We start from the raw sequence: 72,089 nt of genomic DNA, 5'->3' as shown, positions 1-72,089 counted from the left end.
GAAGCTAAGCTAAATGCTTGTAGAAGAAAAGAGCTTTGCTCTTTTAACATGCAAAATACTTTTTTATATCTTGGGAATATAAGAACTGTGAAATGCTAAATGTATTTTATGGGACTTCACATGTTTTCATTACACAAATATTTTTATGGCAACTACATGCCGTTCAATTATACATTGTTTTACTTATTCATTAATCTCTAGATACTTGTAGAATCAAGTGAATTTCAATATCATGGAAACATCGTATCACATTTTTTTAAGTGTCAAGATCAGATAGACAGATATTGCATGTTTTCTCAGCTAAAACAGGTACTAAAATGAGGCATGAGAAGCCATAAGGAGAGCTTTATCAACTACAACAGGCGGTTGACTAAATCCAGCTGGAAGCCAAATGAAAAATATTAGCAAGGCCAAGGGTTGCATTATTTATTTTTTTATCACAGTCAGCAAGAGGACCCTCTGAAGGCTGAGATGATTTAGCAGCAGATACCAATATATAGGCAGAAAATTAACATTTAGAGATGCATGTTGCAACCCCATACTCAGAAATCCAAGCAGGATGCACTTGAGGGCTATGAGTTCTATTTGTAGACAGCAGAAACCCAGCTTCAATGTAGTTTTAATTTTTAATTCCCTCATGATTAGTGATGTTGAGGATTTTTTCATGTACCTGTTGGCCATTTGTATGTCTTCCTTTTAAAAATGTCTATTCAGCTCCTTTGCCCATTTTTTAGTTGGGTTATTTGTTTTTTTACTGTGTAATTGCTTGAGTTCCTTGTATATTATGGATATTAATCCCTTGTCACCCCAGTTAGACTGGCTATAATAAAAAAGTTGGTGAATAACAAATGCTGGCAACAGTGTGAATACTCCTGCACTGTCAGTGGGACTGTAAATTAGTGCAACCACTATGGAAAACAGTATGGATTTTTCTCGAACAATTACAGTTAGCTCTTTCAAATGATCCAGCAAAACCACTTCTGGGTATATACCCAGAGAAATGGAAATCATCATGTGGAAGGGATACCTGCATTCCCATGTTCATCGCAGCTCTGTTCACAATAGCCAAGACATGGAACCAACCTAAATGTCCATTGATGGATGATTGGATAAGGAAACTGTGGTGTATATACACCATGGAATACTACTCTGCTATAAAAAAGAATGAAATTCTCCCATTTGCAACAACATGGATGAGCCTGGAGAAACTTATGTTGAGTGAAATAAGCAAAGCACAGAGGGATAAATACTGCATGTACTCACTCATATGTGGGAGCTAAGAGAGAAAGAAGGAAGGAAAGAAAGACCACAGTGGTGTGTTGGACTTGCAGAGGGAAAGAGCATACCTTAGGATACAAAGTGGAGGGGGGGCAGAGGAGGAGGGGTAGGCAGGTTGGGGATAACTGGGTGGGAGACATGAGGTGCAAACACAATTTGTGGTAAGGGGCATGCTGCCAGTATGTATCTGGACTTCACATCTTGGGCACAGGGGTGACAATCAACTCTGTATCTCATGAATATTCATAACCAATAAAAAGAAGAGAAAAGAAACCCAGATCCAGACTGCCACTGAAGGTCAATATTCCAGCATCTAAGTGCTAAACAGCATGATATTCAAAGCTAGAAAGGGATTAAGGACAAGGCAGGCTTTCAAAACAGAGTCAAGGAAGCAGTGGGCACTTTAAATCCTGTTTCTTAAAGTAAGGTTCATAGAAGTTTGGGGCTCAGAGACTTAGTGCATAAAAGTGACCTCAGTGGTCACAATCAGATCAAAATATTAAGATCTGGTTTAGACTGAACGTAATTTATTATCTCAGTGCTTAGAACTCAGACATCACTTCCTCCATCAGTTTCAGAGGGGAGGTTAACGATAAACTTTTATTAAATACTTCGTTTTCAAGTCCTGACTGCTTAGTCTTTTTAAAAACTGAATATCTTTAAAAACAACTCATAAAACAAATAGAGAAATTTTAAAAACAGTATGAGTTATTTTTTTGGACAAATTTAATAAAACATTACAATTTCAGGGTATTTGTAAGATCTCTATACCAAGAAATGTTTAAACCCACTCTAGATGCCTCCATATGGGTCATTAATACTGATTATTTTCCACCCCTAGTCTCTACTCAGCTGGCATAAAGCTCTTATTTTGTGCTTTCCTGCCAAGTTACACATGAATATCGCACTCTTGTGTACATTCTCAGTGATTATCATTAGTTAATATCACACATGCCTTTTTGCAGATGTTTAATAAATAAGTTGTTGTTGGAGTTTAACTTTTTACATACCTCTAAATTTGTTGTCACAAAAACAATTACAAATATATTGACTCCAGTAATATTCAAAATGACTTTCCTGAGATGGTAATTCACAACATTAATTTTTAATTACAGATACACAGATTTATAGCCTTGAATTACTTTACTATTTTTAAGTTGTGTGGGTTCAATTCTTATTTTAAATGCTTCTCATATTTTGAAGTTGTCATTTTATAATGTGAACTTTAAATGCTTCCAACTTCAAAGGATAGAAGACCTATTATTTATAATAATACAAATTTTATTATTATGAGAGCATTTTAGAAAAAAAATTACTCATCTTTTGGATAAACTCATATTTGCTTTCTACTGTTTTTGCTACATTACGAAATAGTCATTACCGAAGAATTAACGTATAACAATTGCTTTTCTATTACCCACTTTATGAAAGAAAAATGTATAATACTTATTTTTGGTTCCCCAGGCAAAGAACATTAAACTTAAAATAAGGATATTTACAGAGATTAAATGCAGTTAAAGAGACTGAAATCAACCAGGTTAGAAAATTGTGAGGCAAAAGGACAATTTATTAAACTGCATTTGCAGTTTGTAAATTGAACTCAAATATTTCTGTAGTTATAGTATCAGGTGAAGCATGGATAGTCTTAATTTTTGTTCTTTATTATTTTTATTATATTTTTAATATTCTTCTAAATGTTTCTGCCCCAAAGGTCTATGAAATGTGCTGGTGCTCTTTAAGGTCCTGAATATCATAGATCCTACAATAGGCTCCCAAAGACCAGGGAATACATGGTTTGTAAAAATAATCTGGAGATGATAAAAGTCACAGTGCAAAAGATAGATTCTAATATAGCTTTTCATATTAAAACACACTCCCACATATACACTCATGCATATGCCAAAAAGAATACTTCTTGAAATTATAATAAAGCACCTAAATATATAAAGCATATATTAATAGATCTGAAGGGCAAGATAGACTAAAACAGAATAATAGTGAAGGGCTTCAATACCTTACTATTAACAACAAACATATCATCATGAAAGAAAATCAATAAGAAAGCATTGGGTGTGAGCTCTACCCTTTAGATCAAATGTACCTAATAGACGTACAATACATTTCATCCAAAAGACACAAAATATATGTTCTTCTCAAGCACACAGGAAACGTTCTTCAAAATAGATCATATTTTAGGCCACAAAACATGTTTTAACATACAGAAGAAAATTTGAATCATGTCAGGTATCTCTTCTGACAATGGTATGAAACTCGCAATCAGTAATAGGAAAAAAATATGTGGAAATTAAACAACATGCTTCTGAACAATCAATGTGTCAAAGAAGAAATTGAGAGAAATTAAAAAATATCTTGAGTCAAATTAAAATGGAAAACAACATACCAAAATGTATGGGATGCAGTAAAACTAGTTCTAAAAGGAAAGTTTATAGCAATAAACATCAACATCAAAAAAGAAAGATTTCACATAACAATGTTACACTTCATAGAACTAGAAAAAGAAGAACAAACTTAACCAACATTTAGTAGAAGAAAAAAATAATAATAAAGATGAGAGCAGAAATAAAACAGAGACTAGAAAAATAATGCAAAATATCAACAAAACTAAGCGTTGTTTTTATGATTATGAGCAATTACATGCCAACCAATAAAATAACCTAAATAAATAGATAAATTCCTAGAAACATGTAACTCATCAGGACTGAATCATGAAGAATCTGAATAGATTTACAAAGGACACCAAATAACAAAGTAATAAGACCAGTGATAAAAACAAAGGTCTCCTATTAAAGAAAAGCCACAAAATTGGCAGCTTCACTGATGAATTCTACCAAACATTCCAAAAAACCCACAAATATTTCTTAAACTCTTCCAAAAAATCTAAGAAGAGGAAATACTTCTGCTATGGGTTGAACTGTGCAACCCAAAGTTTCATGTGTTAATATCAATGCTGAAAGTGGGAAATCACATTATGGTTATTGAAAGGTGGGGCCTTTAAGAGTTGAATAGATGGTAAGGACCATACTCTAGTGAATAGATTGATCCATTCATGGAAAAATAAATTGATGGTTTAATGGGTGGTAATGAGCATGGTTCTGACGGCTTTATAAGGAGAGCCAGTGAACAGATTACCTTTCTCTTGCCCAAGCCACTTGACGTGTGACACCCTGGATTGCTGTGGAGAGTCACCACCCAACAACAAGGCCTTTACCAGATATGTTCCCTGGACTTCGGACATCCCAGTCTCCAAAACTGTAAGGAATACATTTTATTTCTTATAAATTACCCAGTTTCAGGTATTCTCATTTTACAAAGTCTGGTATAAAACTTCCAAATTCATTTTACAAGGCCAGTATTACTCTAATACCAAAGGCAGTCAACAACACTACAAAAAAGAAAAGTGCAAGAGAATGTCCCTGATGAACATAGATGCAACAGTCCTCAACAACTATTTACTAACAATGAACTATCAGAAAATCAACAAAACAATTTAACTTGTGATGCTACAAAAAATAAGATAATACTTAGGAACAATCTTAACAAAGGAGATGAAAGATTTGTACACTGAAAACCATAAAACATTATTGGAAAAAACTGAAGAAAACACAAATGAATGAAAATGTATTCCATGATCATGGACTGAAAGAATTAACATTATTAAAATGTCCATAGTACCCAAAATGATTTATAGTTTCAATGAAATTTTTATGAAAATTTCAATGTCTTTTTTCACAGAAATATTTTTAAAATGCTAAAATTTACATGAAAGCACAAAAGACCTTGAATAGCTCACGTAATCTTGAGCAAAACAAAACAAACAAACAAACAAAAATATAGAGGCATCACACTAACCACTGCCTCATTTTAAAATATATTACAAAGCTATAGTAATCAATACAGCCTGGTACTGTGACAAAAACAAACAAATAGTCCATGGAACAGAATAGAGAACTCAAAAATAAACTCACACATTTATAGCTAATTGATTTTCAACAAAGATGTGTTCTTGGGAACACAGAAATAAATAGTGTTGAGAACTGGATATCCATATACAGAAGAATCAAATTGGACCTTTATCTGACACCATATATAAAACTTAACCCAAAATGGATTAAAAATGTAAAAAAAAAAAAAGATATGAAATGATAAAACTACTAAAAAATAGGAAAAATGTTCCACAGCATTGGACTGGGAAATAATATTTTGAATTTGACCCCAAAAACTCAGGCAACAAGAGAAAAAAAATAGACAAATGAGATGGTATCAAATTAAAAAGTGTCTTCACAGCAGAAGAAATAGTCAACAGAGTGAACAGAAAAGATATGAATTAGGAAAAAAATAATTGCAAACCATATATATCTGGTAAGGGCTTAATATGCAAATGTATAAGAAACTCAATTCATTAGGATAAAAAAAATAAAAAATGGAAAAATGCAAATTAAAACTACAATGAGATGTTACCTTACACATGTTAGAATAGCTGTTATTGAAATGATAACAAATGTTAGTGAAGATGTGGAAAATAGGGAATCCTTGTATACTGTTGGTGAGAAGGTAAATCAGTACAGTCATTATGAAAAACTGTATGGAGTTTCCTCAAAAACAAAAGAAAAGAAAATACCATATGATCCAGCAATCCCACTTCTGTATACATAACCAAAGGAAATAATATCAGTATGCTGAAGAAATTTCTGCACTCCAGTGTTCACTGCAGCATTATTACAATCGTCAAGATATGGGATACACCTAAGAGTACATCAGTGAATAAATGGATAAAGAAAATATGGTATATATATATACACACAATGCAATGCTTCTTAAGCCTTAAGAAAGAAGGAAATTCTACATTTGCAATAACATGAATGAACTTTGAGCGTATTATGCTAAGTGAAATAAGCCAGACACATGGTCTCACTTAAATGTGGACTTTAAAGAAGTCTAACTTATAGAAGTACAGAATAGAATGGGGGTTACCAGAGATTTGGAAGGAGGTGCGGAATGGGGAAATGTTGGTAAAATGGTACAAAGATTTAGTTAGACAGGAGAAGTGAATTTTTGAGTTCCATTGGACATCATGGTGATTATAATTAATAATAACTCATTGTATATTTCAAAATATCTAAGAAAGTAAATTACAAATGTTCCCATTCCAGAAAAAAAAGTGATAATATGTGAGGTGATGAATATAACATAGATTTGGGATCCCTATAGAGTCTTACAGTTTTATTCTGGTTTACTCTAAGTATGTACATCAAGACATTAAGTAACCTCCCTCAAAATGAATTTTCATATTGTAAGATAATATATCACATGAAAGATTGTCATTATGATTTAATGATATGGTACGAGTAAAAGTCATAGCAAGTGCTTGTCACATATTACGGATCTAATACTTATTATTGTGCAGATGGTGTTATTTTTAATTGATACTCATAAATCAATCATAAGTAAAGCAAAGTGCTGCTTCTCCTGAAATGTGCACTAATTAAATCTTACAGTTATTCTAGTTAACAAAAAGACTCTTTGGTACAATACCAAATTCTTGACTTCCAGGAAATATAAAGATGATGTTTTCTTAATTTTTATTATTAAATGACTTCAAAAAACAATTTTAAGAGGTGCAGTGACTCAATAAAACTCATAAATACATTTCAAATCTGGTTATCTTAAGACTCATCTAGGGAACTTATTCAAAATCTAGATTTCTAGACTTCAAACCCTCTGAAATTCCAATTCATTAGGTCTGAGACAGTACACAAAAATTAGGAAGTTAAGAAGTGTTTCTGAATTCTGAGGCTGTTGATTTACTGAACACATTTTGGGCAACATCATCCTTGAGATGAGAATCAAGCCATTTCCTTAATGAGTTGTTAATCCATTGGAATTAGTTTGGAAATTAAGTCTCAAATGTTGCCACAACTTTTTCTACTCTACAGTAAAACAATATATAAGTCTAAAACAAACAAATAACACCTGAGGCATTTTATTGCATTTCACAAATTCAAATGTTATTTTTTTTTTTCTAAAACAGGGATAATGTCATCTTGGATTTGGTTGATCAAACTTAGTATCTATTGTTGTATTCAGAGAAATTCACATGATAATTTACCTGTTTAATAGTGTTTATAATGCTCTTACCTCTTATTCAATTCATGTTTACTACTTATGTATGTAGTTTAGTAAGCACATCTCATACTTTTTTCTTACAAATTAATAATTCACACATCAAAGTGACTGAAGCCTATTTTAATTAATTTTCATGACTTTGAGATAAAGATCAATCATATTTATGTTTTTTTCACATTTAGTCTGAAGACAGGATTGCTAAAAAATTAAGGTTAGAAATCAGGAAAGGTGAAGTGCAAGGAAGTTTCAATTGTATCTTATCGGAGTTACATCTGGAAAAGCCACCTCAGTGGGAGATCGGTTGTCCATACTGGTCTGGTCAGTGCCCAGGACTCCCCCATGTATTTGTGTAGTATTCTAACTTATTAAACTAAAGAGGAACAACATATAACTAACCTTTGGCAATTTTAATCTTTTGCAATTCAAAACTTTATCAAGAATATTTCTCTTGAATAAATATTTTTTTAACTTACTTTGTAGTGTGAGATTTAAATGAAATAACACTAAAGTACTTTAAAATCTATTGAGTCTTTCAGCAATATTCACATAGTTAAAGCCAAGTTTTATGTTCAAAAAAGAAATAGCATATTTTTAATTATAAAAGCACTATATATACTAGTAATAAAATATTAGGCAAAGTACATTAATATAAATAAAAGAACAAAAGAATATGTGAAATATTGCTAACCATAAGTAACCAACGTTTACTACTGGAAACATCCTTTCCAATTGCTCTCATGGGGTTTACAAAAAAAAATATTAGAGTTTACATTTTGTAACCAATTTTTAAAAACAATCAAACATTACTAATATTCAGAGCATAGATTGGCACTGTCACACTAAGCTACATATATGTTATCACATATTTTAAATGTTAAGGAAAATGTCTAAGGAAAAAATAAAAGAGCTACAACTAGAAAAAGATCCTCTCCCTCATATGCATTCTAAAATAAATTGCTTTCAGTATCCTGCAATTCATTGCCATTTTTGTGCTATAAAATAAGTTATTGTCATTTCATTAAAGACATTTAAATAGTAGAGTATTTTGAATACAATGCATAACATGGATAATTAGCTTAAAATTAATCTGTACCACAGACAGATTTACTAGTTGTCCAATGGTGAAAAAACACCTCAATTTGGAAAGTTGGTTAGCTGTAAACACACTCTTATCTTAACATTCAAAACACAGTCATTAGCCACATAACACTGTTTTGGTCAACAAAAGACTACATATAGGACTGCAAGCATATAAAATCATAATACAGCTGAAAAATTCTTACTGCCTAGAGATAACGTAGGTGTCTTAACATCACGGGGCAATGAATTACTCACGTGTTTATAATAATGCTGGTGTAAAGAAAACTACTGTGTCACCAGTTATATAATAGTATAGCACGTACAATTATGTACAGTACATAATATTTGGTATTAATAAACGACTATGTTACTGGTTTATATTTTTATTTTATTAGAGGTCTTCAAAAGTTTATGGAAAGATTAGTATTATCTTTTAATTCTATTTCTCCATGAACTTTTTGAGGTACTGTTGTACTATATATCGTTATTTTAGAGTGTACTTTTACTTATTAAGAAGTAAAACAGTACACCATGCGATGCCAGCAGCAGCTTCATATATCTGGTGTTTACTGCCTGTTTTGATGGCCTCCTTTTCTCTTGTGCTTGACTTAATCTCATGTTGTTTTGCTCATCATGGCCCCTGAGCATACAAAATCCACTGCGAATGTTGCCAATAATAACCCACATCAACTGATTGACCTGGAAACAAAATTAAAAGTGATTAAAAACTATGAAGGTGGAAGATAACGATAGTTACTGCTTGCCAGTTAAGCATGTCCCATTCCATCACAGCTACAGTTTTGGAGAACAAGAACAAAGTGATGGAAGCTGTTAAAAGATCTGCTTCACTGAAGGCAATGAGACTAACAAAAATTCATGAAGGGCTTATATCTTATATGGAGAAACTTCCAATAGCCTAAATTGAAGACCAGAAACAGAAGCCTATCTCTCTCAGCACCATGATGATCACAGCCAAAGCGAAAAGTTTGTGACTTAAAATGAAAGGCTGGATCCTACCATGATGTTTAACTACCATGTTAAATTTACTGCTGGCTCTGCATGGTTTCAACAATTCAAGAATTGTTATAACTACACAAGGTGAAAGAGAGCGGTGAGTCTACAAGTGCTGATGTGAAGGCAGCTGAAGAATTTTTGAAAATTCTAGACAAGCTAATTGTAGAAGAAAATTACCTGATAGAGCAAATTTTTAATATGGATAAACCTCTCTGTTTTGGAAATGGAACCTGAAAACCTTTAATTCATATGGATGCCAAGTCAAGGCCAGGTTTCAAAGCTTTGAAGAACAGAAAATTGATCTTGGTTTGGAGTAATATTACGGGTCACAAATTGAAACCCTCTGTGATCTGGCACAGCGAGAACCCCAGGGCCTTCAGACATATCAATAAATAAACACTGGAAGTATACTGCAGAAGCAGTAAGAAGCAATAAGATGACCCAGCTCCACTTCCAAGATGCCCTTCTGAATTGCTATGCCAGCAAAATGAAGTGCAATTTGGAGAAAAACATACCTTTCAAAATGTTGCTTCTTGTTAACTGTGCTCCCACACATCCTTCTTCTACTGGAAATTTTTATCTCAATGTCAAAGTGCTGTCTCTCCTTCAAAACAACACCTCTTCGTCTGTTTTCAAGATGGCGGTGGCTGCAGCGGCTGGCTCAGAGTAGCTGAGGTGGAAAAGGTGGCCACTGGGCCTCAGGCAGCCGGGAAACTTGTGGACCTTCCTCTTGCCATCTCTTAAGGGAGGACCACTGCTGCTGGCTGGTCGTGGGGGGTGACCGCCACTTTGCCCCCGGCAGCAGAGGCTGCCTCATTTACAGGCAACAGCTTTGAAGTGTGGAGCAGGAAAAGAACTGTTTCTTAGCTGCAAAAGCGAGTCTCGAAACAGGGAACACGGCGCCAGGGCTGCTATGGATGCAGCCAGGATCCCGGAAGCCGGGGCTGCGCTGAAGGAGGCCGGCTGCCCTATTCAGGATTCGAGGTTTCAGGCCGGCATTAAAGAAGATTCCTGGGAGCACCTGAGCCGCGCTGCGACTGAACAGCCCAAGGTGGCAGCGACCGAGAACAGGGAAGACGACAAACCAGAGACAGAGAATGAACACCTGACCTGGCACAACCCTGTGAATGACCCCGGGCTCAGATCTGTTCGGGGGGGATCACGCCCACCTGAGTAGCGCCTGCACCACCAGGCCACTCACCACCCCGGGGCTGCCTCCATTTTCCCAGCTGCTCGCAGCCCCGCCCGGCTCGGCCATCACTGAGCCCTCCCACTTGCTTGGCCTGGTGCGGGGCTTTCCGGAGCCTGCGGACCGGCCTCTCCTCCCACTCCGTCCACGCGGTTCTCTGGCGGGGCTGGTGGCGGGGGGAGTCTCCAGCCAGTGTCGGGAGGGCAAGGAAGTACGGGCGGGCCAACTGTCACTCCACCACACCCTGGACTCCGGCCCCCAGTAAACTTCCTGTTACTGGGAGGCAGATACCATCTCTGCACCCACCAGTTCGGAAAAAAGCCTAACCAATTTCTGGTTGGGAATAGTGTGGTAGGAGAGTTCCCAGGTCCACTTGAACCTGCCGGAAAGCAGGCTGCAGGTGGGCGCTAGATTTGGTCTATGCTGGGGGGATACAAAGGTGAACAAGCACCGAGAGAGATCTACACAGTGCTACAAAGGCACCCAGAGAGACCGGTCGTCTGTGCCTAGCAGAAACCTGGTAGACTTCCTGGGCGAGGTGGTGCCGAGCAGGGTCTTGAAGGCCCAGCTGATAGACGAGGGTTGCAGAAGACACGCTCCAGCCCAGCACAGTGCGAACAGAGGGGGGAGACTTGCGACCTGGGAGGCGGAGACTTGACAGAAAACACACACCCGGTGGGGGCGCCACTGCACGATCCAACAGCCTGGGCCTGAGCACAGGGAACAGGGAGAAGTCCTGCACAAGAAGTGAAAGCTCAACAGAGATCACACACCCTGTGGTACGTGATCCACCAGCCCAGCAGAGTCCAAGCTGACCAGAAAGGTGCCTCCCCAGAGAAGCCCAAGACCTGAGGCAACCACACACACAAGGCACTAGAGGCCAACTGAGCAGTCACGGCGGGAGCCATACGAAATTGGCAACCACAGCAACATCCTAGTTAATCATCAGTCTCAAACCAGTGGTCTGTGAAACCCCCTGCCACAATGAATAAACACCAAAAAAAAGATACCAGAAATACAAAAAATCAAGAAAGTACACCACCAAAAGTTAATAAATCTCAAATTCTAGATGCTATAGAACAAGAAGCCCTTGAAATGACTGACAAGGAATTTCGAGTGATTATTCTAAGGAAACTGAATGAGATACAAGAAAACTCAACTAGACATCATGATGAAACGAGGAAAAGTATACAGGATCTGAAAGAGGAAATGTACAAGGAAATCAATGTCCTGAAAAAAAATGTAGCAGAACTTGCTGAACTGAAGAAGTTATTCAGCGAAATAAAAAACACAACGGAGAGTTTAACCAGCAGGCTTGTCGAAGTTGAAGAGAGAACATCTGAACTTGAAGACGGGCTGTTTGAAATAACACAAGCAGACAAGAAGAAAGAAAAAAGAATCAAGGACATTGAAGAAAATCTGAGAGAGATATCAGACAACCTCAAGCGCTCAAATATCCGAGTCATGGGTATTCCAGAAGGGGAGGAAAATGGAGATTCCATTGAAAACATATTCAACAAAATAGTGGCAGAAAACTTCCCAGGTATAGGAAAAATCACAGATCTTCAGATCCAGGAAGCTCAACGATCTCCAAATGTATTCAACCCAAAAAGACCTTCTCCAAGACATGTCATAGTCAAATTGGCAAAACTCAGAGACAAAGAGAGAATCTTAAAAGCTGCAAGAGAGAAGCATCAAATCACCTATAAGGGACCCCCAATCAGGCTAACATCAGACTTCTCATCACAAACCCTAAAAGCTAGAAAGGAATGGGATGATATTTTAAAAATACTAAAAGACAAAGATTGCCAGCCAAGAATACTCTACCCTGCAAGGCTAGCCTTCCAAAATGAAGGGCAAATAGTATATTTCTCAGACAAACAAAACTGCAGGAGTTCACTACCACACGACCACCCTTACAAGAAATTCTCAAGGGAATATTGGGTTTGGATCCTGAAAAATAACTACCACTGCCATAAAAACCAAAGAAAAATCAATACCCACTAGTATAATAAAAATGGCATCCATGAAGACAAAACAAACAAACAAAAACACTATCTACAACCTAAGGAACCAAAAAACAGAAAACAAACAGTAAATCAGAAAGCAAGGAACAAAAGACACCTAAGACAACCAAACAACCAATAAAATGCTAGGAATAAATCAACACCTTTCAATAACAACTATTAATGTTAAAGGCTTAAATTCCCCAATTAAAAGACACAGACTGGCTGACTGGATCAAAAAGCAGGACCCAACTATATGCTGCCTACAAGAGACCCACCTCACCCATAAAGATTCACACAGACTAAGAGTGAAAGGATGGAAAAAGATTTACCATGCAAACAGAAAAGAAAAACGAGCAGGAGTAGCTATTTTTATATCTGACAAAATAGACTTTAAACTAAAAACCATAAAAAGAGACAATGAGGGACACTACTTAATGATAAAAGGACTGATCCATCAAGAAGACATAACAATCATAAATATGTACGCACCCAATGTTGGAGCAGCCAGATTTATAAAACAAAGTCTATTAGACCTAAAGAAGGAAATAGACACCAATACCATAATAGCAGGGGACCTGAACACCCCACTGTCAATATTAGACAGATCATCTAGGCAAAGAATCAGTAGAGAAACACAAGATCTAAACAAGACTCTAGACCAATTGGAATTGGCAGATATCTACAGAACATTCCACCCAACAACCTCAGAATATTCATTTTTCTCATCAGCACATGGATCATTCTCCAGGATAGATCACATATTAGGTCACAAATCAAGTCTCAATAAATTCAAAAAAATTGGAATTATCCCATGTATCTTCTCAGACCACAATGGATTAAAACTAGAAATTAATAACAAACAAAACTCTGGAAACTATACAAACACATGGAAATTAAACAGCATTCTACTTAATGACATATGGGTCCAAGAAGAAATCAAGCAGGAAATGAAAACATTTATTGAAACTAATGAAAACAATGATACATCATACCAAAACCTGTGGGATACTGCAACAGCAGTATTGAGGGGGAAATTTATTGCATTAAAGGCTCACTTCAGAAGAATGGAAAGATGGCAAGTGAACAACCTAACACTTCACCTTAAAGAACTAGAAAAACAAGAACAATCCAAACCTAAAGTTAGCAGACGGAAAGAAATCATTAATATCAGAGCAGAACTGAATGAAATTGAAAACCAAAAAACAATTCAAAAGATCAATGAATCAAAAAGTTGGTTTTTTGAAAAGATAAATAAAATTGACAAACCATTATCATGGCTAACAAAAAAAAGAAGAGAGAAGACTCAAATAACCAAAATTAGAAATGAAAAAGGCGATATTACAACTGATTCATCTGAAATACAAGGAATCATTCGAGACTACTATAAACAACTATACGCCAACAAATTTGAAAATCTGGAGGAAATGGATAAATTTCTGGACACACACAAGCTCCCAAAACTGAACCGTGAAGACGTAGAAAATTTGAACAGACCAATAACAATAAAGGAGATTGAAGCTGTTATCAGAAGGCTCCCAACAAAGAAAAGCCCAGGACCAGATGGATTCACAGCAGAATTTTACCAAACATTCAAAGAGGAATTGACACCAATTCTTTACAAACTATTCCAAAAGATTGAAACGGATGCAAATCTCCCAAACTCATTCTATGAAGCAAACATCATCCTGATACCAAAACAAGGTAAAGATATAACCAAAAAAGAAAACTACAGGCCAATATCCTTGATGAATATAGATGCAAAAATCCTCACTAAAATACTAGCAAACAGAATACAGCAACACATACATAAAATTATTCATCACGATCAAGTGGGATTCATCCCAGGGATGCAAGGTTGGTTCAACATACGCAAATCAATAAATGTGATACACCATATTAATAAACTCAAACACATGGACTATATGATCATCTCTATAGATGCTGAAAAAGCATTTGATAAAGTTCAGCACTCATTCATGACAAAGACCCTCTATAATTACAGGGAAACTATCTCAACATAATTAAAGCCATATATGCCAAACCAACTGCCAATATCATCCTGAATGGGGAAAAGCTGAAAGCTTTTACTTTAAGAACAGGAATAGACAAGTATGCCCACTCTCACCACTCCTATTCAACATATTGTTGGAAGTACTAGCCAGAGCAATCAGAGAAGAGAAGGAAATAAAGGGCATCCAGATTGGAAAAGATGAAGTCAAACTGTCCCTGTTTGCAGATGACATGATCCTATATATCGAACAGCCTAAAACCTCTACAAAAAAACTGTTGGAATTGATAAATGATTTCAGCACAGTAGCAGGATACAAAATCAACACACAAAAATCAGTAGCATTTCTTTTCTCCAATAGTGAACATGCAGAAGGAGAAATCAAGAAAGCCTGCCCATTTACAATAGCCACCAAAACAATAAAATACTTAGGAATTGAGTTAACCAAGGAGGTGAAAAATCTCTATAATGATAACTACAAACCACTGCTGAGAGACATTAGAGAGGATACAAGAAGATGGAAAGATATCCCATGCTCTTGGATTGGAAGAATGAAAATAGTGAAAATGTCCATACTACCCAAAGTGATATACAAATTCAATGCAATCCCCATCAAAATTCCAAAGACATTTTTCTCAGAAATGGAAAAAACTATCCAGACATTTATATGGAACAATAAAACACCACGCATAGCCAAAGCAATGCTGAGCAAAAAAAATAAAGCTGGAGGCATAACACTACCTGACTTTAAGCTATACTACAAAGCTATAATAACCAAAACAGTATGGTACTGGCATAAAAACAGACACACTGACCAATGGAATAGAATAGAGAATCCAGAAATCAACCCACACACTTACTTCCATCTGATCTTTGACAAAGGTACCAAGCCTATTCACTGGGGAAGGGACTGCCTCTTCTGCAAATGGTGCTATGATAACTGGATATCCATATGCAGGAGAATGAAACTAGATCCATACCTCTCACCGTATACTAAAATCAACTCAAAATGGATTAAGGATTTAAATATACACCCTGAAACAATAAAACTTCTTAAAGAAAACATAGGAGAAACACTTCAGGAAACAGGACTGGGCACAGACTTCATGAATACGACCCCAAAAGCACGGGCAACCAAAGGAAAAATAAACAAATGGGATTATATCAAACTGAAAAGCTTCTGCACAGCAAAAGAAACAATTAACAGAGTTAAAAGACAACCAACAGAGTGGGAGAAAATATTTACAAAATATACATCTGACAAAGGATTAATATCCAGAATATATAAGGAACTCAAACAACTTTACAAGAAGAAAACAAGCAACCCAATTAAAAAATGGGCAAAAGAACTAAGTAGGCATTTCTCTAAGGAAGATATCCAAATGGCCAACAGACATATGAAAAAATGCTCATCATCACTCAGCATCTGGGAAATGCAAATCAAAACCACATTGAGATACCATCTAACCCCAGTTAGGATGGCTAAAATCCAAAAGACCCTGAACGATAAATGCTGGCGAGGTTGCGGAGAAAAAGGAACTCTCATACGTTGTTGGTGGGACTGCAAAATGGTGCAGCCTCTATGGAAAATGGTATGGAGGTTCCTCAAACAATTGCAGATAGATCTACCATAGTACCCAGCTATCCCACTCTTGGGAATATACCCAGAGGAATGGAAATCATCAAGTCGAAGGTATACCTGTTCCCCAATGTTCATCGCAGCACTCTTTACAATAGCCAAGAGTTGGAACCAGCCCAAATGCCCATCATCAGATGAGTGGATACAGAAAATGTGGTACATCTACACAATGGAATACTACTCAGATATAAAAAATAATGAAATACTGCCATTTGCAACAACACGGATGGACCTTGAGAGAATTATATTAAGTGAAACAAGTCAGGCACAGAAAGAGAAATACCACATGTTCTCACTTATTGGTGGGAGCTAAAAATTAATATATAAATTCACACACACACAGACATACACACACACACACACACACACACACAAACCGGGGGGGGGGGGAGAAGATATAACAACCACAACTACTTGAAGTTGATACGACAAGCAAACATAAAGGACATTGTTGGGGGGGAGGGGGGGAGGGAGAAGGGAGGGAGGTTTTGGTGATGGGGAGCAATAATCAGCCACAATGTATATCGACAAAATAAAACTTAAAAAAAAAAAAACACCTCTTCGATATAACCAATAGATCAATGAGTTATAGCAGATTTTATGGCTTGTGACCTGAGGAATACCTTTTCCCAAGCTATTGCTGAAGCTGAAGAAGACATTGATACAATTCTGGAAAAATTATAACATCTATGATTGCATCAAACACGTCACTTGGGCTAGGGGTGATGTCACTGAGTGTATGATTTGCATATCTAGAAGAAGACTCTCATAAGGTTTGTCCATGCTATCAAAGGATTTGCCGATGAAGAGAAGGTTGCAAAACTTAACGAGTCTGTGGTTGAAATGATAAAATACTTTGAGTGTGGATGAGGATGACATTGAGGTACTCCTAGTGATGGTTCCTGTGGAACTGACTAATGAGGAGTTGGAACTGGCACAGGAATGGATAGCTGAACAAGTGCAAGAGAGAAAAAAAAAACTGCAAAAGCAGAAAAAAAAATTTCACGGTGAAGGATTTAGCAGAAGCTTTAGCAGACCTCAACAAGCTTCTTAAAAAGTTTGTACACATTGACCTTTGCACCAAAATGTTTTCATTAATGGAGAGGAATGCTCATTGTGTATTATGTGCTCACAAGCAAATCTATAATGAAAAAAAGGAACAAACCAAGCAAACCACCATAGATATATTTTTTAAAAGAGTGACATCTCTTTCAAAAGAGCCTCAGGCATGTTCTTTGGAAGTTACTCCAAAAGAAGGCATTATTATCACAGAAGAAGACAGCTCCATGCGTATTATTGCCCCTGAAGACCTTGCAGTGGGGCAAGATGTGGATGTAGAAGACAGTGATATTGATGATTCTGACCCTGTGTAGGCATAGCCTAATGTGCGTGTGTTTGTCTTAGATTTTAACAAAAACATATAAAATGAGTAACAACAAGAAACAACAAATTTAAAATAGAAAAAAGCTTATTGAACAACTATGTAAAGAAAATATTTTGTGCCTGACATATTTGTGTTTTAAGCTGTGTTATTAGAAAAGAGTCAAAAATTTAAGTAAAAAGTTTCAGTAAACAAAGTTTTGTTTATCAAAGAAATATTTAAAGAAAAATAAACTTAGAGTAGCCTAAGTGTACAGTGTTTATAAAGTCCACAGTAGTCCCAGGCCTTTATATTCACTTACCACTTATTGACTCACCGGGAGTAACTGTCAGTCCTTCAAGTTCCATTCATGTCAAGTCCCCCATACATATGTATTATTTTTATCTTTTATACAGCGTTTTTTTTTTTACTGTAATTCTTTTATATTTAGATACACAAATACTCACTGTTGTGTTGCAACTGCCAATAATATTCACTACAATAACATGACGTGCAGGTTTGTGGCCTAGGAGCAATAGGCTATGTCAAATAGCCTATGTGTGCAGTAGACTATCCCACCTACATTGGTGTAAGTACACTCTATCATGCTTGCACAAGGACAAAATTGCCCAATAACACATTTCTCAGAAGGTATTTTGTTGCTAATTGATGCATGAACGTATTAGAAAATAGCACTTTCTAATCTGATAGATAAAATTTATTAAATAAGAGTTTACGAAAGATTTTTTCCCCCAAAGTGTCTAACGGACATCAGTGAAATGGAAAATTAAAGCTTAGATTTAAAAACTTTATGCATAGCAGGTGGTTGGAAGTGAAAACTGAATGAGACCATTTCAGAAAGCACCACAAAGGAGGCTTTTGTTTCATTTATATTTAGGTTTCCTTGAAAGGTATTTTTTAATCATAATTTAAAAATTTTTTTAAATATACCAGAATAAGAGCCACTTCTTCAAATAATCATTTCATCAGACTTTAAACTAAGAATTTTAAAAATGAATGTGAATATTTAATCACAACTTATTTAATTTTATTTATGAATATTATAACATTTAAAATAGTTTATCTTTGTCTCATTATTTAAAAACTTTGATATTTGTGTCTCTTTTTTATATTGTTAAATTAGTAGTGGGAAATAACATGTACAAGTAAATAAACATATATTAGTGGTTTAACTCAATATTTTTAAATTGATAGTGCCATTCGATCCAAATCATTTGAAGATTAAAAAAATGTACTCTGATGATCCATTGTTCAACCATTAATTAACTTCTTATATATTTCTGGATGCCTGCAAATACATAATGAAATACTTGATTGTATTGCAATAGAGGGCTGTTTTTGCAGAGAAGATCTAAAAAATATTAGATATGTATTCTCTGCTAAGATCTTTAGGTTCTATTTTTTTTCATATAGATTCTTAAAGACATCCAGTTCTTTCAAGCAAATAAGAATTGTATATTTAAGATGCATTACATTAAGACTAAATAAGTACTTTAAAGCCTAACTACATTAAGAATTCTAAGTTACTTTGTTGTTACCATAAAAAATATGAGTAGAAAATAACGTTTTTTCCAAGTTAATATTCTTTAAAAGACAAAATCATGATGATGGCAGCAAAACAAAGACTAATGCAGATGGCGGTGGTTGTTATTTACGTAAGGTTTTCAGTATGTTATGAGCACACTAAAGCTACCAAGAAGGGATCACCTGTAAATGAAGCATCCAAAGCCTTTCTAAATTGCTAGGGATTTCAGATCCATCTGGCCTATTGTGTAAGTAATAATTTTGCTATTTTATTTTCTTTTTGGATTTAATAGTTGGATTTGATTTCTTTCAGAAATGTATAAGTTTCAAGTGGTAGTAAAACTTTTCCCTAAATATTTAATTTGTGTTTCTAAATTGAGGACTTATGAGTTAATAAAATAACTTAGCACATACAGATTAACCCATGACATTTTTAGGTGGACAAGAACTTTGGGATTATGAAAAAAATATATGGAAATATTGACTTACTCTACTTGTCCTATTTTCCAAACTATGTTTCTGCCTTTTTTAGTGCAGTTTATAAAGACCCATAGTCTTGCACACTTATTCAGACAAAATCTCAAACATATGAAAAAAAATCCTGACAATATATTGGATCTCTCTGCTCAGTAGAAAGTGATGTCTGAAACTAGTAAGCTGTGTTAACCAGTTTAGTTTCCAGCATCTGCCTAAATAGGGGGTATCACAACTGTAAAATGAGCTCAGTCTCACCTACTTTATAAGTTAGTTATTTTATTTACATTTTTCATAATAGTACAGCATTGTTCCATCCTGAGAATACAACCTGCTTGCCACACAGATTATTTTTTTAAATATATATTTACATATATTTGATAATATGTTTTACATATATTTAATAAGAAGGGTTATTCTATACACTTTACAATGTTACTGTAAATTTTAGGTGTTAGCATTAGCTCTCAAAAGTGATTTTGGAAGGGTTACAACTTCTTGTATGTTTGATATCTGTCTAGATAGCATAAATATTTTCATTTCTTAAATATTTGAATCAATATGGCTATAAAAAGATCTGTAATTAAAGACTTGGGAGTATGAGTTGAGGGATAAAGTGAGCTTTCTTTGATTTTGTTCTATTCACAATAGTTTCTTTCATATTTTATCTTTCTTAAGGTTGATTTGTTTATTTACCTTTTCAGTCAATGCTTGATATTTTGTATTTTAAAACATATGTCGGGCCGACCCCATGGCTCACTCGGGTGAGTGCGGCGCTGGGAGCACAGCAGCGCTGGGAGTGCCCGAGGCCGCGGGTTCAGATCCTATATAGGGATGGCCAGTGTGCTCACTGGCTGAGCGCGCTGCAGGCGACACCAAGCCTAGGGTCGCGATCCCCTTACTGGTCACAAAAAAAAAAAAAAAAAAAAATATGTCATTAACTTTGTCAAAATTATCTTCATAGATGTGTAAAGACTTATTCTTGTGACATTAAATGACATCAAAAGAAAATAAATACCTTACCTTATACATTGAAGGTATTTTTAATTTTTAAATTACTAAAGCAACATAACATACATTTGTATTTTTTAAATATTTGTTTTAAAAAACTCAATGTTTTCTTCAAATTTTTCCTAGTCCAATATTCTCACCAGAGATAGCTATTATTATAGCATTGTTTTGTTTCTTTCCAGCATTTTTCTACAGTTACTCATATATGTAACTTAAGATATGTTATTGTTTACTGATAGTAGGTTTTTGATGTATTCATTATTTTAACACAATAAATATCTTTTGTATTTATAGTACATCTGTGCAATTTTAATATCAACAAATATTGATATTATACTCCATCCTATTTCATTGTTGTCCAAAAGATAATGAAATCATGATAGTGAGAATCCTCAATTTATCCATTCCCTTTGGTTAATGACCTTTATAATTCTTCAATAAACCTCCTCCTTGTGCCCATACTTGACTCATTCTCTAATATAAAAGGAGTGGAATTTCGGGGTTATGGATATAAATTAGTCTGTTTCTGATGCTTTTAACAGAATACCTAAAACTGGGTAATTTATAAGAAATAAAATTTATTTCTTACAGTTTTGTAGGCTGGGAAGTCCAAAGTCTAGGGAAACATCTGGTGAGGACATTTTTGGGGATGGTGACTCTCTGTAGAGATGCAGGGTATCACATGGAGAATGGCTGAGCAAGAAAGAACTAACCTCCTCACTTGCTCTCCTTTTAAAGGCATCAGAACTAAGCCCATGACCACCCTTTAAACCATCGATGACTCAATCCATTCACTTGGGTTCAGTACTCACAATCTAATCACCTCTTAAAGGCCCCACCTTTCAGTTATCATAAAAAGATTTCCAAACCTCTTAACACTGTCACAGTGGGGATTAAGTTTCTAAACTTTTGGGGAACACATTCAATTCACAGCAGTATATGTGCAGCTGACATGTAATAGATCCTCTCAAACTGCTCCAAGTTGCTGTTTCAGTTTACAAACTCATCAACTATATAAGAATCCTAGTCTGTATTTGATTTTGTCATTCTCTTTTATGTTTTTCAATTTAACCATTCAAAATGAGATATTACTATTATTATTATTTACATTTCCTAGTTACTAGTTACATTGGGTATTATTCTGTCGGGTCCACGGCCGGCCGACCCGAACAGCCCTAGCCTTGTTCCTTTCCATGGGCAAGCAAATGGCCTGGATTACTCTTTCCCTCCTGTCCCCTTTGGAAGGACAGCGGGGAAGAGAGCCATGAAGAGAGGCGAGCACACCGCAGGCCCCAACCAGCCCAGTTTAAAGGACACTCAGACGCAGCGGGGGTTCTGTCGAGCAGTTCCGTTTATTATCACACAAGCACTTGCTTTTATAGGCAGATGGGGAGGGGAGGTTTTAACATAATCCTATCAGCTTAAAGGTCAAGGGCATGCATCCCGTCTCAATGCCTAGCTATTGCAACCACGCAGTGTTCACAAGCACAGAAGCACGTATTTGGCCAATAAGGGCTAAGGCAAGGTTCTGCGGACACTCCCACCCTACTACCTCCCAGCGCCGCCTTAGACTGCCACATTAATACGCCCTTGTGGGCCCATAATGGCACTGCTTGTAATGTCACTTAAGGTGGCGTTAGTTTTTAAGGCCCGACATTATTTTAAATGAATAATGCTTTATTTTTCTGGGAAAATAATATTCATATATTTTGTCTAATTTGGTGGGGTTTCTCTTTTTCCACTCTAGAAATTCATTATAACTTTTAAATATTAAATAACTTGAACACATCATAAGCTTTTCTGTCTCTTGCACTTGTCTTACCCTATGTATATGGAGTCTATATGTAGAAAAAAATGCTAAAATTCCAATGAGGTCAAACTTATCATTAATGGCTTGTGTTTTTGAGTATTTCTTAAGACTCCTATTCATCAAGAAAAATCAAATTTAATTTTACTTTTCCTAAAGCTATTATAGTTTTTATAATTTTGTCTTGTTTTGTTTTTATATTTTTGTTTTTATTATTTTGGAATTAATTTGCATGAATTTGTGAGACAAGGAGCTAATCTGGCTTTTTCCAAATAAAAAATCACACTTTCCAAATACCATTTATTAAATAGTTAACACTTCCCATAACTAATTTAAATGTCATCTTCATTAAATAAATTTCTATATGTAAAGATGCAGCTCTTTCTAGTCTTTAGACCGTTTATTCATTATCCTTTATCTACTTTTTACTCCTGTCTGACATACTATCATTGTGACTACCATAGCTGTGAAAGATATTTGGATATCATAGGAATATACCCCAGAATTTTCTCTTCTTCACATTTTGTTAGTGATTTTTTTACATTTCTAATTCTGTATCTTTTTTTAGAAAAATATTTTTAGTTTAAAAAGAAAAAGTCTAGTCAGGTTTTGTTTGGGGTCTTGTGGAATTCTTAAACAGAGTGGATGAGAACTGATGTCTTTGCACTATCATATATTCCAAAATAAAATCAAGCTCTATCTCCTATTTAATTCAATATTAATTTTATATCTTTCTTTCACATAATTGTTTAAATTATGTTTGTTTAATTGTTTAAAATAATTGTTTTAAATAAAGTGAAATTGTTTAATATAAAGTGAACCCAGAGGTCCCCATTTATTTGGAATCATATCACATTGAGCAATTAAAAATCTTTTTTTGTTGCATATGGTTTTAACAGAGGTTAAATAATCTGGTCAAAGAATATAGAACAGGGCATGTACAAAATGAGCTCACAATAATTGTTAGCTATTATGATGTCCTACCCAGCATTTTTTCCCATACCCTCCTAGATGCATTTTAGTTGTTTTATAAATCTTTTTTTCTAATTGTTCTTGTTATAATTTACCTCATAGAGTAATACTGATACATAAGAAAACTCTTGCATTGTTAAATAAATCATATATTTATCTTACTAAACTCTCTATTACTACTTTCAGTTTATCATTGTATTCTTTAACTTTTCAGCTGGATAATAATTTTATCTGAAAGTAATGAGAATTTGTCACTTCTTATCCAACTTGTTTCTCTAATATATCTTTTCTTCTTTAATCCTTGTGGGTTAGTTCACAGCTTCAGAATGATAATAACATAATTTCTGTTTTGCTTCTTCTTGACTTTAAACAGAAATATTTATCATGTTTTACTCCTAATTTGATGTTTAAAGTGAAATATTTGCTAATATATTTTTTCTAGCTTAAAGATGAAAACTATTATATCATGATTTTAAAATTTTAACTGTGCATTACATTTTAGTAAATGTTCATTTTTTATCCACTGAGATTAACATGTGGCACATTTAAGGCTTTTAATCTATTAATGTAGAGAATTATTAACTTTTTTAATGTACGCGTATAGTTGCAATACTGAGAGGTTCTAAATGACAGATCTCATTCTCTTTCCTAGATCCATTAATTGCCATTCAGGGGAGTATTGTTCTGCAAAGGAAGAAAGAAAAGGTCAGAAATACAGATTGGTGGTTTCTGAAGTTACTATGTCTTAACTGTTGGTCCACCATTCATTAGCATTATGTCATTGTTATTATTAAATGAGATTATGAATACACACTCATATGCACATACATGTGCATGTATGTATATATACTATACTGAGAGGGAATGTCTATTATATGCACATATACATGTGAATTATTTGATCACAGTGTCTGATACGGTATAGTTATTCAATAAATATTGATTATTACTTTTGAAACATCTGATAATTATTAATCAATTACATAATCACATAAATCATGTATACTTATAAATTTTAATAAATGATTATAAAGAAAGGTACTGAGTGGTAAAATATTTTATGAGATAACAGGGGCATGACATGGTCTTTGAAGTTACAAGATGGCCCCTTGAGAAAGTGAGTTTTAAAAGATAAGTGGATTTAACTAAATCAGTAGAATTGGCAAGAAGTTACAAACAAGCAATGTAAATAAGAGCAAAAAGCTTGAGGCTGGAGAAAACCACTCATCATAATTATATCTGATACTAAGATTTTGACAGCAGTAGCTAGAGTACTGCTAGTTCATATTACGTATATGTATACTAGACCACTGCTACTTAAAGTGTGGTTCTCACTGAGATTAGGAGAATGTACCAGCATGTAAATCAACTGTCTCTTTAAGTACACTGCTTATTTCTGATTATGTTATTTTTTTCATAGTAAGACTTTCCAATGAAAGAAGCAATGGATGATTTACATTTTGCTGCAAGCTGCTTACTCATCCCAGACCTATATTATGAATATCACTTACATCTTCAGTGAAGGTAGGGATCTTGTTTGCTTGGTACATGATTATAAACATGAAGATTAGTGGAATTTATAGAATAAATTAGTCACACAATTAATATTGAACATTGCCTTTGGCAGGGTTGTATAACACAAACACCTGCCAAACTATTTAGGTTATTCTAATAACTATTAAATTAGGATATTGCTGTAGATTGAGTTCCCCCCAACTCCCACCAACTCAGTGAAGCCTAATCCCCACTGTAGCTGTCGAGGGTGGGAAATCCTATTACTGTAGTGAAAATATGGGGCCTTGAAGAGGTGATTAGATTGTGAGGACTGTACCCTCATAAATGGATTGATCCATTCTTGGAATAATCAGAGCAGTTCTGGGGTCTTTAAAAGGAGAACACATGAGGAACTCTCTCTCTCTCTTCTCCACCATCTGCCATGTGAGACCCCTGCGTCACCGTCATCACCACCACCAAGGCCTTCACCAGATGTGTTTCCTGGACTTGGGACTTCACAGCCTCCGAGACAGTAAGAAACAAATTTTGTTTTCTTTATAAATTACTCAGTTCCAGGTATTTTGTTATAAGCAACAGAAACAAACTAATATTGATACTATTTTAAACAAACTCTTATCGGCTATATTTATGAGAAATAGCACAAATAAAATCATTCAGTTAGAGAAACCTGAGGTATAAAAAAAGCCCCCAAAATTGTTAAATGGTGACAGAGGAGGTTTAATTCAAAATAATTACTCTAATTCATAATTTATTTTCAGAAATTCAGAGAATGTAATTTGAGAGCATGCACTCATTGAAGTAAAAACAGTACACACTCATTAATACACACACATGACAGTACCTCAAAAAGATAATGGACAAATAGAGGTGAAAGACAATATGAGTCTTTCCATGAACATTTTAAAGGATATACAGGAGGGTACTTCAAAACTTTTGTGGACAAATAGAATGAAAAGATAATATAATCTCAAACTTCAGAATACATCAGATCAACTTGAGGGCTTATAAACACAGATTACAGGGCCCCACTACCAGAGTTTCTTATTAACTCGGTCTTTGGTGGGATCTTTATAATTTCTAAGAAGTTCCCAGGTGATGCTCATACTTTTGGTTGAGAACCATTGCCTTAGGTGAAAATTAACTTTACAATTTTTACTCCCTGTCCCTTAATGGTCATTTTCTTCAAAATAAGATAGATTGCCTTATTTAAGGTAAAATTACAAACTAACTCAAGTAGTGTAATATTTGCAAATGAAAAGTGGGAATTTACACTTAAAAAAACTGAGGATCTACTCAGTATTCTTTTTAACTTGGTGCCTTCTCCATGTTTTTTTTTTTTTTCACCTTTTGTTTTTAGTGATGTAAATTCTTTTCTGTTACTGTAATCATTAATTTATAGTTATTATTGTGACATCTGAAAACATACCTATCACTGATTATTATTTTAAAATTAGGCAAATATCAAATATGACAATTATCTGAAGGTCAATAAATTTTATCTATTGTTTTAATGGAAATAAAAAAATTCAGAATTATTGCAAATATTGAGTATTTGAGGTTGATGTAGAAAAACAGCATTTTCAAAAATGTACTACTTGGCATTTTAATTTAGACTTTTAATATAATATATTTCTGATATTCTTTTACAGAATAAATTAAAGTGGAATATTAACATTTTTATAAATACTTTGGGAACACTTGAGAAATAGGTGCATGGTTACAGTATATTTTACTTCAAAGTTCTAGAAGAATGCAAGGAAGTATGTCTACTTTTTTAAAAGATTGGTTTTGAACTAGAAGTACTACAAGGAATATGGGGTAGGCAAAATATTGATACTCCCCCACCTCTCCAAAAGTAAGAAAAAATAATCTCTATTCTAATTACTAAAACTTGTGAATATATTATGTTACAGGGCAAAATTAGGTTGTGAGTATGAGTTACAACAAAGGGAATTTAGGTTTTGGATGAAATTAATGTTATGCCTTGCATGTAAAGTTTCAGAGCAAAGGTTCAGCGAGTAGTTTCACTTGGTCATGCTTTTTCAGAACACAGGGCACCTTTTGAGAATTTTAGCACATGCCCTTGTCCATTTTGGGTAGAAAATTGTATAATTTATTCTCAAAAACGTTGAAAACACTTCAGATTCTTATAAGATTATTTTTATGTGGACATCAGTGTTATCATTACGTAATACAGCTTTTATTGAAACATTTGTATTTTGAGGATACCAGAAAATGATCTTATGTTTATTTTATTATAGCCCATATTAATTGTTTATTTCATAAATATTTTTAGAGGTTTTTTTGCTATGCCAACACTGTGCTATATATTGAGAATACAGGGATGAATAACTATGACCCTGCATCTTTAAGGTTCTGCCAGTCTAATGAGAGACAGACATATGTAAACCAGTGGTCGCAGATTTGTGCAAATGTCTTACTAGCTTTATTAAATGCTCTTTCATTATCCTTGGGATTAAATCTACTGCTTAAAATTATTAACAAAATGTGAAATAAAAGAAGTGGGGAAAGGTTATGTATATTCCATCTCCCAAAAGAATTAATGAGTATTGCAAAATTAAAGTTGAATCATAAATTAGTAAACAATATAAATATATTATTCTCAGAAAACGTAATGAGACTTTTCTGCTGCTTTATTAGTTGAAATATTTGAAAATATAAATTTAGTTGTATTTACCTTAATAAACTTTATTATTTCTCTGTCTCTACCTATACAAATACTTTCCTTACAATTTATTTTGTTACATTAAGCATATCATTTTATTATAACTATACAGACACCCAATTATTGAATCAAAAAAAATGAGAATAGGAAAGTGTTTATGAAAATGTTAACAGATGATTTTATTTATTAAAAAAAAAATCTAAAAGAATGATTAGGACAATTTTTAGATCCACAGCTTTCCTCATTTGTGAATAACATTGATTTGATTTTGAAATAAAAGGAAAATTATTTTTTAAAGTTATTCAGTCTGCATTGTGGTTATTTTCAGTGTTCTGTTTGTTGTAATTTTATTTCATCATAGTGAATTAATTAATTCATATTCTGCAAGAGAACTTTGTATTGTGACCACGTGTTCATTTACTGTTACACTATTCTAAAATACAGCATGATGATTTTTGTCTGTTTCTCAAAAACATAAAAACAATGTTCAGTATATTGGACAGTCTGTGTACACTTACTCTACTACTCACTTTTCTATGTTAATATTGCACAAATTGACAGTGTTGTCATGCAGATAAGGTTTTCTCTGTAATGTATACTGTGTCATGCTAGTCTGTAAATATATTTTATGTAAATAACATTATATTTGCAAGTGCAGTGATCACCAATTAATCGTGTGTGACTCTTTACTTATCTTGCAGACAAAACTTGCCAATATAGAAAACGCAATTACAAAAGAGTAGATTGGAGTGATTTTAACTAACCCAACTATTCCCAATGGTGAATTTACATAAAATATTCCCATATAAGCAACTTGGTGAGTATTTTCATGTAAATAATATATATATAGTCACAGAACATTTTTTCTTTCTTTTTCATATACCAAAAAATATAAGTATGTCATGTTAAAATTTTGATGCTTGTATCTTTTCATTTTTATTGAAAACTGATGGATTCTACACACACACACACACACACACACACACACACACACACACACACACACACACACAAATTGTATCTAAATTTATGAAGATTGATCAAGGATTTACAATAAATTGAGAAGCATTTTATTCAACAAAATTATAAAAATTTGGTAAGAAAGGTGGGAGACTATGGCATTAGAGCTACAGACTGTACCCATGTTCCCACCACTGTGCTTTGTGTAAGAGCTGCCTCTGTGGGCTCAGTAGCCAAGTAGCAGTTTGCATTTCCTCCAGCAATGTGGATGGAAGAGTTATTTTGTGGGGTTTCAGCAGCTGGTGGACACCAGCAAACATTTTTTGCAGCTCTATGTTGTGAAAAGATTTTATTGAGTGGCTGGAGTCAACCAGGTTGTACCTATTTCCTCTCCCCTCTTAACTCCCAACTACGCAGGGAAGGTTCCAGTGGTGGAGAGAAACTGTTCTCCTTTCTCATACAGCTCTGTTTTGAGGGAGAAGTGCTCTGCTGGGCTTGGCAGATGAATAGCAGCTTGCATCAACCCCAGCCTCCTACGGAATAAGATTTATTCTGAGTAGATTGGTCAGGCACATGATTTTATCATCCTTGGCTTTGGGCTGCAAAATATTCATATAGGAAAGTGGCAGTAGCTGGATCACAAAACCAGTTCCTACTTCATTCTCTCCAAATATACACAGATACAACTCTTGCTCCCTGGGGAAGAACTGGTTAAGGCAGCTGATGAAGAATAAATTCCTCTTCCTCCCCTAGATCTTACTCCAGGGCTCAGGCTTTTGCTCAAGTAGAGCGTTCTAGCAAACCTCAAATTCTGGTGACACCAGACTCTTGCCAAAAGGTTTGACTTCATTGAGTGAGACTATAGACCAATTTATACCCTAGAATGCTGCTGAAAAACAATAGAACAACCAGCCAAATTCAGTGGGGAGATAAGAAGAGGCAGAACCCAGCTAACTGATGGTTATTCCTGGTGGTCAGAAAGACTGTGTGAAAGCCCAAACCTGTGCTCTCGGTGAAGTACACATGAGAGGATATACACTGTAAAGAGATCAATAACTAAATGAGCACAGAAGCAAATGACACGAATAACAAGCTCTTGAGACTTGGGGAATGAGGAACCCAGTGTTTAGGATTGTTACACTAAACTATCTAAAACATCCAGTTTACAACAAAAATATATGAGTCCTGAAAAAATAGTTAAGTGTGACCCCTACACAAGAAAAAAAGCTGGCAAGAGAAAATGTCTGTGAGGCAGTCTAAATGCTTGAATTAACATTTAAAAAGTAGCTATTATAGCTATTACAGTAGCTATGATACATATATTTAAAGATTTAAATGAAATTATGATTAAAGAAATAAATTATAAAGACAATGTTTCATAAAATAGAAAATAGCAATGAAAATAAAGAAATTATTAAAAAGAACTAAGTGGAAATGCTGGAGTTGAAAAGTATAAGGACTAAAATGAAAAATGTGCTAGAAGGATTCAAAAGTAGATTTGAGCTAGTAAAACAAAGAATCAGTAGAATTGAAGACAAATTGAGAGATTGTGCACTCAGAGAGAGAGAGAAAACAACAGAGAAAAAAATGAAGAAAAAATGAATGGAACTGAAAAGAAATGTAGGGAAGGCTAAGTATGTCAACTTACATGTTGTGGAATTACCACAAGGAGAAGAGATCAAGAAATATACACACATACACACAAAGAAATAATGGCTGGAAGATTACTACATTTGAAGTAAATCATTAACCTGCATGTTCTAAGAAGAGTTATGAACTTCAAAAAATATAAATTCAAAGTATCAACATCCAGATATACTTCCAAAACTTTGAAAATAAAGGCAAAGAGAAAATCTTTAAAGTAGTATTAAAAAAGTGAGTCTTCATGTACAAGGAAATTCCAACAATACTAACATCTGATTTTTCTTTGTAAGTCACTGAGGACATAAGGCAGTAGAATGAGATATTCAAAGTGCTAACAGAAAAAGAACAATAATAACAAAACCAAACCAAACAAAACATAAAAACCCTATTAGCTGAAAGTTGTATTTTCAACAAAATAATCCTTAAAAAGTGAGGTGAAATAAATACATTTCCTAATAGATAAGAACTAAGAAAACGTGTTGCCGTCAAATATACCATATAGGAAATTTCAGATTGAAAGCAAGCAACACTAGATATAAATTCAAATTTTCATGAAAAAAAGAAAGAGCACCAGTAACGGTGAGTGTTCAACAAGTTTATGACAAATAGAATTAAAAGATAATATGAATCCTTTTATGAAGTTTTTGATAGAGAGAAACTTCCATATTTCTTTTTTTTCTTTTTTAAACTGAATCAGAAATTGTGTGTCTAATAATATGTATATAATTGCATCATTAGGCCAATACCATATAGAAATGTGATATGTTTGATAAGAGCGCAAAAGAAGCATGTAGAAAGGAGGGTGAATTGTAATAAAAAATAACACGAGAGGGTAATCCTAATTCACAGGAAGAAATGAAGACAATCAGAAATTGTGAATAAAAAGGTTAAAATAAAAAATTCTGTAAATATATATTTGCTCTCAATTCTTTGCTGGGTTTTTTAAAAGATATAAAATTATATAAAGTAATAAAAGATTACATGTTGGGATTGTAACATATAGAAATATGTATATTACCAATAGCACACAAAAAGCTGATAGAGCTATATGGGGATAAAGTTTCTCATTCACTGCAATAAAATTTTTATAATATCAAGGAGATTTTAATAAACTCAGATGTTTATTGTAAATGCTAGAGAAAATACTAAGAAAATAACTCAAAAATACAGTTAAAATCATTAAAGGAATTAAGAAATTAGTACAAAATGCTAATTTCTTTACTTATTTAAGAATATACATGTAGATTAACTGCATGAACTTGACAGTCCAAAAATAAACCTTTACATTTATGGTCATTTTGCTATAAGGTTGCCCAGAGAATTCAACAGGGAATGAAAAAATACTTTTCAACTAATTATGCAGGAACAACAGGATATACATATGCAAAATAAAGGAGTTGGATCCCTTTTTTTACACTGTACACGTGAAGTAGATCAAAATGGAGCATATATGCAGATATAACAGCTAAAACTATACAACTCTTAGAAAAAAGTATATGAGTAAATCTTCATGACCTTGGGTTAAAGTCTTCTTATATATGACATCGAAAACACAGCAACAAAAGAAAAATTTTTAAAACTTAGGTTTTATTAACTTTAAAACTTTCATGCTATTAAAAAAAGGAAGCAAAGAAAAAAAGAAAGTGAAAAGACAACCTATGTAATGGCTAAAAATGTTTGTCATATTTTGAAAATAAGTCATATACCCAATAAGAGAGATCTGCATAATATATAAAGAATACTTACAACTTAATACAGTAACAATACATAATGAAATTAAAAAATGGGTAAAGAATCTAAACAAAAATTTCTCCAAAGATATACAAATGGCCATTAAACACATGTAAAGATGCTAACCATCATTATGGAAATACATATCAAAACTACAATGCGATATCATTCTGATACATCAGAATGTCTACAATAAAAAAAAAAAAACCATAAAATGTTCTGTCAAGGTTGTGAAGAAATTAGGACTGTCATACATTTTTTGTGAGAGTGTAAAATTATGCAGACACTTTGGAAAACAGTTTGGCAATTCCTTAAGAGCTAAACTCAGGTTTGTATGACACAGCAATTCCAATCCTAGATATGTTCCCATGATAAATGAAAACATGCATCCTTATAAAAACGTGTACCCAATGTCCATAACAGCATTATTCATAATAGCCAAAACTTATGAACCAAACCCAAATGTACATCAACTGATTAGCAAATTAATAAAATGTGTTATATTCATTAAATTGACCATTATTTTGCAATAAAATCAATGAAGTACTGGTATATACTATATATGTAAACATAATGAAAATATTATGCTGAATGAAAGATGCCCATTACAAAAATCAGTATAGTGTATGATTCCATCCATATTAAATGTCCAGAATTGGCAAATCTACAGAGACAGAAAATAGACTAATAATTACCTAGGACTAGTAATGGAATACAGGATAGGTACCTGTAGCTTTGGAGGGTTATGGAAATGTTGTAAAATTAGATTGTGGTGATGGTTGCACATTTCTGTGCACATACTGAAAACTATTGAATTATATATTAAATGAGCTAATTTTGCGGTATGTAATTTGTAGCTCAATAAATTATTTTTAAAAGTTACAAAGAAAAAAAATATACATCGAGGTTTACCAAAAAAGTGATAAACTCATAGATGATATGTTCAACCACAGACCCATGGTTTGAAAAAGGGAAATTGTCAAATTGTGCATAAAACCACAGTAAAACATGAAGTCAATGAAGTCATGAGGTATCAGAGAACGTAGTTGTATGAAAAATGCTTAGCAAATTGCAGATTCTGGTACTCTCCACCAGAGGGACTAGAACTCGAGATGAATTGAAGTCCAGCTTGACAGACACCCAAGTTTTTCCACCCATTAACTTGTTGGACATTCACATAACTCTGACATAAGTGTAACTAATGCCCATTTACTGGTGAAGAGAGTGGAATTTAAAAACACTTCCAACATCGTCCCAATAGATTTAAAACTGCTCTTTTCACTCCATCAAAAAAAGCATTTGTGTTTCCTGTATATCATTCGTTTAAAACCACTTTAGTGTCTGGTACAGATAATAAAACTGCTCCAAATATATCTGGGCTTCTGAACACAATTTGAATGACCACACACATTCCGGGAAGTATATAAATACAAGGGCAAAGAAAGTCTATTTCTAACATGTCCTGTACCCATGTCGCCTCATTTTTATAATGTTTCAACAAGTAAGCCATACTGAAACATGAGATCTACCATTCTTAATCAATTTCTTCATTTCTTCTTTTAAGCAGAATAGAATGAACTGGAGATATCCCATTACTGTATCAACAATGTAAATATTAATTTTCAGTCCAATTGTTGTTATATTCATTGTTGTCTTATACGGCACAGTTACATGAAGTGTAAAATGTTGAGGCATAAATTAGGAAAGAGAAAGCTTTTGACTTGCATGCATCCAAATTAAAGACACAATGAGGCACTGTGATTTTAGGGAAACATATATTGAGAATAACTTGATGTAAATATTACATGTAGAAAGTCTTAAAACTTTTCAGAAAAAGTATACATTTATTATATGATAGAATATTTGTGTTAGCAAAAAGGACAAAAATTTTTCACAGTTTTACAAAGAACGTGAAGCATGTATAGATTAGCTAACCTGCCCAAGGACACATAAATTTAGTAAATGAGAGAGTCAGGAATTGAAATCTGCTGACATCTACAAAAGACTTTATCCCACCTCGCTAAAGTACCTCTACTTTCACACTTATACACACACTTAAAATAGCATATAATGAAATCAAAACACATACTTTAAGATATGTAACAAGCCATATCTAATTAAACAAATCAAATTAGCTTAAATTGTATTTTCTTAATATAATGAGTTTTGATGTAGTTTATGGCTCAAGTAAACTTTAAATGAATTTAGCATTACTTACAGAAGGAACAGACTGAATATAATAAATCATCTAAGTATAAAGTTGCATAAAGCATTTTGGGGTAAAAATAATTATTTTTAATTTGAATAGCCATGCTATATTAGGATCATTGAAAGAATACTAGAAAGGCAATATTAAATATTAATGAACAGCCAAAATACTACTTGGGCACTAAATCAGCATATGAATTAGGTCAAGTAGATTTTTCCTCATTTTGGGATTTTGTTATCTAATTTGGAAAGAAATGTTACACAATAAATTCACTGCTTTTACTATTAAGATAATTTCCTGTTAAATATATTCTATTATGTCAACCTCACAGCTTTACAAATGATGATTTGTGGTTTTTAGCTATAGTCTTTTATATCAACCAGATTGGCCAAAGAATTGATTTACATGCTAAAATTGACAAGAGTAGATTTGGAGTAAAATTCATTCATATAGTATTTTTGAATTATTTTATTTTTTACTAACTATTATTTATTACTTTTATTTGAAATAGTAGTTTACTTTTGTCTGATTTACTATTTGAATTATTGGAATTTTGGGCTCTAATTAAGTAAGGCAAAGAGAGTTGAAATCTCTAGTGGAGAAGGTTTTATCACTCTAAATCTTAAAGCTGGATTTGTTTAACCTTTCAAAAAATGAGTAATTGTACCACAAAAAGCACTTTAAAGCAGAGAATACAGCTAGTATAGAATCCTGACATCATTTCCTAACAAAATCAGAGAAAAGAGAAAAAAATAGGACATTATTACATATGTATAAAATTGCAAATAAATGAATAAATAAATGGGAAAAGCTCACTTCTAAGACTTTGTAATAAACAACTAAGCCTCATTTGGGTTTATAGCAGAATTAATGCTGCCAAACCAGACCACATCAAACTGAACAAAACAAAACCTCAAAGTGTATATTTTAAAGTAATCCAGCATTGAGAGTACTGCCAAGCACCCAAATATGCAAATTTGAATCATTTCTCTGAAAAGACCTTCAAACTACAAGTTAATGCTTATGAGCTCATAGTCAAAACAAAACATAATGTGCACATGCACATGTGTGAACACAAAACACATCATGAGTTAGAGTCGGAGAAACATGAGCCAACTAAATCAGACCCAAAAGTATGTCACCTTGTAGAATTACTAAAAAAATACAAAATATTTTTTATATTTAAAGAAATAGAAGGCAGGATTTCAAATATTAATATAAATAATTGATATTACAAAAGAACTAATTAGATGTAAAAAACAGTATTTTAAACATGAAAATAAATTAAAAATTTATGAAATAAATAATTTAAATAATAGAAAAGGTACAGCAGGAGAGACAATTAATATATGGAAAGAAAGTTAAAGACATTCAACACGTAAAAAAGATGATATTAAATGTTAAAGAGACCTTAAGAGACATGGAGTAAAAATTGAGAAATTAAAATTGAGCTCCATAGGAAAAGAGAAGAGAATTGGGAATCGGTTGAGAAGCTCCTAAACTGAACTAATAATACAAATAATCATTTTTGGGAGTCTGAAATTTACAATTAAAGTAAATAAGAATAAATACATACCTAAACTGCAGAACTACACTGTGGTAGACAGCCTAATGGCTCTTTCCAAAATATCCAAATCCTAATCCCTGGAACCTGTGAATAGATTACTTTATGTGGCAAAAGGACTTTGGTAATGTGAGTCAAGGACCTTGAAGTGGACACATTATTCTGAATTATTCAGTGGTGTCCAGTCTAATCACATAAATTCTTAAAATCCAAACACCTTTCCTGGCTGTAGTCAGAGAGATTCTATGTGAAGACTGCATTTGCTGTTGCTACCTCTGAAGATGGAGGAAGATGTCTACAGGCCGAGCAGTGTAGACAACCTCAAGAAGCTGAAAAAATAGAGGAAATACATTCTCCCCAAGAGTCACTAGAAAGAAGTGCAGCTCTGCTGACCTTGATTTTGCGCACTGAGACTCTTTTTGGACACTACACAACTGTACGATAATATACTTGAGTTTTAAGCCACTCACTAAGATTGTGACAATTTGTTTCACCAGTAAGAAAAATCCATTAGCCATACAAAAAGTTATTTCCTAAAACATTCAGAAAAAAAAAAAGACAGTTTTCAATAAGGAAAAATGGTTAGATTGACATTTGACTTCTCAAAAACATCAATGAAATTCAGAAGTATATAAAATAATATATTCAAAGGTCTGAAAGAAAATACCTATCAACCTAAAATTGTGAATCCAGTGAAAGCACCGTTCAAGAATGGGAGCAAAGTAGAAATATTTTCAGGTAAACCAAACGGAAGCAATTTTACCGCTCCAGATATTTTCACGGAAGTAAAGTCTACGTACGCGGTTGTTCTCAAAGTGTGGTCCTTGAACCAAAAGCATTGGCATTTTCTGTAAGCTTCTTAGAGGTAAAACATAAAATAAATAATTTTTTTAAAAATTGATTATTAAAATAGATACAGGAAATATGTGATAAAATTAAAGCATCCTTTCATGTTAATTTTTAGCAAACTAGCAATAGAAATGAACTCTATAGCTAGTCAAAAATATTCCTCAGGAAACTACAGCATATCTGTATTTAGTGCTAAAGTTTTCCAATTTCCATTTAAGATGAGGACGTAGATACATAGACCTACTATCCTCACATAAAACACTGAACTAGAAGACTTAGCCAGCACAACAAGGTAACATAAAAGCCTATAAATGTACGAAATGAAAACTAAAACAAAACTGGAATATGTTGGTAGATGACATGTTTATATTTATAATCACTGCACAATAGAAATTGGTTCTTACCTCAGTGAATTTTTCCAAATTAATTCTCACTTTTTAGCAAGTGGTTACCCTGTATTCCAAGAACAACTCGCAGAAAGTATCCCCGTACTCTTTATACCTGTGACATGAAGAGATATCTAGAAGAAATTAATTTTCCCCAGCTACCCTAAATATTCCCTTTATAGTATGACTGTCTGACACTGTATATTCTAATTGTCCCAATGTTTATAATAAACAATTTTTGCCATTATAATTAAATAACAGGACATGAAAAATTTATAAGAATATTAATTTACTCTTAAGTTAGTGTTGTTAGGCAACAACAGTGTGAATGCAGAGCTGGGAATCAGACTGTCAACCCCCACTGACTAAGCAAAGCAAGACCTGGATCCTGTGAGTGGTGAGTGTAAATATTCAGTTGGATTGTTTCCTGGTAAAAAAAATACCGCATGGAGTGTTAAGGAATCATTTTTGTCCTTTAAAATTGTGTGTGTCAAGTAATTGGAGCTACACCATTATATAAACAAAAGCAACTATTTCATCATGAACATTTTTCTTCAAGATTGAAAAATACATTGTGTTAATTTTCTTGTGTAAATTCTTACAATTTAATGAAAAACATAATTGTATAATTGTGCTTCATAAAAGTTTTATAAATATTTAATATGGGGTATATATCATGCAGAACTATACATACACTTGAGTGTACAAAATAATATTTGCAGGTATATATCGCCTGTATTAAACTCATAAACATACAGGGTCATGGTCTGTTGTAGTGAAAGGTTAAGGATTTGGGGTATTACTAAAATATCAAGAAAATCAAAGGCTTAAGTTGCAAATGCCATTGTGGAAATAAAAATTACAGAAATCCCTTTCACTTTGCAATTCACCAGCTTGGAACCCAGAAATGAAATCTAATATATTATTTTGTTTTCTCACTGTGGGGAATTTTTAATTGACATAAAGATTTTTATAATTTTATGAAGACATTAAATTTAGCTGTATTGTATATACAGCTGTTGCAGTTATAATGTGATTGGATTTGCTTTGTTGGCTGTGGTTAGTTTCAGGAATGTCAAGTTAATCTGCTGATACAATATATATGTGGTAATAGGAATCTATGGATTCATTTCAGTAATCTGAACAATAAATGCTGAGTCAAATTCCAAACTGGATGCAATTATTTAAAGCACTTTTTAGGGAAAGAGCATTACTTCTATAAGGATAGTAAGATAAAACTCACTCTTACAAAGTGTACCTAATGTCATTTGTTCAGTTGTCTTCTTTAAGGTAAAAAAATATATAAATATATGTATATAATATATATATATATTATATATTACTATTTCCAAGTAATATCTACTTAAATTTCATATCTTGAATTAAAAAGTCTGCTTTTATTAAATTTCTAATAATGTACAAAATTTTTATTGAAGCAAAATTATTGACAAAAAGTGATATGTTTCATCTGATAGGCTCTGTTTATTTGGAATTACACCAGTGGAAGTAGAACAGTTTCATAGAAGTATTTATTTTTTAAAAAATGTTTTATCTTGGTACCTGAAGGTGAAATATAATAAAGTTGAAAAAAACATTTCTGAATTCATCTGCTGAGTAACTAATTAACTGCTTGCAGACATCTCACATAAATAAATCCAACAGAGACATTTTCTGACATATCACTTTCAGGAGACAAAGTGCTTCTCGGGTTTATTGAACTTCATTTCAGAAATGAACAAAGTTAAAATCAATGAACACTTAGAAAATAATTTTAAAAGATGAATAAAGGAGTTGAATTTAGATTGCATTCTGTTGTTTATATTATGACCAGAGTGGATATTGCATATTTGTGTGGAGACTTTCTAAAAGAGAGAGGACCCAGTGGTAAAGACTCTAAATTGCACATATGCTAGTGGTCATTCCAAAATAATTGTTACTATTTGAGGTGTTATAACTGCATTTTTATCTTACACAAATGCAGAAAATTCAGTATGAAAAAGATTGGTGCATAGTGCTGTCACTACAGGGATGACTGTCCTTCTATAAGAACTGTTTCTCATAGCAACTTCCCTTTGTATCTCTGGCAATAGTTTTAGATAGCAAGTGACTACTCATTTTTTTAAATTTATTATTTTTTATTAGTAGTAGTATATTCATCATTACAAATTATGATTTTTCTTTATGCCTTTTACCTGACCTGTCCCTCGCCTAACCCCTCCCTCCCTCCCCCATCTCTAGTAACCTTACCTTTGTTCTCTCCTTCTAAAAGCTCAGTGAATAGTTGTCTTTCTTTCTCTCTCTCTCTCTCTCTCTCGTCTCTCTCCCTACCCAGTTATAAGTGAGAACGTTGTAATTCTTTTTCACTTAACATAATTGTCTCCAGACTTACCCATGTTGCTACAAATGGCAGAATTTCATTCTTTTTCATGGCTAAGTAGTGTATATATATTCCATGGTGTATATATACCACATTTTCTGTTTCCAGTCATCTGTCCACAGACACTTAGGTTGACTCCATATTTTGGATATGGTAAATTGAGCTGCAATGATTGTGAGAGTGCAGGTATCCCTTCGACATGATGACTTCCATTGCTTTGGATATATGCCCAGTTGTGGGATTGCTGGATCATATGGTAGCTCTATCTGTACTTGTTTGAGAAACCTCCCTAGTGTTTTCCATAATGACTGTGCTAATTTACAGTCCCACCAACAGTGTAGAAGAGTTTCCCTTTCCCCACATTCTTGCCAGAATTTATTAGTGTTGGTCTTTTTAATAATGGACATTCTAACTGGGGTGAGATGATAACTCAGTGTTGTTTTGATTTGCATTTCTCTGATTAATAGTGATGCTGAGCATTTTTTCATGTACTTGTTGACCATTTGTATGTCTTCCTTTGAAAAGTGTCTATCTCCTTGTCCATTTTTTAAATGGATTATTATTTTTTTTTACTGTATAGTTGTTTGAGTTCTTTGTATATTCTGGCTATTAATCCCTTGTTGGGTGTATAGTGTGCAAATATTTTCTTCCATTCCGTAGGTAGTTTTTCCTTTCTGTTGATTGTTTCCTTTGCTGTGCAGAAGCTTTTTAATTTGATATAATCCCATTTATTTATGTTCTTTCTTGTTGCTTGTGCTTTTGGGGTCTTATTCATAAAGTCTTTGCCCAGTCCTATTACCTGTATTGTTTCCCCTGTATTTTCCATTACTAATTTTATGGTTTCAGGTCTTATATTTAAGACTTTAATCCATTTTGAGTTGAATTTGGTATATGGATAGAGGTATAGATCCAGTTTCATTTTTCTGCATATGGATGTCCATTTTTCCCAGCATGATTTATTGAAGAGGAAGACTTGTCCTCAATGTATGTTCTTGCTGCCATTGTCAATGATCAGTTGGCTATAAGTATGTGGATTGATTCCTGGTTTTTCTATTCTGTCCCATTGATCTGAGAGTCTGTTTTTATGCCAGTACCATGCCATTTGGGTTACAATAGTTTCGTAATATAATTTGAAGTCACATAGTGTTATGCCTCCAGCTTTATTTATTTATTTATTTATTTTTTTGCTCAGGACTGCTTTGGTGATATGGGGTCTTTTGTTGTTCCCTATGAATGGTTGGATTGCTTTTTCTATTACTGTGAAGAATGCCATTGGTATTTTGATGGAAATTGCATTGAATCTGTACATTGCTTTGGGTAGAATGGACATTTTCACAATGTTAATTCTTGCCATCCAAGAGCATGGTATTTCTTTCCATCTTTTTGTGTTCTCTTTAATTTCTTTCAGTAGTGTTTCATAGTTCTCGGTGTAGAGATCTTTCACCTCCTTGGTTAAATTGATACCTAGGTATTTTATTTTTTTGGCAACTATTGTAAATGGGCTTGTTTTCGTGATTTCATTTTCTGCTAGTTTGTTATCAGAGTATAAAAAGGCTATTGACTTTTGGGTGTTGATTTTGTATCCTGCAAAATTATTGCAATTGTTAATCAGTTGTAAGATTTTTTGGGTAGAGTCTATAGATTTTTCTTTATATGAGATCATGTCATCAGCAGACAAGGCCAATTTGACTTCACCCTCTCCAACCTGGATGCCCTTTTTTTCTTTCTCTTGCCTGATTTCTCTGGCTAGTACTTCCAATACTATGTGAAATAGGAGTGGTTAGAGAGGGCATCCTTGTCTTGTTCCTGCTTTCAGCTTTTCCCGATTCAGGATGATATTGGTGATTGGTTTGTCATAAATGGCTTTTATTGTATTGAGATAATTTCCTTCTATACCCAGTTTGCTGAGAGTCTTATTCATGTAGCGATGCTGAATTTTGTCAAATGCCTTTTCTGAAACAATTGAGATAATCAAATGGATTTTGTCCTCAGTTTTGTTGATGTGGTATATCACATACATTGACTCATGTCTGTTGAACCAACCTTGCATCCCTGGAATGAATTCCACTTGATCATGGTGTATAATTTCACGTCTGTCTTGCTGTATTCTATTAGCTACTCTTTTGTTGAGTATTTTTGCATCTAGGTTCATTAAGGATATTGGCCTGTAGTTTTCTTTCTTTGTTGTATCTTTATCTGGTTTTGATATCAGGATGATGCTGGCCTCATAGAATGAGTTTTGGGAGAATAGCTTCTGTTTCAACTTTTGGAAAAGTTTAAAGAGAAGTGGTATTAATTCTTCTTTAAAAGTTTGAGTGAATTCAGCTGTAAAGCCAACCAGTCCTGTGATTTTCTTCATTGGAAAATTTCTGATTACTGCTTCGATCTCATAGTTTATTATTGGTCTGTTTAGGTTTTCTGCTTCTTCTTGGTTCAGTCTTTGTAGTTTGTATGTGTCCAGAAGTTTATCCATTTCCTCCAGGTTTTCATATTTGTTAGTATACAATTATTTATAACAATCTCTAATGATTCTTTGTATTTCTGTGCTATCAGTTATAATGTCTCCCTTTTCACTTCTGATTTTTGTTATTTGGGTATTCTCACTTTTGTTTGTTTGTTTGTTTGCTAACCTAGCTAATGGTTTGTCCATATTATTTACCTTCTCCAAAACCAACCTTTTGTTTCATTGATCTTTTGTATTGTTCTTTGGGTCTCTATTTCACTTAGTTCTGCCCTGACCTTGATTATTACTTTCGGGATTTCATTGTTGTTATTTTTCTAGTTCTTTAGGCATAGTGTTAGGCCATTTATGTGAAATCTTTCCTTTCTTTTGATGTAAGCATTTATTGCAATAAACTTCCCTCTTAGTACTGTTTTTGCAGTATCCCATGGGTTTTGGTATGATATATCTTTATTCTTGTTAGTTTCAAGAAATTTTTTAATTCCATGTTTAATTTCTTCCTGGACCATAGGTCATTCGGGAGTCTGTTCTTCAGTTTCCATACACTTGAATAGTTTCCAGAATTTTGCTTGTTATTGATTTCCAGTTTTAATCCATTGTGGTCTGAAAAGATACTTGGGATAGTATCACTTTTTAAAAATTTGCTAAGACTTGACTTGTGTCCTAGTATGTGATTTATTCTGGAGAATGCTCCATGTGCTGATGAAAACAATGTATATTCTCTAGTTGTTGAATGAAATGTTCTGTAGATGTGTGCCAGGTCCAGTTGGTCTAAAGTGTAGTTTAAATCCTGTTTTTCTTTGTTGATCTGTTGCCTGAAAAATCTGTCTAATACTGAGAGAGGAGTGATCAGGTCATCCACTATTATGTTTGGGTCTGTCTCTTTTTTTAGGTCTAAGAGTGTTTTCTTTATAAATCTCAGTGCTCTCCTGTTGGGTGCATACGTATTTATGATTGTTATGTCCCCCAACTTGATAGATCCCTTTATTATTATACAATGTTCTTCTTTGTCTCATTTTATGGTTTTTGGTTTGAAGTCTATTTTATCCAATATAGGAATAGCTACCCCTGCATGTTTTTGGTTTCCAGTTGCATGGTGTATCTTTTCCCATCCCTTTACTTTTAGTCTATTTGTCTTTATAGGTGAGGTGGGTCTCTTGAAGACAGCATATAGTTGGTCCTAGCTTCTTAATCCAATCAGTCAGCCTGTGTCTTTTGAATAGGGTGTTTAATCCATTTACATTTAAGGTTATTGATGAGTATTGCTTTACTCCTATCATTATATTGCTTTTTGCTTAGATATTTTAAACATCATTTGTCCCTTTCTTCCCCTTTTATTTTTCTTCTTTAATGGTAGTTGGATTTTTGAGATGACATGATTTAGATTCTTTCTCCTTCTCATTTGCATTTCAGTTTTAATGGCAGGTTTTGCGCTTTCTTGTGAATCTATGATATTATCATTTTTCAGATTCCAGATGCAGGACTCCATTGAGTGTTTCTTGAAGGGCTGGTCATGTGGTAGTGAACTCCCATAAATTTTGTTTGTCAAGGAAATACACTATTTCTCCCTCATTTCTGAAGGATATTCATGCTGGGTATAGGATTCTTGACTGGCAATTATTTTCTTTTAGTCTTTTAAACATATAATCCTGTTTTCTTCTGGCCTGTAAGTTTCGGTTGAGAAGTCTGCCGTTAGTCTGATGGGGGTTCCCTTATAGGTGACTTGACACTTTTCTCTTGCTGCTTTTAGAGTTCTCTCTTTGTCTTTGAGTTTTGTCAGTTTGACTGTCACATTACATGGAGAGGATCTTTTTGGACTGAATCTATTTGGGAATCTTTGGGCATTCTGGATCTGAAGGTCTGCATCCCTCCCTATAGCTGGGAGGTTTTCTGTTACTTCCTTGAATAGGTTTTCAATGCCTTTTCCTTTTCCCTCCCCTTCTGAAATACCCATGATTCAGATGTTTGTGCAGTTGAGGTTGCCTGCTAGCTCTCTTAAGTTTTCTTAATTATTTTAAAATCTTTTTTCTTTTTTTTTTTTTTTTTGTCTGCCTGGGTTATTTCAAAAAGATCATCTTTGAGATCTGAAATTCTGTCTTCTGCTTGCTTTAGCCTGCTGCTCAGGCTTTCTGCTCTGTTTTATATTTCGTTGGGTGAATCCTTCATTTGCACTCTTTTTTAAGTCTGTTACATTCTCTTTTAAGGTATTAATCTGTTTGTAAATTTCCACCTTCATATCTTGAATATTTTTTCCTGTTTCATTGTGTTCTTTAATTGATTCTTCTCTTATCTCTTTGAGTTTTCTTAAGATCAGTACTTAGAATTCCTTCTCAGATATCTCAAGGGTTTCTTGCTGTATGGGATCTGGTATTTAAGAATTACTATAGTTCTTTGATGGTGTCATATGTTCTTGTTTATTTGCAGTTTTAGTGCTTTCTTGTTGATGTTTGGTCATCTGGGAGAACACTTGTTTCTTCTATTACCCTGTAGTGTGGTATGAGGAGAAAGGCTTCCTCCTCTATTTGTAGGCTCTGCTGATGACTCTTATTATACCAGTGCAGTTAAATGTGTAGTGAGCTGTTTCAGCTCCTGTTCAGTTGGTGTGTGGGTCCCTCTGGAGCCTAGGTGGGAGCCTGCACTCATCTGGGCACCAGCTTGGTAGGTGTGTAACCCCTCTAGGGCTCAGGCAGGCCTGGGCGGGCCTGAAGCTGTGTCTGGGATCAGCTGTGTGGGAGCCTGCATTCACCTAGGTGTGGGCTCCGTCAGTGTTTGTCCCCTCTGGGGCTCAGGCTGGAGTCTGCACTCTCCTGGATACTGACTCAGTTGGCATTCATCCTCTCTGGGGCTCAGCAGGAACCTGCACTCAACTGGGTGCTGGCTTGATCAGTGTTTGTCCCCTTCAGGGCTCAGGTGGGAGTCTAAACTACTCATTTTTATAGAGAGAATTATCCAGGGAAGCAGAATACCAAAACAGGCAAAAGTTTTAAAGACATATCAATGTATTCAAAAATAGATAAATATTAATGAATTTATACAGATCTCTTTTCTTCTTTTATTTAACCAATGAAAGCAGGGCATTAACTAAGTGTTCTGGGAGAAAGAATTTCCTGGAAGAAATAAAATTGTGCTTTAGGAATTGTTGGTGTCCTTTGTTGAATGCCCTGAAAAAAGAACTGTCATTGTTGGGCAAGAGGAATATGTATCTATGTGTACACATATTCCTTTTCCCTATCAGTAGGTACAATGCAAGCAAAAGGATTCTTACATGAGGATTGGTGGAACAAAAAAATTGAATTGATTATAATAAATATGATACTTATTTTAACAGACAAGCATTTTCATACTTAGTCAAAATAGTGGAGACATATTTTACATTTGCTTTACAGATTGAGAATGTGCAGTGCCAGTCTGAGATGGAATTAATCAGTTACTGAAATAAAAGTACTAAAATTTGCAGCTCAATGACTGTCACTTTATAATTCACTACTTATTTTTTCATTAGTAGCTAACAAAGCATTTTACTAGGGAAGAATTGATGAAGAGACATAGAACATCTTCATATTATTCTTATGTTAATGAGCTTATGCGGCTCTACTAGAATATATTAAATATCTTGATAATATTGGCATTTCTATACTGTTTTTTCCATTTCTGCTATTATATTTTAACATCATGTGTTACAAAGTGAAAACAGACTTGATACTAGAAATTAGTTTGAAATAAAGACCTGGTCTTTATAACAATTTGTTAGTGATACTCTTAAAAAGGAATTGACTTTAATTGAACTCAACTTGGCCTGTATTCAAGGATGGGATGCCATAACTCCCTTCATAATGTATAGAAGAAGGTCTCCAAAAATGTGAGAACATTAGAGTGGATTAATCAGGGAATAACTTTACACTCATTCCTCCCCTGACTACAAAAGGGTCCAAAGGGTATATCTGTTAAAAAAAACACTGATACCTATGTTATAATAAGGAAGGCTCATGGTGACTATCTGTGAGGAAAGTGGAGTTGGTTTGGTCAGTCCCCCTCGCCTCATATCTGGCTGGGTATGATTCAGCACATCCTTTGTAAACAAGTTACGTGGGAGTAGAGTTAGTTTGCATGCATGCCCATGTATCCCTTGGCTCATTGCCACTATTGTTGTGTACCTTTGGTATGGAAGGCAGCAGCTCTGAACTGCTAGTCTGCAGAGCTCATGTCTAAGAATAAAGCATGTCCACATTGCCAGTGGCTACTTGGTTTTTCTTTTGCTTACCTGACTCAGAACCTGCACAGGACAGGGTAGAGGGGTCTGTGATCCAGCCTGACACTGTCCTAAGAGTATAATAGTGAGGAATGCTACCTGAGCACCTAATTATTAGTGTAGATGATGGGATCCTGGAGTTGCAGAGGCCATTGAACCAATGGAGACAAGTAGGGCCCAATGCCCATAATGGGCGGCAGAGCAAAGTGGAACCCAGGATATTTGACATATCAAAGTCTGTGGCATTGGGTCTTTTTTTATAGAATGCTAGGAATAAAGTAGATGGCAGACCATCTAAAGTATTAATGGGTTTAGTAGGGTTTCTAAACACTCTCTTCTACTCCATAGCCTATTTTTCCACAAATTTTACACTGTCTTAGTGTATCTTTATAATAAGTCATAATATTTAGTACTTTTACTTTGTTATTATTCTTCAATGTTTTCTTGGCTATCATTTAGCCCACAAATGCCTTTACTCCAAAACAAACAGACAAATAAACAAACTTCTATGATTTTGGAAAGGGGAAATTACATTAAATCAATATATAGATTTGGGGAGCAATGAAATCTCTCTTTGTTTAAGTATTCCCACTCAATAATATGGCATATCCCCTCATAAGATAAATTTTTCTCAGTATTTTTTTTTTGCATTTTTATTTAAATATGCCCTGTTCCTATTTTGTAAAATATATTCTTAACATATCTGAATTACATTTTAAGGTCTCTACAGTTAACTCCATCTCCACTCAGGGTTTTGCACCTACAGTTAATGAAAGTTTCGGTGAAATAGAATTGCTTATTTCTTCACGATGATGGTCTAGTGAAAAACTAACCATAATCACATATCTACTCATATATTATTTCTGATTTTAATAGACAATAGAGTATGATGTCAATATCTACAATGGGTCATTCACATTTGCAATGGCACGGTACAACAGACACATCTGAAGAGTAAAATATCCATAGTCAGACACTGTCTGTTGTTTGGAATTATAGTATCTGTTAGCAATGGTTTCTTGAAGTTTTTGTTTGTTTGTTTGTTTTTTGCTTTGTTTTGTTTTTTTAATGTCTACTTATAATGTTTAGTATTCTCTGCTTCAAACAGCTTTGCTTGATGGCCTTTCTTTACATTCCTTGTAATTTTCTCTTATGCAGTACTTGGAGCAGGAGCAAACTACTCCCCAAAGCTGCTATAAAATCCTTGGTGCACTATCCTCAGATAATACTCATGAATGTGAAACCTTCAGTACTATTTGTACAGCTGTAGCCCTCATAAACTCTTCAATCATTTAGAAATGGGTTTGAAGGCAAACAAATAAAAACAAAAAATGAAACAGAAAACCCAGGTAAGACTAGCTTAAGTAAATAGGTATTTGTTTCTTCAAATACAAAGAAATCAAGAGGTAGCAGCCCAGGACATAGGCAATGGTTCAACAATGCCATCACCATTTATATTTTATCATTATACACAGCAGATTGACCTGTAATTTCACGGTTGAAAAATTTCCACTGAAGCACCCTACTTCATTTTCTGTTTCAAAGCAGGAAAAAGTAATAAGCATCATCATTTACTCCCAACACTTTTATAAGAAAGCAGAAGCTATATGATATGATTTTTCTAGTGGTCATCTCTTAAGTAAGATTTCCTCTGTGTGGTAGTACTCGGTATCACATTTCTACAAATTGTCTTTTTGCTGTGTTTTTAGTCCTGAAGAGGGTTAAAGATCAATTAGCAGTCATTTGGTAAGGGATATTTTGATACTTCCCTCATATGCATTTCCTCCCAAGGTGGAGGAGAACCCATTACCATCCACCTTTTCCTTCTAGCAGAATTTATACTTGGATGGAAGACTTGATATTAAGTACAAATAGCTTTTTTTTTTTTAATGTTTTCTTAATCTGCTTTAGGAAATAGTATCTTGTAAGAGTACAGTGTGCTATATAGTGTCTAATATCTTTATAATATTTTACTCATTTAATCCTTGCATAAATCACATGACCTTATTATGCAGATGGTAGCTCTTAAGCCCCATAGAGCTTGAGTGACTTGCCTAAGGTCATTCAAGTAGTACTTGGCAGGACTGGAGTTCAAGCACAGGCCTGACTGCAGAGTCCATAATCATAAATACATTTAATTAAGTACATTTAATTACACTATACCTACAGTACATATGGCAGTGGTTCTATACTTCCTCAAATGATGTTGCAGAGAATTTCCCAGATCTCATCCTTCCTCGTTGAACCTAAGGAAATAAAACTGTTAAAACAAACTTATGTCATACATGAATTTTGTGCAATTACAATGGAAAATTTAAAGTTATCATATGAAACCAATTTTTCTTTTTTGTCCTTTTTCGTGACCAGTAAGGGGATCACAACCCTTGGCTTGGTGTCCTCCACACTGCGCTCAGCCAGTGAGCGCACCGGCCATCCCTATATAGGATCCGAACCCGTGGCGGGAGCGCTACTGCGCCCCCAGCGCCGCGCTCTCCCGAGTGAGCCACGGGGTTGGCCCTGAAAACCAAATTTTAAACATCTTTTTCTGTATATTTTTACTGAAATTAATGTGATACAAACACCCAATTTTCCTTGTATGGTAGTGTTAATTAAACAAATGTTTCAAATTCCAACAGCAGTAGTTTTGAGAGTGAAAGTGTTTGATATTACTAAACCAAGACAGTGGGCATAAAACAGAATTATTCTCCAGTAAACCAGGACTTTTCATTACCCTAATTTTGAAGTCCTCAATATATTCAGTAGAATTATCTTATTTCCTTTCAACACAATGAAATTTCTAATTTAAATGATTCATCCAGGTTTTGCTGAAGCATGAAGCACATTTAGAAATACACCTTTTTCCTTCATGTAGATAAATAACTGTCACTGTGTTCAACTAATATCCATAATTGTGAGCTTGTTTCTGATTGTCTTGTCAGATTCCCTACTGCTATAATTGTATTTATTATTCAATCTTTGGGACAAGAGTACAAGCAAACCCATGGAACAGCCTACTATGAGAGGAGATAATGATCTCCAGCTTTGAAAATCATGGTTTTAAGATCCCCTTAATGTTTGTTTTCTGAAATGCCTCAGCCTTGTCCTGAAGTGTATATTACAGTGGGAAACTATTAGCATGACGCTGTGGATGCAGGTGCTATTTCTTGGGAGAGTGAATATCTGAATAGTAATTGAGTAAGATAATGTAGGTTACTTAAATAGATGTGTTTATGTTTTTCTTAGCAATGTGATCCCCCAACCCAGGCAGGTAGTCTTTTGCACTCTGCCAATCCTGAGAGAAGATGGATTTTGTGATACATTAAGCTCATCTCTGATCACATAGCTTCCCTACTCAAAAATACTCAGTCGATTCCAGCCATCTACAAATAAAACTTAACTTGTTCTCCAGGCTTTCAAACCTTTTACATCAGTTTCTATTTAATCCTCTTTCATAAATTTTAAGGCGTACATTTTCTTACCCACATTTTGACATATGAACCTGGGAAGCATTTCACAATCACCATGCATTCAGCACTGAGTATTTCTTTGTAGTTTAGTTTCTGTTGTCATGTTTCCAAGTTTACTGATTTTTCTTTTGCTTTGCCTAATCTACTGTTAAGATTATTTAATGCCATTTTTACTTGAGAATTGTTGTTTTTTTATTTAGGAAGTTCCACTTGCTTCTTTTTCAAATCTACCTCTATATTTTTCTTTAAACTCTTGATCATTTCTTTAATAGCTATTTTAATGTTCTTGTATTCTAATTATACCATCTCTGACATTTGTTTTTTTCTATTGAATTGTTTTCCTCCTTATTATAGATACCATTGTTCTGATTCTTTTCATTTACAGTATTTTTTTTTATATGATGATGGGTAGTTTCTATATTTTTGAGCATCTACTTGATTTTATCTTTTTAAAAAATGATTATTTTTGTTTTAGCATGTGCTTGAACTACTTGTGAATCAGATGGATCCTTTCAAAACCTTCTTTTAAAGCTTTACTTGGCAGGTATAGAGTGACTTTTATTCTAGGACTACTTTACCCTTACTGTTAAAGCAAGATGATTGTAGAGTCTCTGCCAAATGCTCTAGGTAATAACTAAAGTCTGCCTACTCAAGCCTATTGGAACCTGAATGGTTCCCCACTCTGTGTGAGTGCTAGGGAAAGCTACACTATAGCACCTTAGTATTGGTTACTGCCTAGCCTCATGAAGTTCCTACTTGCCTGTGCAATAGCATTCTGCAAAAACTCAAGGCGCCCATGTAGTCTTGCATCTATTTATCTGCATATTTCTCTTCCCTTCGGTACCATGTTCCACAAATTCTATCCTTCTCAGTCTGTATCCCATCTCTTTTTCCTCACCAACATGCTATGATTTTTTTTTTTTTTTTTTTTTGGTTGGGGAGGGGGTTGTTTCCTTCTTGTTCTGAGTCCTGGAAAGTGTTTTCATGTTGAAAGACCGGATAATTATAGGGCTCAACTTATGTGCTTTCCTTTCCTTAGAGATCACTCTCCAACACTCTCTAAAAACAGTTGTTTCGTAGACATTTTCCAGGCTTCTTCTGTAAGATGTGAGAGCAAGAACAGTGTCAGTTACTTTGGTATGTGCAAAAGCAGGAGTCTGCAATGTGGTTTTAATGAGTAAGAGTTTCTGGCTTCAAGATAATTCCCCATCAGAATTTTGGCATTACTGTTTTCTTGTCTTCTTTTATTCAGAGTTGTTCATGTCAATCTGAGCTTGTTTTCTTTTTAAATAATTTTTTTTCTTAGCACTGCATTTTATAATTTTTAAATTATTATTTTCAGTGTTCTAACATTACTCTCCAATATCAGGCTTTAATTATTGTTATTATTACGTCTGTTCTAATCATTTGCCTTTTTTTGCTTTCTGATATGTTTCATTCCCTCTGCTATACTGCTCTGTTTCTTTCTAAATCTTTCTATACAGCAGATTTCTGATTAGATTTGGCTCTTGGGAGGTCCTACTGGGAGATCAAATAGAATGCAGGGGATAAGGAATAAGCCACTGGATTCACTTCCTAAGCACTGTTTCAGATATTGTCAGACAATAATGGCATATCCTGTTTTAATAATGGCTCCAGTTCTTGCAGGAAAGCCCCTACTTCTGTGTTTCTTGCTCTTGTTCATCACTCTGTTTATATTTTCCTCACTCTGCTATCTTGAAATCAGGTGTGGTACTAATGTTTTTTAATTATGTCAATCAAAGACACATTTATGTTTGTCTTGTCAGATCATCTGCTATGGCATAGAGCATTTAATTAGAGTATCAGAAAAATTTTATATTGACATGACAAAGTAATTGATGATTTTTAAAAGCAGTTTTTTTCTCTTAAATCTTGTCTATATTTTAAATGGAAGAAAGTTAGATACTATTTATAAAACATATTGGACAATTTTTCACTGTTCTTGAGAGATCTGATTTTTCCAAAACATTTTAAAATCAAAAGTGTAAGTTATCATGCCATCCATCAGTCCATTATTTTCTGAAGTGATCCTTCCCTTTCACTGAGTAACAATAACTCTTCCAATTTTACTAAATTTTTTTTAAGAATTCTTTTAAATTTTTGGTGTTGTGAATATTCGTGGGGTACAAAGCAAATTGTCACCATTCGTGCTTAAGATGTGATGGCCAGATCCATACGGTCAGCATGCCTATTACCACAAATTGTGATTATACCCCATGTCCCGCAGCCAATTATCCCCCCAATTATCCTTGACCCCCCTCCCCATCCCTCTTTCCCCACTCCACTTTGCGTCCTTCAGGATGTTCTCTCCTTCTGCAAATCCAAGACACTACTGTGGTCTTTCTTTCCTTCCTTCTCTCTTAGCTCACACTTATGAGTGAGTCCATGTGGTATTTATCCCTCTGTGCTTTGCTTATTTCATTCAATGTAAGTTTCTCCAAGTTCACCCATGTTGTTGCAAATGGGAAAATTTCATTCTTTTTTATGGCAGAGTACTATTCCATGGTGTATATATACATTTTCCTTATCCAATCGTCCATCAATGGACATTTACGTTGGTTCCATATTTTGGCTATTGTGAATAGAGCTGGGATGAATATGGGAGTGCAGGTATCCCTTCGACATGGTGATTTCCATTCCTCTTGGTATATACCCAGAAGTGGGATTGCTGGATCATATGGAAGATCTATCTGTAGTTGTTTGAGAAAACTTCATCCTGTTTTCCATAGTGGTTGTACTAATTTACAGTCCCACCTATAGCATAGGAATGTTCCCTTCTCTCCACACCCTTCCCAACATTTGTTATTCTCTGTGTTTTTGATTATACCAAGTCTAACTGGGATGAGGTGATATCTCAGTGTGGTTTTAATTTGCATTTTCCTGATGACTAATGATGCTGAGCATTTTTTCAGGTACTTGTTAGTCATTTGTATGTCTTCCTTTGAAAAATGTCTATTCAGTTCCTTTGTCCACTTTTTAGTTGGATTAATTTTTTTTAACCATGTAGTTGCTTGAGTTCCTTATATATTATGGATATTAATCCCTTGTCAGGTACATAATTAGCAAAAATTTTCTCCCACTCTGTAGATTGTAATTTCACTGTGTTGATTGTTTCCTTTGCTGTTCAGAAGCTTTTTAGTTTGATATAGTCCCATTTTTTTTTTCTTTTTTTGCTTATGCTTTCAGGTCACATTCATAAAGTCTGTGCCCAGACCTAGTTCCCAAACTGTTTCACCTATATTTTCCCTTAGTAATTTTGCAATTCCAGGTCTTATATTTAAATCTTTAATCCATTTTGAGTCGATTTTAGTATATGGTGAGAGGTGCATGTCTAGTTTTATTCTTCTGTATAAGGATATCCAATTTTCCCAACACCACTTGTTGAAGAAGCAGATACATTTGAAATGAAAAGTCACTAAACTCTGAATATGTGTTTCATTATTATTTTTTAAAGGAATTTATTTTTTAATCCAAACATATTGATTGTATATATTTACAGGTACAGAATTATGCTTCAATATGTGTATACAATGTGTGATTGTCAAATCAGGTTACTTAGTGTATTTATCATCACAAAACATTCATCATTTCTTTGTGATGACAACATCAGAACTCCTCTCTTCTAGCCATTTGAGAACATACAATAAATTATTGTTAATTATAGATGCTTAGAACTACTATACACCAATAGAACTTATTTAAGAAATGTGGAAAGTTGGGTTGGGGTTTGCAGACCCCTCACAATATAGTATGTGTTTGTTACTGTAGGGACCACCAGCTTTGACAACCTCATTGTCAGTGTGTTGGTGCAGGACAGTCTGCAAGTGAGCAAGGATGGCTGGCAGGTGGTGGCTGGACTCACCATTCTTTGCTGCTGCTTTCTGCTGCCAGCCTTACTGCTAGCCTTGGTTACCACCAGCTTACTCTGCAAATTGGTAGAGCAATGGTGGTACCTGAACCATTCAGCACTGAGTCATTTACTCTGGATGTTTACAGGCACAAGGATTCCGTGAAGAAGACCTTTAGAAAGCAGAACTTGCTATTAGTCAGGTGCAGGAAGCTGATTGGAGACTCTCAGAAGTGGAAAACCTTTTGAGATAGTTATAAACAAAAAGGTGATGAACAATCATCAGCTGGAATTGGCAATGCAGCTACACGGAGAGAGGCATCTCTTCTACAGTACCTGCTTCCTAGACTGTTCCAGTCAATGGACTTATCAACACTGAAATGTTATGCTCCTGGCCAGCCAGAAAAATTTTCTGCATTTTTGGATAAAGTTGTATTAAAAAAATAAAAACTAAACTCTCAACACTTTCAGAACACTCTCCAAATCCAACCTATAGATTAAATCAACTTAAGTATATAATATATATTTGTAGGATAATATAAATTAATAAACTTCCTACATCTACACAATATGCAGGAAATTTTATGGCATGAACTTTTGCATTTGGGTCTATTGGGCTGAATCACAGACCCCTCTGCCCTGTCTTGTGCAGGTCCTGAGCCAGGCAGTTGAAAGTAAAACTGAGTAGCCACCGGCAAACTGGACATACTTTATTTTTAGACGTGGGCCATGCCGACCAGCAATTCAGAGCCACTGCCTTCCATACGGAAAGAGTACACACACAAGTGGCAATGAGCCAAAAGGGTACCCGGGTGCTCATGTGCAGTAACTCTACACCCACACAACTTGTTTACAAAGGATGTGCTGAATCCTACCCAGCCAGATATGAAGCAAGGGGCCTGACCAAACCAACTTGACTTTCCTCACACTCCACCCTTTAAGGGTCCCTCACCGTACAATCTATGCATCTGTGATCTTCCATAGTGTTCCCTTAGCAAGGATGGCTGACCCTTGCATACATATAAACTCCGGTACTTATTGTATGTTTTATACACCTTGAGGCTTGTCCCCATAGCTCTATCCTTTCAACTATTAGCTGCAAAAACCCACCCATACACATGTCTGGTTAGTAGTCATCATTGGGGTGATTTTCCACAGGAATCCTGCAGCCACACTGGTAGGAAACTTGGTGCATATTCAGCAAGCTGACACATTGGCCACATGAATGTATGTATGTGTCCAGTCGACTCTGGTGCCTGCAGCCACAGTACTATGAGCAAACAAACAAACAAACAAACAAACAAAAACCAATGGTTATTGGCACCAATAGAGGGAGTTCTCGTCCCTCTGGTAGAACACATGCCAGCTTACCATACTGTAAAGAATGATTGCAGGAACAGGTGCTACAGCTCTGTGCAACAGAGCCTCCCCTGGAGAGGGCCTGCCTTTGCAGGGTCTCTCATTTAAGATCCTGACTGTCGGCCATAAACACTATGTCCACCCCTTCAGGGATGGGGGTTGGATGGATAGCCTTATTCCCTTTTTCAGAAGACCATTGCTAATTCACTCATTCCCATTGCCTGGGGATGATATGGCACAAGTAACTTCCCCTGAATGGACAACTGAGAAGCCCACTTCTGTACTTCATGTCTAGTAAAGTGGGTTACATTATCACTCTCTATGACCAGGGGCCAACTATACATGGCTGTAAGGCTATTCTACACCTCAGTAGTACTTACCTGGTCTGGGGCTTTACTAGACCATAAAACAGAAGATTGGTAGCCATATCAATGGCTCTGAAGATATACCTGTAGTTCTCTGACTTTGGCAGTGATCCCAAAAGATCCACCTGCCACCATATTAGTAGCATCCTCTTCTTAGGTTTTCTGCCTATCTGCATGCAGCACCTGGTGAACCATCAAGGGTCCGTGGCCCATCAGGGACATTATTTAACAGGTTTATGTGGCACCTGGCAAGCCATTGACCACACGGTCTTGCAGCCAGCATGCTGCATACTTCGATGTCGCCACCCAGTTACATCAGCAGCTAGGGCTCTCTCCAGCCATCTTACCTTAGCCAGTGCATCGGCTTCATCATTGGACTGGCTAAGGAGGAATGTCCTGTGACATGGAAAAGATTTACTTCCTTTCCATGTCCTAAATCCCATAACTCTTGCCACATGGCTCTTCCCCACAGGGGTCAGTGACCTACCAGCCACTGCTGATATTTCCAAGTATGTATCCAAAGGGTAAAACCTTTATATATGACCCACTCACATTGTTCTAAATGACCTAGCAGAATTGGAGCCACGTTGGTTAAATCAGCAAAAGAATCAAAGATTAGTAAGACATCATCTATATAATGAAACATGCTGGGCCTAGTCCACTTGGCTAGTCCCCAAACACTAAACCATGACAGATGGTTGGCCTATACAGGTAGCCTTGGGGCAACACTTGAAAAGTGCATCACCTTCCTTCCCAGATGAAGGTCAATTGATCTTGGCTATCAACCAAGATCAGGATAAAGAAAAAAGCATTTGCAAGATCCTGTACATTATAAGTTCTTAGCTGAGTCATCAGCTGATCTATCAAGTTGTGAACTGAAGGCACAGTCATGTGCAAAGGAGGCACTACTTTATTCTTCCCCATAATCGACAGTCATCCTGTAGGTACCATCTGTTTTTTTCACTGGCCAAATAAGGGCATTAAAAGGACTATGTGCAGGACGAATAATGCCAACCTTTTCTAGCTCCAATATAGTGGCACCTATCTCCATATGTCCTCCCGGCAAGTGATAGTATTTTACATTGACCACATGCCTTGGCTTAGGTAATACCTGTGGGTCATGTTTAGCATGTCCCCACCACACAGGCTTCACTGTCTGTGTCTGCAACATGAATTTTCCAACCATTATTTGCAGGTGTAGCCTATAAAGTACATCTACACCCAAGATGTATACAGCTACAGGAGATATATACACAGTATATACATGAGGTGACAATTGCCCAATGCCCAATGGTAATGACACAACTTTGACTGTAAGAGAATGTCCTCCATAGCCATCAACACTCACTGTGGCACCTGGAAACCCTTCTGGGCTGCCATATATTGGGCCACACTCTGCACCGGTATCCACTAATGCTAACACACACTGTACATTTGCCATCTACCCTTAGATCCCACAACTATAAGAGACAAGCAACTAGAGGTTTGCCTGTTTCTGATGCACAACAGGTCATGCAAGGAAACACACAGGTTCTCCCACCTCAGCGTCAGGGTCGTTCGTCATCATGCTCCACTTCAGGAACATTGACCTGTCACTGCACTTCATTCTTCAGCATGTCTGTCTTTTGCCATGCTGCCTCATGGAGTGTCTGGTCCATATTGTCTCACAGTACAGAAAACCACAACCAGCTCATCGGGCCAGCCATTCTCCAGGATTCCTCATCTTTCACCATGGAGCTCAATACCCTAAGACCTTCATCTATGCTCTTGGGGGACCAATCCACTTGGTCCCATGTTTCCAGTGGAGCCTAAGTTCATAGGAACACTGCCACCAGGTACCACATGCTTGAGGGCAGCCACATATCCTCCCCCTCCCGAGGGGCTCATGGCTCCCTTACCTGCCCATCCTGCCAAAACTACGCCCATTTTCAGGCTGAATCACAGACCCCTCTGCCCTGTCCTGTGCAGGTCCTGAGCCAGGTAGTTGAAAGTCAAACTGAGTAGCTGCTAGCAAAGTGGACATACTTTATTTTTAGATACAAGCTTTGCTGACCAGCAGTTCAGAGCCGCTGCCTTCCATACCGAAAGAGCACACACACAAACGGCAATGAGCCAAAAGGGTACCCAGGTGCACATGTGCACTAACTCTACTCCCACACAACTTGTTTACAAAGGATGTGCTGAATCATACCCAGCCGGATAGGAGCTGAGGGGGCCTGACCAAACCAACTCCACTTTCCTCACAAGGTCCAAATCTTAATTGCAATTAAGTAAATATTAGATTTCTCCTAATTTTCAATACGCAATGAGCATTCACACGTTTTATCATAGAATCTCAAATGAATTTGGAATCATGCAAACAATGAATTTGAAATTTGAAAACTTTGACAAGAACCAAAAATGTAGTTAGTTTTATGTCCCTTAGAATAAAAAAAGTGGAACACTAACAACTTTTAAAATATTTGCATGAGAGTCAATATCTGTAGCTTCATAATCCAAGGAACCAAATTAAAAAAACAAAAACAAACACAAAAACCAAAAAATGATGGATTGTGCTCTGTGAAATAACAATCTCAATAATTACCTAAAAAAAGGTTATCAAATCCGTTTATCTACTGTGCTTGGAAAATCTACTTTTATTCTGAATAGAGTAAAAAGGATATGCCCACTTCTTTTTCCTTTAAAATGTAAATAGGAAGTGACAAAATTATCTTGCTCAATTTCAAAACTTTACTGGTTTAATAACAAATAAAAAGGACTTATACCAGCAGAAATTGCTGTTACTTTTTAAGATTCCCGCACAGTGGTAATAACACATTTACTATAAAATAGAGATTTTCAATTTATATGCTTATAAAATTAGTTTTAAAAACAAATAATTAATGATCTAATGTGTAAAAAATTGTGGAAAGTTTTTCCTAATAATCTTGAAGCTTCAAGAAAACTAAACCAAATTAATATTTTGAATTTATTATAATCTTATTCATGGATGGTTTTAGGAAATTTATTAAAGTTTATGAAATGTTCATAAACTTGTTCATAAACCATGTGTGGGCAGCTTTTTGGGGAGGAAGTATAATAAATAAAAAAGCACAGATAGAGAAAAATCACTTAATTTTCCACCATCTGGAATAGATCATTCTTATCCTGTGATATTTCCATACAGCTTTTTCTGAAATAAAATAATAAATAAAGTTAGGACCCCTTTGACCTCTGTTCAAATTGCCATTTCTCTTGCTGAATTTCTACAACCAACCATTGTCATGAAGTTGGTGGATGTATTTCATATAAGGCACTTTCTATTCTTTCATAAACATATGTAGTACTCATGAGTGCTAGAAAATGTTTGCATTTTTAATATTTTAATAAATCACCTCAAAATAGGCATACAATTCTGTAATTTACTTTTCCTTTTAAAATTATGCCTTAATAATATAAATATGTTTATGCACCTACATTTAAATCAATCCCTTAATTTGCTGAATATTTTATGAATCATTTATTGATGTCCAGATTTGATGAGTGGTACGCTGAGGCTTGCTCCTAAAGAATCTTGAGGGTCCATTATGTGTATCTCTTCTCAACTTCACATTCAGTGACCTTACATTTGTCCACTGAAATTGATCATAGGGGACAGTGTTTATGCCATGAAATTAGCATATGCTACAAATAATGACTTCTTCCTCCAAAAGAGCTTGTTATTAAACATTTACCAGCATACTGGTTGTTTCCAATAGTACGATTATAAGGAGCCCTGAAAAAAACACCATGATACTGACATCTTCATCACAAAAACAATTCTTATTGGAGAATATACTTGAAAATAAGCTACCACATTGATAGATTACTATGTTAGTCAATAGCTTAAAGACTATTTGCAAGAAATATGGTTAAACTGCTTTAAGAAGAAGTTACAATTTGCATACCCGCTAGCAAAATTTGAAAGCTCTTGGTTTTTCTACATCTGTGCCATAATTAGAGATTGTCTTTTTGTAGTATTATTTTGACTTTTTGTTGATTTACTTTATTACACTGTTATCATTGTTTGACTTTTTGTTGATTTTTATAATTGTATGTTTGGCTAGAGCAATTTTCTTATTCATTATTTCCCTCAATGTAAATAGCTCAATTGTTTACTTTGTTTTTCTATAGTTTTTTTTTTCTTTGAATTTTTATTTTTGAGCATTCTTTATATGCTCTGTCTTTGTTTTGTGTTGCTATAACAATACCATAGACTGGGTAATTTATGTAGAAATTTATTTCTCACAGTTCTGGAGTCTGGGAAATTCAATACTAACATAACAGTATCTGGTGAGGTGGAAGGCAGAAGAGGAAGACAGGGTGAGAGTGAGGAACCAAGAGGAGCTGAACTCACGTTTATAACAAACCTACTGTTGAGATAACTAACCCACTCCCCCACTAAGCACACTAATCCCTTCACAAGGGCAGAGGCCTCACAATCTAATCACTGCTTATTAGGCCACACCTACCAACACTGTTGCATTGGAGGTTAAGTTTCCAACCCATAAGCTTTGGGGGACACATTTCAACCATAGCAGCCTATACATAGAAGTCTTTGCTTTTTTTTATATTCACCACATATAAATTCTTCTAGTGATATAATTTATTATACATTTGTTAAATTATAAAATTTAAATTATTATTGATAAAGTAAAATATTATTGATAATTATTTTCCTTGATGGTTTGTATTTTTTCTGTGTTTTATTTTAGAAAGCTTCCCCTCAAAATTTATAAGTTTTTCTTAGTTTAATGAAAGAATACACTTTATTGTGTATATTTAAGGTTTACAAAATGATGTTATGGGATACGTATTAAAAAAGTTTAAAAAGTTTCTTTTTTACCCCATACAAAACCACAAGTGACACTCCTGTCAAACTCATTTATCATTAACTCATTAATCTATGAATGGATTAATCTATTCATGATAGCAGAGTCTTTGTGATCCAATCACCTCTCAAAGGCCCCACATTTCAAATACGATAGTCTAATTTCTGACCCTCTTACCACTGTTAAAGTGGAGATCATGCTTCAGTGAGCATTGGGAAACCATAGCAGTTATCCATTTTTGTGTGTGTTTGTGACAAAAACAGTTAAAACATACTCATTTAGCATGACTCTCAAATACAGTACAATTTTATTAGCCATAGTCTTCATGTTGTACATTATACCTATAGTTGATCCCACATAGCTCCTCCCTTGTATTCTCTGACCTATATCTACTCATTTAATATAAACCCAGCCACCCCAGCCCTTGGTAACTACTATTTTGTTCTTTAACCCAGTATATTTAATTTTATATTTTTAGATTCCACATATATGTGAGATTATGCAATATTTTCCTTTCTATGTCTGGCTTATCTCATTTAGCATAATATCCTCCAAGCCCATTCCTGTTGTGGCAAATAGAAAGATCTTGTACTTTTTTAAGTTTGGATAATATTCCACTGTATATATACACCAATTTTTTTTTATTCATTCGTTCATTAATGGACATTTAGGGTTGTTTACATATCTTGGCTATTGTGAACAATGCTGCAGTAAACATGGGAGTGTAGATATCTTTAAAAGGTGCTAATTTCATTTCCTTCAGTATATGTCCAGAAGAGGAATTTCTTGGTCAGATAATAGTTCAATATTTAATTTCTTTAGAAACCTCCATACTATTTTCCATAATGGCTGTACCAATCTATATTTCCAGCAACATACAAGAGTTCTCTTTTCTCCACATTCTAGCCAATATTTATCTTTTGACTTTTTGGATAATTCGTTTTATACAGAAATGAAAAATGGTGATTCCAAATTTCATGTGGAAGTACAAAGGATCTAGAATAGCCAAATAACTTTGAAAAAAATAATAAACTCCTAAGGCCAATAGTTTCTGATTACAAGAGATTAATCAAAACAAACAGGTATGATCATCCCAAAAGACAAATGGATCAATGGAACAAAATAGAGACTTCGGAAGTATTCCCACATACATACAAACAAATAATTTTTGATAATGACACAAAGGCAATTCAGTGGTAGAAGGACAATCTTTTCAATGAGTGGTCATGAAAAAATTATATTTATATACATTTGATCCATATCTAGCACTATAACAACAAAAACCTCAAAATGATTTTAAAATCTAAATGTCATACCTATACAAATAAATCTTCGTGAAGAAGACATGACTAGTACATGTCACCTTAGGTTGTACAATAAGGTCTTGAATATGACTCTAAAGTAATAGTTTATAAATGAAATAAATGACTATTAAAATTAAAAACCACCTTTTCAAAAGACAAGATTAGATAATAAATGAGACACCCATGCTTGGCTGTCCACACCCAGCCCTGCTATCATACATACCCAGCTGCACCCTAGCCTTGCCACAAATTGCTGTTGCCAATACACAGTAATAATGGAATTTTCCACCCTGTGTCTACCCCACTGTAATTTTCTACCCTGAGGTAGATTCATTAACATATAAGGTTACCCTCTACCCTCCTGTAAAATCCAGAAGAAATGTGCCATAAAAGAAACCACCCCACTGTGTTTGGGCTTGGCCTTTGTGACACGAATCCACTGAGCTGGTGCCAGCATCAATAAACTCTGCCTCCTGATACAAGCCTCGGTGTCCTGCTTCTCCTAGTGAGTTCGCTGTAATAGGCGGCAACATAAACAGACAAGCCACAGACTTGGAGAGATATTTACAAAGTAAATATTTAATATAGAAAAATTAAAAGAAAAACACTAGGCAAAATAGACTTAGCAGGGTTTATTTGAGTTTAGAACAACCCATGAATCAAGTAGCACTCAGAACTGGGAGATTCACAGAGCTCTACCCAGCAAAGTGGACAGGCCACATATATAGACAGAAAAAGAAAGTGATATACAGAAACAGCTGGATTGGTCACAGCTAGGCATTTATCTTATTTGGACATGGAGTGATGAGGCATTTGCCTCATATAGACATGATCTTATCAGTTAGCAGCCTGTGATTGACTGAATCCCGCCTGCTGTGATTGGCTGAGACTCAGCTATCTGTTGCAAGAATATTAGTTCTAAATTAGCTTGCAGTTTGTTTGCATACTGTTAAGTTGCAATTTGCTACATCATATAGAGGCTGTTTTAAGCCAAATTTAATTTAATTGAACAAGATGTATATTCATAATAAAAACCAAAATAACAGAAAAAACTACCCTCAAAATTCAACAATAAGAAAATAAATAATCCAATTATAAATCGGGCAATGTTTGAATGACACTTCACCAAAGAAGAATATACATGTCAAATAAGTATGTGAAATGACATTTAATATTATTAGTCATTAGGTAAAAGCTAATTAAAACCACAAGTTAGCATTGAACAACTATTAGAATGGCTATAATTTAAAAGACTGGCCATATTAAGTATTGGAGGTGATATTAAAACAAACAAACAAAGAAAACTAGAATTCTTACTCACTGCTGGAGGGAATATAAAAAAGTGAAACTACTATGTAAAATAAATGGACCATTTCTCTAAGGCATAAACCTACCATATAACCTGGCGTTTCCACCCCTAGATATTTATCTCAGAAAATTATGTTAATGCCAGAACTTATACTTGAATGTTCATAGCAGCTTTATTCATATTAGGCAAAAACAGGAAACAGCCAAACATTCTTCAATGTAATTGGACAAATTGTGGTATATTCATTCATACAATGAATACTACTCAGCAATAAAAAAGGAACAAACTACTCCTACAGGCATTTATCTCAAAAATATCATGATCCATGAAAGAAGTCAGAAGCAAAAGGGTGTACTTTGTACTAATCAATTTCTGTGACATTAATGAAAAGGCAAAACTAGAGGGCCTTATCATAAATCACTGTTTCCAGAAACCAGTAGTAATGGGTGGGAGCAGAGTGGGAGTGAACTGACTGAAAAGTACATTGTGAGAGCTTTATGGTATATAAATTTATGCAGTTATAGACTGCATATATTTGTCAAAGCACATTGAACTGTACAATTTGAAAGTGTGAATATTGTTATATGTAAACTATACCTCAATTTAAAATAAATATGCCTAGGTTTTTGAACAAATGATTCTTTCTCACTCAACTGCTCTTTGTTACATTGTGGCTTCATAATTTCTTCTTTCTTTATTTTCTTATTAAAAATATACTGCCTTTTAAAATCTCCTTTCTTCAAACAAAGAATGAGTTATTTTAATAAGAAACTGTCTTAAATTTTAAGGTTATTTTCCTGTGCACCAATTTATCTGCAAACTCCATCTTCCGTTACTACATGTCAGCCATTGCACTCTGTACAATGAGATATTTCTCATTGTTTTAATTCTCTGTAAGACATACTTTATGATACTTTGCATAAACCTATAATATAAAAATAAATTGAATTGGACTTGTTATAATTTTATCAAAGAAGCATCCATTTGGAAAGAATTTTGGCTTAGAAGATAATGAGCAGATACTTAAGTCTGCATTGCCATTTTAGGAATTGTGCATAGAGATTTTTCTTTGAAAAATATGAATATAAAACATAGTGCATTGCTGTTTCACTTAGGAAGCATGATAGTTTATATCTCCCACTATAATTTGTTTGTCAAATTATCTTCTGCCTTAAGATTAATAATGATTAAATATCTAATTTCTAAATTAAAGTTTTACATAAACAATTCTCCAGCTTTTTTTCATATAAAAGGTTAACTTTAGAATGGTGTTTTAAATATATATATCAATCAGACATTAATTATATCACTTTATACTTGTGTAGTTAATGCATTTTCTCCAGAGAGTGCACTACTTTCTCCTGTGATGTGTAGTATGTCCTTCACACTATGATTCACAAGAAAAGAGAAATGTTAAGTCTGACCAATTACATATAATTTATTTCTCAAGGGGCATATTTGTGTACTGAAACTAAAGTAGTGTCATTTTACTTGGTGCTTACACATTTACAGTGAAGCCATTTGTAGAAGTGGCTTTTGGTAAATATATGCATTACACTTAGGGAACTTGAAGTTATTATTACTAAGCTTTTTTTTTTTTTTTTTGAGAAATTTGTGAATTCACATCCGGTGATGAAAAATAGCACAAACAGATTCTATTTCTCCTTCACCCAGTTAGGAGGCTTGACATTTTAAAATCAAAGTTGGTTTATGTTTTTTTTGTTTGTGTTTTTTAGTTCATTTGATCATTCATTGATCTGTAAAACTATTTCTTTCTGCTTTGTGAGGTCCTTTGGTGGTTAAACCATAGTTATACAATTAAATACTCTTATGAAGTACTGCTTGCATCTTTCAGAAAAACAGAAATTAAGTAATCTCTCAGTTCCAGGTGATTGCAAACCCAACCGAATCTAACTTAAACAATTTTGTTTTCCTTGACACACATAAAACGAAGAGTAAAATTGACTTGATTTGTCTGGTGTTGCCCATAATTCTGTCCTTTTCCATCAGCCAGGCAGTAGTGTTGGTGCTGAGTTAATTATTAGGCAGCCTCATATTTTCACATTTACTTCATACATAACTCGTGAAATATTAATAGATCACCTTCCTACAAAATGCAGTGAACTCCACAGTAGAAACTCATCTGAGTTATGTATTTTTCTAGTATATTTGTGATATAATGGTCACACTACAAAACACATGTTAGATAAAATTTGGCAATAAAATTTAATAATAACTGTTATTTCTTTATAATTGGCAATGTATTCCATGTATCTTTGAGTACTTTTACCTCATTTAATAATTATAACAATACAACCATCACCTTATAAAGCAATCAGAATATAGTTTGCAAGCAGCAGATACAGTGCTGTTCAAATGAAATCAATAATTTATTTATTATATCTTAAAGCTTTTCTGTGATTTCTTGTTCAAAAAATTTGATATCTTGAAAACCCAAAGTAAGGTAATGTCTTATATTTAATACTACATTTCAGTATATGTAATTAATTACTTGTATATAATGTTATCTGTTTTCTAGAGGTGAAAAAACTCCAAAATTTTCCCTTCCTTGCTAAATAAATGTTGAACAAATCTGTATTTTTTAAATCATTAATTTAAAGGAGCACCAAATTTTTTTGTTGTTGTTGTTGGGGTGCCCAATTTCTCTGACCAGGCACGAGATTACTGCTCAGAGACAGGCAGCTTCTAATTGGATTAGTGACCTTTTCCAGAGTTCTCAATTTCTTTGCCTTTGCTTTCTGCTGCAAACCATTATTTTTAAGGACAAGAATTTCTGCTATAAAATGGCTTTTCTATTTTCTTTTACTCCTTCCTATTCAATCTATGTTTATCAGTTTCATGTCTATCTCTGCCTTTCTCCTTCACATTTGAAACCCAGTTTATTTCTTTCTTATCTTAACTCCTTTCTTCTAGGTGTTAACTACTCTCCTGCTCTGCTAGTGCTTAAAAATCCAGATTGTTTTCATAAAGAATGCTGATAAATATATAAAATACATTTTTATCTTGCAACGTACACCTCCGATCACGTCAAAACTGTGATATCACAAATTAGACAGTTAATCTTTAATCTTCAAATGTAGTAATGTAAAATAAAATGTGACATTTAAAATTAAAAAATAGGCCACCCATAATTAAAAACCAGATGATTATTATGACGGGTAAGATCAGAAATATGGTGGAAACTGGTCCAGAAGCAGCTGTCCAGCTGGACTCCCAGGCAAACATAAGAAGACTCAACAAGTAATTAAATAATTTTATCTGTAGTAATTTTTGCTATTCTCTTGTCTGGACCTGCACTTTAGTGTAAATCCTAAATCTTGGAGAATTGAGGCTCAAAGGCCATGTCCACTGATTAGGTTAAGGCATCCCCTGTGCTCCTGACTGTGATACTGGAGGGAAATGGAGGGCCAGGCTACCTGCCATTTGGAGGATGGATCTGCAAAAATCTCAGAGACAACCACCCTCAGGCCACTGGATTAAGACCTAGTTCTGAAACGAGGACACTAAAGACTCAGACAGAGCTATCCAGATATGAAAAAATGATTGTGAAAGGAGGAAATGCAAACTCCTATTCATATCAACTCACCCCTCCATATATATGAACACATGTGAAATGAATACACAGATAATGTTAACGTATAACATTGTGTTATTGTGATTTATGTATTGTCGCTTTTTTTCAAATTTAGACATTAGATTACCATTATGCATAGTGAAGTGTTATAATGCAAAGCTGAAATTGCTGATGATTTTTGGAAATACTATACAGATATAAAGCAAATATTTGAACATTATTTTATTTTATTTTCATTTATTTTCTTGATCTAACATTTGATTAATATAAGTTTTTTTGATCTTGTTCTTGCCTTTTTGAAATAGTCTGAGCTAAGGTTTTAAATTAAATTTCTTATTACTGCTATATAAAATGCTTATTGAATAATTATAAACATATTTCAGTTCTATACCTATGAAATAGCAATATATAGAGAAATAATTCTTGAATAAATATTTCCTCACATAAAATATATATTTTCATATATACTTCATATAAGACACCTGGTGAATGATCTTATCACCTTATTTTTTAAAGATATTTCTTTGAAGTTACTTTTAGTAACAGGGGCTTTTGCTATATGACCATTATCTAGCCTCAGGGAGCCAAAACTGATCTGCAGTAGTCTGATTTTTCACTGTTTGTGGCCTCCCTGTATGTAAGTCACCCCCATTAGTTGATATCTCTGATTATGAAATGAATCTGCTTGCTTCCTTCTTCAGTTTCCAAGTACCTTCTCAATTTTTAGGGCATTATACTTTAAGCCTCTCCTCACACACTTTGTCAATTTAATAAAAAAATTTTTTTTTCCTTTATGGTCATTGGTTCCTGTTATTTTATTTTTAAGTTTACATTGCTCTTTGTAAAATGAATTATAATTGACTAATTACTTTCAGATAGTAGTTAAGATTTAATAGAAATGGCATAGCTAGAATTATATAGAGAGAGACACACATTAACACACAGGTAATTACTGATACCAATAACCTTCCACTTAGGTTGTTGTGACTTCTTAGGATCTTAGGAAAATGCAGTGGACAATGCAGGAAACTTCAAAGTAAGATCTGAAAGCCAGCAGTCTATAAAATATCTATAAATGCTGTAAACATGAGACACAGACCTAAATTCTGTTTGTTTGGCTCACATTTGCTTTATTATCACTTCAACCCCAAACAAAGGTATTACCAATAAATTGAAGACATTTCAGTGGCTGTTTCACATGTGCTCCATCAAATTATCATAAGTCTTTTTAGCCTGTACATAGCAACTATGAATTGTCTTATCTGCTTTTCTAATTGTTTTCTCTGTGTTGGAGAAGCATATAAGATGCTGATCTCTGCCAAAGGTATTGCCTGTATTGTGATGCTGCCAGAATTATTGTTTATGGCAGTATCACTGATGACTGGGCTACTAATATAATGTCTGTTCTGAGGGCACTTTCTCCAGAAGCCCTAAAAATTCTGACACAATGTTCAATTCTGCCAAATTTTCCACCAAGATACAGTTTATAAATTGTACCCTCAAACTCCCATTATAATTTTTATTGTACCACTCTTTTAAATTTTTCTTTCTAAAAATAGTTTTAAACTTTTCACCTTAAGGTTTTAATTTTTTTCTGGGACTCCGGCATCAATCCTCTGAAGGCAAAAACTAAAGGGCAAAAAGAATAATAGACACCATTTAAAAATAACCCTCTTCTACAGTGCAATTGCATTATCTTTGATCAAAATGTTACTACACATTCAGTTTTCTGTTGAAATAACTTGTCTCCAGATTGATTATTTTTCTTCATATAAATAGGGTTCAAATGAACAAACATGATATATATTTTAGTCTTGCCTACACATAGCTAGACCTTGGATATATATCTATGTGTTTGTGTGTGTGTACACACACACACACACACACACACACACACACACACACACCCCTAAATACAAATTTTACCTAAACTTATGTATATATGCACCTAATATATGTATATAAACATATATACATATATGTATATAAGCATATATACATATATACATATATGTATATATACATATATAGTTATAATACAATTAATTTTGTGAGATTTAAGAAAAATTACTTTTTAAAATTGATTTCAGAATGTGTAAATTTATTTTTGTTTATTTTCTGAAGGGGAGAGAGGACTCCTATTTCCTTTATTAGAAGGTTATCAGGCAGCTGCACACTTTTTCTTCAGCTGCAGGGAGGAAGGATTTCTGGCATAACAAGCACCACCAGTGAGGATTTGTTACATAAAAGAAATGCAAAACCCTCAAATCTGCAAAGTTCCTACTAATTCAGTGGGATTCTAAGTCAAAAGAAGAAACATTTCTTTTTTTTATGATTCAAATAAATTATCTTTAAAAATCCCATTTGGGCTGAAGAAAGCCAAAAGCGCTATCTTTTACAAACAAAACAAATTTTCTTTCTGTCAAAACTACATTTTGGAGGCATTACTGACATAAGAAGTATCTGCCATTGACAGTATTTGAATGACATGTATAAGATCCAGAGTCTCTCTGGACAATGTGACTGGACGTTAAATTTTGCCATCTCCCAGGAAAAGCATTCTGGGAACATCTTCACTCAAATGAGTGCTATACTACTTTAGTGATTTTTAAAGGACTTCCATAAAAGCCTGTGCCCCTCTAAACAATGTGACTGTACCTCAATTTTAATACTTAGGTCGGCTTGATCCCAGTCTGGGTCCACTGTGTTCTACATCACCATAATTATCAGACTAGATAATTATTAATCTTTGAAACATACACAAAGTGGGGAAAATAGAAGAATCAAAACATATATGTGAATTTATATTTATGACTTACACGCATGTGTATGCACACGGAAACACACACGTATGTCTGAAATGAGTTCACTGCCAAAAAATTAGAACATCAATTTTGTAAGAACCATTACATAGAATTTGTTGCTTTGCAGAGCATTAGTTTTGATACCTCATAAATTAAAAATAAGATAAAATAAAATAAACAACAAAAACAAAACAAACAACAAGAAAAAGAAAAAAATATTAGGCTACTGAAATCTTAGTCTCTGTCCTAAAATTTGGGTCTGCTCATTTTCTATCAGGTTGGTACTTGTGTTCTATGGTACTAAACATTTTATTATGTGTATAAAGATTAATTTTGGTTAATTATAAAAATTCATTTATTTACCAATGTTGCAAGATTATAAACATATCTAACTTATTGGTATTATATAACATACCTCTCCACTACTTACCAAACAGTAACATTAACTTCTTTTTTTACAACATCAATATGCTCCATGTGAAATTTAATTACTTTGGATAGGTAGCTAATATTGTACAAGAATAGCTGTCCTAAAGGTTCCTGGCTACAGATTACTTAACTGTATTGACTTTCTACAACTTGACCTATGATATTGCTTCTATTTCTAAAAGACTTCTCACTTGAAAGGCTGTGGCAAGGTGATTTTAGACTGGAGATCATGGGGCCAAGGTAGCTTCTCTTCAACCTGCTGATTTCTACTGATAAAGCTCATGGCATACTTAGAAATGTGATGACTAGTCAAAGTATTCATCTGAATTCTGCCTCAAACTAATGATGTCATTTTGACTCTATGTCTGTTTTGTTAAACTTCCTTTTGGCTAACAATGTACATATTGCACTAATTAAACATGTAATGATGTTGTAGTACTATCTAATCTATTTGTCTTTTGTGTTTTTTTTTTTAACAGGGTTCTTAAAGTTAAATGTATTGTTATAACTCAGAATAAAGTATTCACTTAAATTTACATATAGAGTTAACTAAATTTTTAAAATTTCATTCATTTGAATTATACAGAATTAATTTTGCTGTGTATGTGAAGATTTAAATTATTATATTTTTCTTGCATGGTCAACAGATGATTCTTTCAACAGTTAGTGCAGCACCACTACACACAAGATCCCACATACCTGTGTTATACCCCCCAGAAATGTTGTGTAACCCAAGATCTTAAATAATTTTTCATATTTATGTGATTATATTATTTAACTTTAAGCTGGTGGTAGAGATCAGGTATGTTACCTTTCTATTTCATCAGTAGAAATATAGGAAAACATGGCATTTATCATTTGGTCTCTGTATTAGTTAGGATTCTCCAGACAACACTGGAGGATATCCCTAATAGGATATACGTGTGTGTGTGTGTGTGTGTGTGTGTGTGTGTGTGTGTGTGTGTGTGTGTGTGTGTGTGTGTGTGTGTGTAGACAATACTGGAGGATATCCCTATATGTATATAAAAAACACTGGAGGATATTATGTATGTGTATATGTGTGTATGTGTGTGTGTGTATCCTATTAGGATATCCTCCACTGTTGTCTGTAGACAACACTTTATATATATAAAAATATTTATTATATAAATTGGCTTATGGAATTATGGAGGCCAAGAAATTTCATGATCTGCTGCAAGCTGGAGAGCCAAGAAAGGCAGTGATGTAATTCAGTCCAAGTCCAAAGGCCTGAAAACCAGGGGAGTCTATGGTAAATGTCCTTGTCTGATTCCAGAAGCCCAAGAACCAGGAGTACTGATGCGTGAAGACAAGAGATGGATGAAAAGGGAAAAGAAAGAATTCACTCTTCCAGCACATATTTGTCCTGTTAAGTTCCTCAGTGGATTGGATGATGCCCACCACCATTAGGGAGGTTCATCTGCTTTATTCATTTCATCAGTTCAAATGCTGACCTTTTCTGAAAACACCCTGATGAGGAAAATAGAATAGTTTAGTCAGGCCCCCTTGCCTCAGGTCCAGTTGGGGGTGATGCAGCATATTCTTTGTAAACAAGTCATGTGTGGGTGGAGTTAGTGCACATGCACACCCATGTATCTTTTTGGTTTGTTGTTACAGTGTATTCTTCAGAGTTTGTGAAGCAGTGGCTGGATGGCAGAACTCACATCTAAAAATAAAGCATGTTTACTTTGCTGGCAGCTGCTCAGTTTTTCTTTGGACTTTGCCAGAAGCAGTTGAGTTTCTCTTTGGACTGCCTAGCTCTTAGACGTGTGTGTGTGTGTGTGTGTGTGTGTGTGTGTGTGTGTGTGTGCGTGTGCGTGTGCGTGTGCGTGTGTGTGTGTGTGTGTGTGTGTGTGTGTGTGTGTGTGCTGAATAAAGCTTACTCTTCCTCCAACCAAGGCCCCAAGGAGCTTTTTCCTGTTACCTGGCTCAAAGACCTGTGTGTGAAGGTTTTGTGACCCAGTATGGATAGTGGGCTTGAGGGGTCTGTGAGCACCAGACCCAGCCCTAGCTCTACAACTCTCACAGACACATCCAGAAATTATGTTGTATGGGTTATCTGGATATCTCTTAGCTCAGTCAAACTGACACATAAAGTTAAACATAACGGTCTCTTTTATTACTAGGTAGTTGATTGCCTACGGCATGAAATAGACATAGATTTGAGTCACAAACTCTAGTTTCAGGCTATAAAATCTGTATTTTCCTATATCTAACTGAGACTGACTAGATAAACTAAAATAACGGTTTTTGTATTTCAAAGTCTGTAAAAAATTTTAGGCTTCACCCAGATTTAACTGAAATTTGGAAATCCCTAATTATTTGATGTATCCCTACCATTATTTGCATAAGAACATAGGATAAAGAAATCTACATCATTAAAACAGGAACAATTTACTTTTATCCTTCCTCAGATTGAAGCATTTTTCATTCACTTCTTCATTAATTTAATTGCATATTTTCTAAATTTTGTGTTATCAAATGAAATATCAGATGTAATGGCTAATTTAGGCACTGCTTATAATAAAAGTAAAAAAAAATTGTCTGAAGACAGAATTAC

The 72,089-nt window shown here is 34.4% G+C and overlaps 1 pseudogene; it reads left to right on the top strand.

Moving 5' to 3' along the window:
• The first annotated feature begins 35,333 nt into the window (after positions 1 to 35,333).
• On the top strand, positions 35,334 to 53,943 carry LOC134363593 (UDP-N-acetylglucosamine transferase subunit ALG13 homolog; annotated as a pseudogene).
• Positions 53,944 to 72,089: the final 18,146 nt, after the last annotated feature.

Source organism: Cynocephalus volans, chromosome 1 (genome assembly GCF_027409185.1).
Source record: "Cynocephalus volans isolate mCynVol1 chromosome 1, mCynVol1.pri, whole genome shotgun sequence".
Taxonomy (NCBI): domain Eukaryota; kingdom Metazoa; phylum Chordata; class Mammalia; order Dermoptera; family Cynocephalidae; genus Cynocephalus; species Cynocephalus volans.
This window is presented reverse-complemented; position numbering and strand designations above follow the sequence as displayed.